At 41.2% G+C, this 60,948-nt stretch overlaps 1 protein-coding gene across 2 annotated transcripts; it reads left to right on the forward strand.

The window, feature by feature from the left end:
• The first annotated feature begins 26,538 nt into the window (after positions 1-26,538).
• LOC127413607 (protein FAM83B-like) lies at positions 26,539-59,312 on the forward strand. 2 transcript variants are annotated; one of them, XM_051650881.1, is made up of 5 exons: positions 26,539-26,623; positions 28,526-29,032; positions 46,727-46,891; positions 52,987-53,111; positions 55,167-59,312. In XM_051650881.1, exons 2-5 carry the CDS (start codon positions 28,574-28,576, stop codon positions 57,217-57,219), a joined length of 2,802 nt encoding a protein of 933 aa, XP_051506841.1. In that variant the 5' UTR covers positions 26,539-26,623; positions 28,526-28,573; the 3' UTR covers positions 57,220-59,312. The 2 variants fall into 2 exon arrangements, with proteins under 2 accessions (XP_051506841.1, XP_051506840.1); XM_051650880.1 differs by having other exon boundaries at positions 26,550-26,738.
• Positions 59,313-60,948: the final 1,636 nt, after the last annotated feature.

Here is a 60,948-nt window from a genome sequence, read left to right on the forward strand (position 1 = left end):
TCATAGAAATGCATATTTTTGCATAAAAACATCTGTCCACAGACAGCCTACGTGAAGCCTGTCAAATAAGTTGCAGGTGGACACTTCCTGTATGAACTGGTGAAAATAACCTTAAATTTGATGCTAAGACCTAGGTGAATCAAATACTTCATCTTTGGGCCCTCATAAACAAAGTATTAAAAATGTGTGTCTCTCACCGATTGGGAAGTACTTAAAAAAATCAGGAAAAATATTCAAGAAAAATAACTGTCACTTTAGGTGCACAAGTCAGCCAATTAAGCACTTAACAAACTCATTCAGACTTCAAACTTTGCACACTGTCTAAGGGGCCCCTGAGAAGCTATATATTTCAAATTGGAGTTATTTGGAGCTTTCTGAGGGGTGTCCACGAAATACCTATGGAAATGAATGGAATATATTGCTCATGGGGCGCCCTGGCAGAGAGCCCAGAGGTCCCATGGACCCCAAATGTCACATGCTGACACGTCGAGTGATAAGATAATTTATAGTTATTAGGATGAGTTTTGGGATTACACCACATGCAAGGCACTCAGGGGTTCCTGTTGAACATGTTTATATAACCCACAAGTCTTGAAAATGTTGATTTTGCATGAAAAATGACTGTCCACGGACCACCTATTTGGCGGCCTTGAAATAGATTGCACGTGGGCACTTCCTGTGTGACCTGGTGAAAATAACCTTAAATTTGATGCTAAGACCTAGGGGCTTCGAATGCTTCATCGTAGGGCCCTTACAAACAACATATTAAAAAGCCGTGTCCCTCAGAATTTGGGAAGTACTTTAAAAGAAATCTATAAAAATATTATAGAAAAAATAACTGTCACTTTAGGTGCACAAGTCAGCCAATTAAGAACTTAACAAACTCATTCAGACTTCAAATTTTGCACACTGTCTATGGGGCCCCTGAGAAGGTATAGATTTCAAATTGGAGTCATTTGGAGCTTTCTTAGGGGTGTCCATGAATTACCTATGGAAATGAATGGAATAAGTTGCTCGTAGGATACGCCCTGGCAGAGTGCCCAGAGGTCCCACAGACCCCAAATTTCACATGCTGACACATTGAGTGCCCCTTATCGACATACTAAGAGGACTAAGACCTAGGATTCAAAAAAGTATTTTTCATTATTTTCAATAGTTCTATCTGCCTGTCATAGAAGTCTATGAGACAGACTGCCTGAGAGGCCTAAATGCACCAGTAAATTCATCAGATAATTTATAGTTATTTGGATGAGTTTTGGGATTACACCACATGCAAGGCACTCAGGGCTTCCCATTGAACACGTTTATGCAATTTACAATTCATAAACATTTATATTTTGTATAAAATCATCTGTCCATGGACAGCCTACTTGGAGCTTGTCAATTAAGTTGCAGGTGGTCACTTACGGCAAAAACACAGGAAGTGTCCTCTTCTGAGCTAACTAGCTGAATTTTCTCAACTAAACCACTTGTTTTACACCCAGAACAGTCAAATAGTGGTATTTATCAAACTTGCAGTTCAATAAAGTGCATAATTTGCCAAAAAAAAAAAAAAAAACGCTTTGTCCACAGAAAGCCTATTTGAATTAAAAATAGATTGCACATGGTATGTACCATGGGATTGCGTCCAGGGGGTCATACAGACCCCAAATTTGACACAGTGACACCTCAAGAGCCCCTCAGCAACATACTAAGGTGGGTGGCCTTTTTGGTGCCATTTTGGTTGAAAGTCTGTGAAATGGGTTTAAAGGGCACTGGGCGGGCACAGCAGGTACCCACTGTGTGATCTGGGGAAAAATCGAGTGAAGACCAGCCAAAAAATATTAATTGCCATAAATGACCAAAAACACACTTATTACAGCTCTGGGGGATGCCCAGGCACCACTCATCATGAACTGTGGGCGCTGGCATGCAAAAGTGTTATTTAGAAGGTAAGGGGACAATTTGGCATTCTGTGGACATGAGGAAGACTATGGTGAAGTTTAGGTGGCAAGGGGGCACCGTAGTCACTTCATGGACGTGATGAAGACCATTGGGAAGACTAGTAGGTAAGGGGACAAAATGACACTCTGTGGACACTTATAATGGAGCTTATGGGGAGTGGACACTAGGAGACTGGTGGACACCCCGCACCCCCCCCCCCCACCGTATGCACGTTCTAACTCAAGAGCACCTCTAGTGGTGTCCATACAGTGCCTCTGACCTCTTGGCCTTGCCTTCCAAGAGTAAGGGGAGATGCCAACTCATAACTTATATAGCATGTATGGGGGATCCAAATCCAACCTACACTCCATCGCTGAAATGAATGGGAAAATTTCCACGAACCACCTAGGTTCCCTTACGGTCTGTCCTTGTCTTTTCGTGTCTTTACCAAAGTCACAGAGGCTGCCCTGGCCCCGCTGAGGGAGAAGGGCATTCGCATTCTCAATTATCTCAATGACTGGCTGATCCTAGCTCACTCACGAGATCTATTGTGTGCGCACAGGGACCTTGTGCTTCGGCACCTCGACCGACTGGGGCTTCAGGTCAACTGGGAAAAGTCAGTGCTGGCCTGCCTGAAAACCTTTACGCAGAAGGTGGCGGTCCCAGTGAAACAATTTCAGAGGCTCCTGGGGCATATGGCATCCTCGGTGGCAGTACTCCCCTCGGGTTGATGCATATGAGACCACTCCAGCACTGGCTACAGACTCAAGTGCCGAGGTGGGCATGGCACCACGGCACCCAGTGCATGACTGTCACGCCTCGGTGCTGTCAGACTTTCAGTCCTTGGTCAGACCTGGCATTTCTACAGGCAGGAGTTCCCTTAGAGCAGGTCTTGAGGCACGTCATGGTCACAACAGATGCCTCGAATTTGGGCTGGGGCACTGTGTGCAATGGGCAAGCAGTATCAGGGCTCTGGACAGGGCCCCGCCTGCAATGGCACATCAACTGCCTAGAGTTGCTGGCAGTATCGCTGGACCTGCGGAGGCTTCAGCCACTGATTCAGGCCAAGCACGTGTTGATCCGGACGGACAACACAGCGACTGTGGCATACATAAACCGCCAGGGCGGGGTACATTCATGTCACATGTCACAACTCGCCTGCTGCCACCTCCTTTGGAGTCAGCAGATGTTGAAGTCTCTGCGAGCCACTCACCTCCCTGGTGTACTCAGCCGTGCAGCAGACGCGCTCTCATGGCAGGTAACACTCTGCGGAGAGTGGAGACTCTACCCCCACACAGTCCAGCTGATTTGGGAGAGATTCGGAGAGGCGCAGGTGGACCTGTTCACCTCCCGAGAGTCCTCTCACTGCCCCCTTTGGTACTCCCCTCGGCACGGATGCCTTGGCACACAGCTGGCCTCGGGGGCTGTGCAAGTATGCGTTTCCCCCAGTGAGCCTCATTGTACAGATATTGTGCAAAGTCAGGGAGGATGGGCAACAAGTCCTGATGCTCCTGGCAGTAGCCCCTCCCTGGCACATTCCCCTGAGGCAGGACCTTCTCACTCGGGGGCAGGGCACGCTCTGGCACCCGCGGCCAGACATCTGTAATCTCCACATCTGGCTCCTGGATGGGATGCAGAGGACCTAGCAGGCTTTCCGCCAGTGGTGGTAAACACGATCACTCAGGCCAGAGCCCCCTCCATGAGGCGGCTGTATGGTCTGAAGTGGCGTCTCTTCGCAAATTGGTGTTCTTCCCACGGGGAAGATACACGGAGATGTGCAGTCGGGTCTGTGTTGTCCTTTCTACAAGAGGGACTGGAGAGACGGCTGTCTCTCTTTACCCTGAAGGTGTACATGGCTGCTATTGCAGCATATCATGATACACTGGATGGGAGACCCTCTCGACAGCATGACCTGATCACCAGGTTCCTCAAAGGCGCGAGGAGATTGAAGGCCCCACCGCCGGTACGTCCGACGCGATTGTCCCCTTGGTCCCCCTCGTCCGGAGCTTGGAGGCATGGCTTACACTCCCCAAAACATTGCGGTGGCTGACCAGGACCATCCGACTTGGCTATGCGATTCAGTTCGCCAGGCGCCCGCCCGGGTTCAGCGTCCACTTGACCTCAGTGAAGGGCGTGAATGCCACTGCCCTGCATGTAGAGATCGCGACCCTTCTGTGGAAGGACGCGATAGAGCCTGTCCCTCCAGCCAAGACGGAGAAGGGGTTCTACAGCCCCTACTTCATCCTGCCCAAGAAAGGCGGTGGGTTGCGGCCAATCTTGGACCAGCGAGTACTGAACAAGGCCTTGCACAGGCTCCTGTTCAAGATGCTAATGTAGAAATGCATTTTAGCGAGCGTCCGGCATCAAGATTGGTTCACGGTGGTAGACCTGAGGGACACGTACTTCCACATCTCGGTTTTACCTCAGCACAGGCCCTTTCTGCGGCTCTCCTTCGAGGGCCAGGCATACCAGTGCAAGGTCCTCCCCTTCTGTCTGTCCCTGTCGCCTCGCGTCTTCAAGAAAGTCGCAGAGGCAGCCCTTGCCCCACTAAGGGAAGTGGGCATCCGCATCCGGCAGATTCTAGCTCACTCTCGAGACTTGTTGTGTGCGCACAGGGACGTGGTGCTCAGGCATCTCAGCTGGTTGGGGCTTCGGGTCAATTGGGAAAAAAGCAAGCTCTCCCCGGTTCAGAGCATCTCTTTTCTCAGGATGGAGTTAGACTCAGTCTCTATGATGGTGCGCCTCATGAGCGAGCGCGCACAGTCAGTGCTGAACTGCCTGAAGTCATTCTGGTGGAGAACGGTGGTCCCACTTAAGCAATTTCAGATGCCGTCTCGCCTGAAATTCAGGCCGCTCGGGTTGATGCATATGAGACCGCTTCAGTACTGGCTTCAGACTCAAATCCTGAGATGGGCATGGTGCCGTGGCATACATCGCGTGGTCATCACACCAATCTGCTGCAGCTTGTTCAGCCCTTGGAGGGACCTTGCATTTCTGCGGCCAGGGGTCCCCTTAGTGCAAGTGTCCAGGCACGTCGTGGTTACAACAGATGCCTCTGAGCATGGCTGGGGCACCGTGTGCAATGGGCACACAGCCGCAGGCTCCTGGACAGGGCCGCGACTGCGTTGGCATATCAATTGCCTCGAGTTGCTGGCAGTGTTGCTCGCCCTGCGGAGCCTTCGGCCGTTGATCCAGGGCAAGCATGTGTTGGTCCGGACAGACAACACGGTGATGGTAGCATACATCAACCTACAAGGCGGCTTACACTTGCGTCGCATGTCGCAACTTGCCCGCCTTCTCCTCCTCTGGAGTCAGCAGCGACTCAAGTCGATGTGAGCCACTCACATCACCAGACATGCTGTCGTGGCAGGTCATGCTCAGGGAAGAGTGGAGACTCCACCCCTAGGTGGTCCAGCTGATTTGGAGTCGATTCAGTCAAGTGCAGGTAGACCTGTTTGCTTCCCGGGAATCCTCCCACTGCCCGCTCTGGTACGCCCTGACCAAGGCTCCCCTCAGCACAAATGTGCTGGCACACAGCTGGCCCTGGGGGCTGAGCAAGTATGCGTTCTCCCAGTGAGCCTACTTGCACAGACCCTGTGCAAGGTCAGGGAAGACAAGGAGCAGGTCATCCTAGTAGCACCCTACTGGCCCACCCAGACCTCACACTTATCACGACTGCCCCTCCCTGGCAAATTCCCCCGATAAGGGATCTCCTCTCTCAGGGACGGGACACCATCTGGCACCTGCGACCAGACCTCTGGAATCTCCATGTCTGGCCCTTGGACAGGACACAGAAGACCTAAGTGGCCTACCGCCCATGGTGGTAGACACGATCACTCAGGCTAGGGCTCCCTCTATGAGGCGTCTGTATGCCTTGAAGTGCCATCTGTTCGCAAAGTGGTGTTCATACCGATGCAAAGACCCCCAGAGATGTGCAATCAGGTCGGTGCTTCCTTCCTGCAGGAGAGGCTGGAGGGGCGGCTGTCTCCCTCCACCTTGAAGGTGTACGTGGCTGCTATTGTTGCGCACCACAATGCAGTCTCTCGGGAAGCATGACCTGATCATCAGGTTCCTTATAGGCGTGAGGAGGCTGAATCCTCCCAGACTGCGCCTCATTCCCTCATGTGATCTCTCCGTAGTCCTGCGGGGCCTGCGGGGAGCCCCATTTTAGCTCCTGGAGTCAGTTGAGCTGAAGGCGGTCTCTTTGAAGAGTGCCCTCCTGACTGCACTCACGTCCATCGATAGGGTAGGGGACCTGCAGGTGTTCTCTGTCAGTGACACGTGCCTGGAGTTTGGTCTGGAATATTCTCATGTGGTCCTGAGACCCTGACCGGGCTATGTGCCCAAGGTTCCCACAACCCCATTTCGGGATCAGGTGGTGAACCTGCAAGTGTTGCCCCAGGAGGAGGGAGACCCAGCCTCTTTGTTGCTGTGTCCGGTGTGTGCTTTGCACATCTATTTGGATCGCACACAGAGCTTTAGACGCTCTGAGCAGCTCTTTGTCTGCTTTGGAGGACAGCGGAAAGGGAGCACTGTCTCCAAACAGAGGATCGCCCACTGGGTTATTGATGCCATCGCTTTGGCATATCACGCCTAGGGCACGCCGCCCCCCTTGGGGCTATGAGCACACTCTACCAGGAGTGTAACGGCCTCCTGGGCCCTGACCAATGGTGCCTCTTTAGCAGACATCTGTAGAGCAGCGGGCTGGGCAACACCCAATACCTTTGCGAGGTTCTACAATCTCCAGGTTGAGCCGGTTTCGTCCCGTGTGTTGTCAGGTACGAACAGGTAAGTTTGCGGGACAACTGGCCAGGTGTACCGCTTGCGTATAGCGCCTTTCCCCTCCTGGAGGGGGAGACGTGCACTTTTTACCCCTGAGCCGTGTTCAAGAGGTCGTGGACCCTGGATGTCCTCCCTCCTTAGCCCTGTGGCAGTTGAGTTCACAGAGAAATTTGATGCCGGCCCAGTACGTGTGCTAATAGGCCCTGTACTGGGGTAGGTGCTCCACATGTGCTGGTTGCCTGTATGAAACCCAGTATGATGTATCTTCCATGAGACGGTTTCCCCGTTGGTAAACCCGTGTCTTCCTTGGGCAGAGTTCCCCTCTGTCACCAGTCACCATGTTTGTAGAGCTCCATCCCCTCTGGGTAGGACCTACCATGGGGACTTCTCCACATGTGACACTGCCCACAAGACTCAGAAAGACCATGTGACGTATTTCCACACAATTGCCTCCCCTTCGGGCAGGGTGTGGTCTCCACAGTGTCTTCCCCTTCGGAAAGGACACCCCCTGACGCGGACACTTATGGCCCCCAGCTGAACGATTTCCACTCTTTTTTGGGGAGAAAAAGAAGAGAAGAGGCCACGGCTGGGGTTGTCTGTCCCCATTTTGGGCAGTCGACTTGTCCCCGAGGTGCGGAGGACTGTACGATGCTTGTAGGAGCGTTGGGGGAGGTTACGTGACGGCCAGGTGCGCTGGCTACGAGGCACGCAATGGTTTGCCCATCTCGCACCGCCAGTCCACATAACACAGTTCAGCTATTTGTGGCATTTCATATAGGGACCCCTAGTGTCACTACATCAACACAACGTCGAGTGAGTGACAGATAGGGAACGTCCTGGTTACTTTCGTAACCACCGTTCCCATATGGAGGGAACGAGACATTGTGTCCCTACTGCCACAACACTGAACTACCCACTGAAATGGCCGGGACCCTGTCTCGGCTCCTCAGCACAAAACCTGAATGAGTGGTTGTGAGCCAGCTCCTTTTATACCCGTTTGTCCAGGGGAGTGGCATGCAAATTCCACTTGCCAATTCCCATTGGCCTTTTCTCAAAGATAATAGGTGTTTGGGGCTCCCAAGGGCGACCCCTAGTGTCACTATATTGACACAACGTCTCGTTCCCTCCATCAAGGAATGGAGATTACAAAAGTAACCAGGACATTACACCAGTAACTAAGATGTTTCTACCGTTTGACTTTCTGATATGACTAGCAATTGTTATGTCTAATGTCATCGTTGCCTAACTTTTGAAACGTTATTTATTTAGCAACAATTGATTTTAATAAGTCAAACAACAGCAAAACATATGCTACTTACCTGCTAATAAGACATATTTTTTGGGGGATATCTGTCTTTCTCTTACTTTCATTATTTATTTTATTTTTTGAGGGGAGGGGGTAAGTTTTGTTTTTGTTAGTGACATTCTCTCTGATAAGTTGATCATCTGTATCCATGGTAACACCGGTCCTCAACCATTAGATTCATCCACTACAGGTGTACGATTATCAAAAGAGAGTATAATTTACCATGTTTTGAACACCTTCTACTCTGCTAACGTTTGTAAAACATGCTTTTAACGCACGCACCTGCATCTCGTCGAAATCGGAATTTAAAATTTCCGCACGACTTTCCAAGTTGGAATTATGACTTCAAGTGGTGTTCCATTGCACTTTTCCCAGTAGGAAGTTGGAAAATCTGTCTTTCCGAGTTGAATGGAATGCAGCATATGCCCGACTGATGTAATTACCAAAATAGTGTTCATCCACAAGTAACTTGCAGTTCTACCCTAATCCGCTAGAGGGCCAAAAGTTACATAGTGTAGCTTTAACGGAAAAAAATAAAAATAAGTTTAACAGGATGTTGAAACAAAATAATGTTAAGTCAATGTAAGTTGCATGTTGCAAAGGTTGATTGTTAAACAATGTGCTTCTTAGCTAAAAGGGGGAGGTGTACAGATAGGTAGACACTACAATTCCTATAAAATGAGGCTGTTTGTGTGCTTTGGGGCTGTGGGGAGGAGTTCAGTAAAGTTTGTATGTTATGCATCAATGAACATCTCCATGTCCATTTTATACAGTCTGTACATTTGCAACACACACAAATGAACAGATGGTATTTTCAACATTTTCAGACCCACCTCATAAAACATCATCAATAACAATACTGGATACATGAGCATAACATTTCAGTGCATTAATAAAAAAACATTTCAGCACCACACCAGCCCCACAATACACGCACAGAGCGAACAGTCCCGTGCGTCAGAGAAACATTCTCACCATTCGCGAGACTTTTCAACAATCAGACATCTCAATAGCACATTTCTTTAGAGTTTCTCCCTCTGACAATGACTTTTTCATTTTTTGCAAGCAGGAGCGAAACAGCATTAGATGTCTTTGATGATTCTCGCGATGTCATGGATTTCGTAAACAGTTTTGATGCCAATGTATTTTACCCTTTACATCTGTGAGGAGAGCAGCTCTGGGGTACGTATCTCTCATACTGTACATCTCTTTGATCCGTTGATCAGTGGTGTAGGCCAATGGCAAATCAAATTTAAATCTTTTATGACAGATTTTGTATCCATGCAAACAAAAGACATGAGCAAAGTAATAACTGGTTTAGAGATTGACATTGTTACCATTGTTTTCTTTAATTACAGACATGACGTAAACACACACAGACGAATGCAAAAGTATGCAATTTTCTGCCAAATCCATCCCGACAGCTCTAAAATATAAATCTTTATTACTGGCTTACCATAGTGAATCGGGGTAAGTCAAAAACATGGTTTGTAAGACAGAGTGTTGGTTTACTTACTCATTTATGAAATTTTGTTAATTTCAAACAAAACAAAACTTACATAGAGTAGCTTTAAATATGAGGGGTTGAGGGATAGACTTACAGTCTCTTCAATGGCACAAATGGTATAAAGCTGTAAAGCTCCTTGATGTTTAAAAATGAGCAGAGCTCATTGTGTTGGCTGTAACATTATGAAATAATTCTACGAGACTGCATTAGATTACACCAGCATCATGTCAATACGATTTCATGACGATCACATTTGAAACACTTAACAATAGCTCACACTTTATATTCTGTGAGGAACGCAGCAGCTTCTGCAGCAGAAACGCTGCTGGTGTAACGCCTCTTTATAATAGCACGCTGAAGCAGTGCGTGAGCAGAACCAAAGATGTGTGTCACGAAAATGTTGCTGCAAACAATGCATGTGATTCACTAGCAGCGCTTCTGCTGCAGAAACTGCTGCGCTCGTCACAGAAAATAACGTTATAAAATGGTTATCAGGAGTGAGCTATTGTTAAGTGTTACAAATGTGACTATCATGAACTCGTATTGACATGATGCTGGTGTAATCTAATGCAGTCTTGTAGAATTATTTCATATAGTTACAGCCAACACAATGAGCTCTGCTCATTTTTAAACATCATTATGTTGTGGAAGGGGGAGGACGATGAGCCTTAACGTTGTTTTGCACATGTGAAGATGGTTTGAGCACTCGGTTTGGTGTAGACACACTTAATGATATAGCTTAATAATATAGCCAGAAATAAGTAATTATGCACAACCACTGAATAGCTATATCTCTTTGTTCAAATAACACCCAAAACATTTAAGTGTTGAGTACTTTCCTCACAAAAAGGACGTACTTCCAATATGTTAACTCACCATCTTCACCAGCAGCCAGGTACAGCATCCCACATTTTTTACTTTGTTAATTAATCCTTATTCTGTAAAAAGTTGAGCGTAATAGAGCATTTAAATACAAGTGTCTTTCAATATAAGACTGAAGTAAGTTTTGAATTTTCTGACCACACATGCTTGTATTTCTTTACCTCAGCTTTTAGCACTGGGTTGTGTATTGTTTTGCTTTTAACCCTTTAGACCTGCTTTTTCATGATATTAATTATTTATTTTTTTATTATTTAATTTTGTTTACCTACCAGTGGCGGTTCTAGAGAGGGGGCCCACGCCATGTGCCCCCCCCCACTCACAGCCAACTCTGCAAATTATCAAATACTGTAGAACTTTTGTTGCTATGTCACTAAGGAAATTTTCAAGTCAGTCCATCATAAAATAATAATAAAAAAAAATAAAATAAAATAAAAAAATTAATACACTGATCTTTTATGTAATTTTATTTTAGTCTATGGCCATGTTAAACATATTTTATTCATATCCATAGTTGCATGGTCTTGGATGTAAGTTTAATGATTTCTGTCAGGTGGTGCCATAACCATGGGCACAAATACCCATGTATGGTTTACTGTATATGTATTGTGTATATTCACAACATCAGGCTAAAATGTACTGTAAAAAGATTAGTGCTATACAAGTTGATATGGAGAGCACTGTAATTTTTTTTTTTTTTTTTTTTTGACATAAAGCCCTTAAAGAGAGTGAAACAGTAGAAGGTTGCTGTCTGTGTTTCCTTCATGAGCTGACTCATTTCGACTGCTCTAAAACAGCTCTTCGATTCATACAGACAGGATCGTTGCAGAGTTTGTGTAATATTGTGACCAAATCAGATCAAAAATAATAAAAACACAGAGAACTTTTGAAGAAAAAATGTTTACATTGATGTACCGGTAGGCTTCTGTACTCTTTAAAGTCATCCGACTCGCAGGTGTATGAAGACTGTTCATGTGTAAAATCCGCAAATTTCAGATTTGGCAGTATTTGTGCTGATTTAAACATTAATACATTTTACCTGGCATTTGTCATGCAATGACAAACAATGACAGACATTTTTCTTGATGTCGTTTCTCAGGTGTTTTTTAATTTGCCACCATTTCTTCCCTCCACAGATGATCATAAATAAGTCATGCGACTGAATCAGATAAATAGAAAGTCTACAGGTATATTATTTTAACAGAGAGACGTTTTACTGACCTGTAGGTTTTTAAACTATAGATGTGAGTTTGTACAAGAGAACACTTGTTTCTTTATTTTTTTTCCTGGGCCACTGAACATGTTGCCTTCTAATAGGTGTGAATGGTAAAAGCAAAAACATTATAAAAAAGACAACAAAAGGCCTTTCAGGAGCTGTTCCATCAGGTTTTACACTGCTTTTCTTTTTGTTTAAAGAAACCAAAAAAAAAAAAAAACACTGTCTACACATTTTTGTATTCAGCTTGTGCCTTCAATGGGCGATGATTATTTTGATGACAGATTTCACCACCCATTTAAATCGAGGGATATAAAATTTTATCTAAAACTGCTCAGGTATTTTGTTCAAAGAGCGGGAGGTAAGTTCAGCTGAGTAGAAAGCTTCAGTGTCCTTGTGTGCCTTATAAAACAGGCAGAAAAAGAAAATGGCTTGAGTGAGGTAAATTCATTAAAAAGATGTGATATGTAAAGATGAGAGTCTAATCCGAATTGTTTGTACTGTACAACATTTTTTGTTAAAGTAGAAAAATAAATAAATATGTGAAATGGTATCATCTGAATTACCTGTTTGTATTCAAGTCAAATAAATTATAATGATATTAATTTGTAAACCTGAATATATTGAGTTATACAAGTTAAAGTCATTTTTAGAGCTTATATCAAGGAGAAATAGCTGCTGAAAGGAATAGTGACCCAAAATGATTTCTGTCATCATTTATTCACTCTCATGTCATTCAAAATCTTTTTTTTCTTCTCTCGAACAAAACAGTAGATATGTTGCAGAATGCCCTAGCCAATTTACAAATGCAAAAAATTTAAATGCACTATAAAAACTTGCAATTGTTACTTTACGGAGCTATTTCTACTTGATTTAACCCTTAAAATTAGTTTTGTTTTTGTAACCAAACATCAGGTTGATTCAAGGATGTTAAACAATATTTTTGATTTAAATAAAACCAGTTTATTTAGATGTTACCACATGAAGCACTTATTTCAGTGTATGGTGCTGTGATATTTAAGGCGGCAGTTTCTCCTCCAGCTCACCAGAGAGAACCCTCATCCAAATATTAGCTTAGAGCAACCTTAAATCTTAACTTATTTCACCTGTCATATCCTTCCTGTTTGGTTATATAAAAGGGTGTTTCTCAGTTCTAAGAACGCAGAGAATGGACTTGTGTTCTTATGAAGACCAGTCTTGCCAAGCTACCTTGGAAGAACAAACTTGGAAGGACAGGAGGACATAGAACACATCTGTTGTATTGAGATGTGCTGAGATCTTCTTGTTGCGCTATTAACCATCACAGCATATTTGAATCCAGTGAGAGAACTACTGGCATCATCACACCAGTGAAATTTTGCAGGACTATTAAAAGAATAAAGTCTGTAAACACTTGTTTTCTCCATGTTTATTACTATATTAAAATGATGCCTAAAAAAACAACAAACGTTGACGTAGTATAACGACTTTCATGAGCTGTCAGACTTTCGAGAGTTTACAGCGGGAAACTCAATAAATGTCTTTCATCTGTCACCGTAGTACCGAGTTCTTGCCAACAAGTCACCATCCGACTTATCCTCTATTTCAGGACATATCCGGGTAATATCTTGCGTTCTCGGGCTGCGTTTCACTTCACTTTTAACATCCACTCGCTAACTCCCTTAAGCACTTCCCCTCGTGGGAATCCCCACCGCCATTTTGGAAGTCCGTTCCACTATATATTAAAATGTACTGTATATATAAAAAAGAAAATCAGAGAGATTTAATTTTCTTAAGCAATATATAATTTTATATTTGTCTTTTGATTTGGGGGGAAATATGAGCCGGACATGTTCTTTACAGGTTTCATTAGATTCACCCTAGAAGGATTCAAAAAAATAAATCATCCATGATCCAAAATTTCACCTTGTACATGCAGGTTTTTCTGCCTGGTTGATAAGAGTTTTTCATAAAAATGGAAACTCTGTCATCTACTCACACACCTGTCACTCCAAACATGTCTTTCTTCTGCGGAATATAATACAGTGAATTTAAAAATATCCTGGCCTTTTCAATGTATTGAAAGTGAATCAGGAGATTTCATGAATGTCAAGATCGAAAATGACAATAATAAACACCATTAAAATATCAGAAGACTAGAAATATCATGCACAATTCACATTGACCACTTTTATTATACTTAACGGTGATTTTATTCATAATTTTGGAGCTTGTTAGCCCTGCTCGCCATTCATGTTCATTGTATGGAGAAATTTGCCCAGGATATTCTTCAAAAATACTCCTTTTGTGTTCCACAGAGGAAAAAAGTAATAGATATAGAATGGAATCGATTGATACGTGGCTGAGTAAGTAATGGCACAATTAAAAAAAAAATTCTTGAAAATTCTATTGCTTTCATTATTGAAATTCTATGTTGTCCTTTAAGACCATGGGAACATAATGTAAACACCCCAGTGAACCAAACAACAGTGAAATGATCACATGTAGGCAGATGAGTAAGATTGTTTCACGTCATTGACACTACTGAAGGGATGTGTGCTGTAACAAGCCCACACGAAACACGATACACTACAGGTGATGTATATTATGGTGTAGGCTGCTTGGATTAAGACATTCTCTTGCAGATAGCATTACTCACCTATGAGGTTGCTACCTTAAGGGACAGAAACCTGTTGTGAATGTGCTAATGTGACCCTGAAAGACTCAACAATGCACCCAAATTCTTTACCCTTGCAAATGATATGCTTCTGTTCTTACCAGTTAAAACACCTCTGGCATGTTTCAGACACAGAACAGATTTACCTGTACAAAGAATGCAAGAATGCATTTCTTAAGAAGCAGCGGAAATAATAGGGGTTTTCCCCAGTTATTTGGATACCGGTCTTGCATGTCAAAGAAAGACAGCTGTTTGCTGCCAAATTCTTGCTTTTGCAGTACAGTACACAAGCTAAACAGTTGTGCCAATGTAGTGCACAGTATTTCAGCACAAATTCCTACGTCCTATTCACCAACCATCAGCAATCCAATTTAACCAGGTGCTAAAAGTGATTAAATAGTACTGTGTTGTTTTTAAATTACTATTACTATATTATAGACTTTTTATAGATTGTGAGGATTGCTCAGCCCATCATTGTGTCATTCTCACACCAGCTGTTTGTTTTTACATTTGAATTTTGTTTTCATCTTTTGCTGAGTGCTTCAGGCAGGGGGACTACTTCCATTCTGTACCTGGTGGTGGTTTTTCTTCACTATGTGCTGTGCTCATCATCATATCATTCTTAGGCACTTGAGTGTGCAGTGTGTTTTAAATCTTCCTCAGTGAGTTGCACCAGCAGCGTGAGAGACGCGGATTCAGATCCTGTATTGAAACCAGAAAGTAATCTCATATGCATAATCAGTGATGAGCGTGACTCAGAGGTTGCATTTCCCCCCACCCCCAACATTGCAATTTTACTCCACTGATGATTAGGTTTAGGTTTGGGGTTTGGGAGTTTATAAAATATGCATCCCTCTTCACTGCATTACATCCTGTACAGCTGTAAACAACTTGCTTTACAATTCTCTTTTGGCACCCCTCCGTGGACATTTCACCTAGAAAATGGAGCTCACACATGCCCAAACGACCAACAACACTTACTGTTTTGGCCACTGGGGGCAGTGTTTTGCATTTTGGCAACCACAGACCAATTTTAGCTAAAGATAAGTCAACCTACTGTTTTCAATTTCACTGTGAGATTTGTCTGAAAATTATACAGATAATCAAATCAAATCAAATCACTTTATTGTCACACAGCCATATACACAAGTGCAATGGTGTGTGAAATTCTTGGGTGCAGTTCCGATCAACATAGCAGTCGTGACAGTGATGAGACATATACCAATTTACAATAACATCAAATTAACACAACACAATTTAAACATCTGTTATACACATAATTACACACAACTTAAAACATCAAATTAACACAACACAATTTAAACATCTGTTATACACATAATTACACTCAACTTAAAACATCAAATTAGCACAACACAATTTAAACATCTGTTATACACATAATTACACAACAATATACAAATAATAACATACACTGTACAGTATACAATATGCTGTTTTTGTTTTTGTTTTTTTGTTTTTTTGTTTTTTTTTTTTGTTTTTTACTATATAAATACACATTATTCAATAAAAATTAAAAATTAATATATATATATATATATATAGAATGTACAGTATTGTACTGTATTGACATTCAGGCTGTCGGTTGATAGTCAGTTGTTAAGAGACACATAATATAATAATAATAATATAATTTATGACAGTCCGGTGTGAGATAAAAGAGTAATAAAGTGCAGGGCTGATGTATTTTGATCGTGGGAGATCAAAAGTTCAAAAGTCTGATTGCTTGGGGGAAGAAGCTGTCATGGAGTCGGCTGGTGCGGGTCCTGATGCTGCGATACCGCCTACCTGATGGGAGCAGTGAGAACAGCCCATGGCTCGGGTGGCTGGAGTCTCTGATGATCCTCCAAGCTTTTTTCACACACCGCCTTGTATATATTTCCTGGAGGGAGGGAAGCTCACCTCCGATGATGTGTTTGGCAGTTCGCACCACCCTTTGCAGTGCTTTGCGGTTGTGGGCGGTGCTATTGCCGTACCAGGCGGAGATACAGCCAGTCAGGATGCTCTCCACAGTGCAGGTGTAGAACCGTGTGAGGATGTGGCGGTTCATTCCAAACTTCCTCAGCCGTCTCAGGAAGAAGAGGCGCTGATGAGCCTTCTTCACAACGACTTCAGTGTGGACGGACCATGTGAGTTCCTCAGTGATGTGGACACCCAGGAACTTAAAGCTGCTGACTCTCTCCACTGGTGCTCCATTGATGGTGATGGGACTGTGTTCTCTGTCTTTTCTTCTGAAGTCCACCACAAGCTCCTTTGTCTTACTGACGTTGAGGGAGAGGTTGTGCTCCTGACACCAGTGTGTCAGAGTGTGCACCTCCTCTCTGTAGGCTGTTTCATCATTGTCAGTGATCAGACCTACCACCGTCGTGTCATCAGCAAACTTAATGATGGCATTGGAGCAATGTGTTGCCACACAGTCATGTGTGTACAAGGAATACAATAGTGGGCTGAGAACACAGCCCTGTGGGGCTCCAGTGTTGAGGGTTAGTGATGAGGAGATGTTGCTGCCTATTCTAACCACCTGGCGTCTGCTTGACAGGAAGTCCAGGATCCAGCTGCACAGTGAGCTGTTTAAGCCCAGAGCCCGGAGTTTCTCATCTAGCTTGGAGGGCACTATGGTGTTGAATGCTGAGCTGTAGTCTACAAACATAAGTGTTCTTTTTTTCCAGGTGGGAGAGAGCAGTGTGTATTGTAGATGCAATGGCATCATCAGTGGAGCGGTTGTTGCGGTAAGCAAACTGCATCGGGTCAAGATTGAGTGGCAAGACAGAGCAGATGTAATCTCTGATTAGTCTCTCAAAGCATTTGCTGATGATGGGGGTCAGAGCAACAGGACGCCAGTCATTTAAACAAGTTATTTTTGATTGTTTTGGAACAGGCACAATGGTGGACGTTTTAAAGCATGTGGGGACTACAGACAAAGAGAGGGAAAGGTTGAAAATGTCTGTAAAAACACCAGCCAGCTGGTTCGCGCACGCTCTGATGACGCGGCCCGGAATGCCGTCTGGACCCGCGGCTTTGCGGATATTCACCCATCGGAAGGATCGGGTTACATCCGCTACAGAGACGGAGAGTGAACTAACCTCTGTAGCTTCGGCCGTGAGAGCTCTCTCCGCGAGGGCGGTGTTATTTCCCTCGAAACGAGCATAAAAAGTATTTAGCTCATCCGGTAGAGAGGCAGCGGTGTTCATGGCGGAGTTTTTATTCCCTTTAAAGTCCGTGATGATGTTAATTCCCTGCCACATGCTTCTAGAGTTGGTGATGTTAAACTGTCCTTCAATCTTGCTCCTGTACTGGCGTTTTGCTGTTTTGATAGTTTTTCGGAGGGCATAACTGGCTTGTTTATGCTCCTCCGCGTTCCTGGAATTAAAAGCGGAGGTCCGCACATTAAGTGCCGCGCGAACATCGCTATTGATCCACGGCTTCTGATTCGGATAGATTCGTACAGTTCTGGTCGGAATCACTTCCTCTACGCACGTTCTGATGAAACACATTACGCTATCAGCGTAAAGCTCGATGTCGTCATCAGAAGCGGACCGGAACATCTCCCAGTCCGTGTGATCAAAACAGTCCTGTAGCGTAGAGTCTGATTGGCCCGACCAGCACTGGATCGTTCTGAGGGTGGGTGCTTCCTGTTTCAATTTCTGCCTGTAAGTGGGCAGAAGCAGAATGGAAGAGTGGTCCGATTTGCCAAATGGTGGGCGGGGGAGGGATTTGTAGCCATCCCGGAACGGAGAGTAGCAATGATCCAAAACACGGTCCCCTCGTGTGTTGAAACTAATGTGCTGGTGATATTTTGGTGCGACTGATTTTAAACTGGCTTTATTAAAGTCCCCGGTCACAATGAACGCGGCCTCAGGGTGCGCGGTTTCCTGCTCACTTATAATCCCATACAGTTCCTTGAGTGCCCGGTCTGTGTCGGCTTGTGGGGGAATGTACACAGCAGTGATAATGACCGCTGTGAATTCCCTCGGTAGCCAGAATGGTCGACACAGAAGCATAAGAAATTCCAGATCAGGAGAACAGAAAGACTTGATGGAATGTACGTTCCTCTGATCACACCAGGATTTGTTGATCATAAAACATACACCACCTCCTCTGCTTTTACCTGAGAGGTCTTTCGCTCTGTCCGCTCGGTGCATGGAGAACCCCGCGGGTTCAATGGCTGAGTCTGGAATCTCCGCAGACATCCAAGTTTCCGTAAGGCAGATAATGCAGCAGTCCCTCGTCTCTCGTTGGAAAGAGATCCGCGCTTTCAGCTCGCAGAGCTTGTTATCCAGAGACTGAACATTTGCCAGTAGAATAGTGGGTAGCGGGGGTCGATTTGCGCGGCGTCTTACTCTGATGAGAATGCCGGCTCTGTTTCCCCTTTTCCTCCTGCGTTTCCGCGGCCGTGCTGCCCAGACAAAGGGCTCCGCTTGCGTGTTTGTAAACAGCGGGTCGGCATTGAGGAATGTGAAGTCCGGTTTTTGGTGTGAGATCGCTGAACCAATGTCCAAAAGTGTTTGTCTGTCGTAGACAATAAGGCAGACAACATCCAAGACAAAAAACATAAGAATTGTAAACAAAACAAACAAAACATTGCTATGTTGTGTCGGAGCTCGCAACGCAGCAGCCATACTCGGTGCCATCTTGAGTCCAAAATCCGAATCCGAATTAGTAAGCGAATTAAAGACTATAATAATTTTAACCATTAACTAATGCCATCTGTTCGATTTTTCTTAACTAATTTACTGATGTATCAGTATTGTAAACTCAGACAATAGTACACAAAGGAAATGACAATTTGGTGGATGATTTAAATCACGATAGTCTAATAAATGCTATATTGATGGTGTTAGTACTGCTTTAGGGACAAATGAGAATGCTATGCATAGTGCAGGTGGCACTTTAGGGAATAAAGAATGAGTGAACAAGTGAGTGAAAATGGTATCAGACACTTAATTATTTTTTTCACTCACATCTAGTCACTCATTTATATTTTACACTCCACTTACACTCACTCAATCACTCGACCCCTTGCGCTCCACCCACACACTGCCCTGTTCACTCCTCATTTACTGCAGTAAATCTATTCAGGTCAGATGCTAATGAACTACATATCACCACAATCAATAGGAGCAGCACATTTTCAGTTTCAACATGCATGTATGGGGGTAAAATGACAAATAACCCACTATGAAATCCCAAAAAACTGCTCATATTCTTTGTACACAAAGAACGGTAAGTGGATGTATCACATATACAAACAATCTCTGTTTGATAGTCTGCTTGATCGTAAGAGGCCTTTGTAAAAATGTTGGTAATCCAAAAACAGATAGCACATGTACATCTCCAAAATGTATGTTTAAGAGCATTTAATCTGGAAAGCATTCCATTCCAATTAACATCTGCAAAACATCTTAATAAGATCATATTTTCATACATTCTAAATCATAATCACCTCAAAGACATCTGCTGAATTTATCATTGACATCCAAGAGGAAATGTCATATAGATATATTGCAGAAGAGCAAACAACGTCTTCCAGATTTTAACACACACATCAAATAGACGTCTGGGTAGTGTTGTCACACTTCCAAAATTTAATTAGTCTGAGCCAATACCAGTAAAAAAAACAGAAACTCTACCGGCAGCCAGTGGCGTCAATTCACCAAAAGCCAAAGTATGGCAAGTTCCGATGACTTCATCCAATCTTACTTCATCACGTGACAGCATCAAATCAAGTCCCAAATATTTAAATTAATTCCTGACAATATCAACATATGCTGCAGCAGCCATCCTCAAATATCACACTGAAGTGCCTATTTACACACTAAATACTCTATGAAACTACATAGTCTACTTGTACTGTACATACTGAAGCCATTTGATAAATTGAAATGAAAGGTAAAATGACAGTACATAATATTATGAAAAATAGAACTACTTAAAATACTGACATAATCTTTACTTCATGACAGAACCAATGCATTCACAGTTTGACCAATAACCAGACCTGTCACTGAAATGTATTAATGCTACTAAAGTTATCGAGCCATGGACAGTGAATGATATTCTCTTTTTCTTGTCAATAGCCTATTGATGCAGATATTTTAAGATTTTTAGATTTTTGCATTACGTAACACATAACGGATGTATTTACATTAATATCATGTCAAGACGGCGCAGATTTGTCCCATCTGTTTATACACTCGTAATACATTAACGGCTGTGTCTTTATCATTTTGCTTCAAGAGGGGCATTTCAAAGCACTTTTAAATGTTCACACGCACAGCTCACCATGAAATAGGAGCACTTTCTAAAGTACACGCAGACTTTCGCATGTAACTGCGGATGTAGTCAAACAAACAGCCCGCAGGTATGGAACTGAGTCAGTTAGAATTTATTTGTGATAAAAAAATAATTTAAAACTCTCTTAATCCTGTAATTAAAATATATTCCTTTGCATTGACCAGGCAGTCAAGGTATGGCAGCTGCCATACGCGGAACACAGACTATCGCCTCGCACTTTCTCACAGCACCTCGCAACTCATATATATTAATATTGGGCTATTAAGTCTTTTTAGGTGTAATGCATCCACATACACTATATTGCCAAAAGTATTTGCTCATCTGCCTTTAGACGCATATGAACTTAAGTGACATCCCATTCTTAATCCATAGGGTTTAATATGACGTCGGCCCACCCTTTGCAGCTATAACAGCTTCAACTCTTCTGGGAAGGCTTTCTACAAGGTTTAGGAGTGTGTTTATGGGAATCGTTGACCATTCTTCCAGAAGCACATTTGTGAGGTCAGACACTGTTGTTGGACGAGAAGGCCTGGCTCGCAGTCTTCGCTCTAATTCATCCCAAAGGTGCTCTATCGGGTTGAGGTCAGGACTCTGTGCAGGCCAGTCAAGTTCTTCCACACCAAACTCGCTCATCCATGTCTTTATGGACCTTGCTTTGTGCACTGGTGCGCAGTCATGTTGGAACAGGAAGGGGCCATCCCCAAACTGTTCCCACAAAGTTGGGAGCATGGAATTGTCCAAAATTTCTTGGTATGCTGAAGCATTCAGAGTTACTTTCACTGGAACTAAGGGGCCAAGCCCAGCTCCTGAAAAACAACCCCACACCATAATCCTCCCTCCACCAAACTTCACAGTTGGCACAATGCAGTCAGACAAGTACCGTTCTCCTGGCAACCGCCAAACCCAGACTCGTCCATCAGATTGCCAGATGGAGAAGCGTGATTCGTCACTCCAGAGAACGCGTCTCCACTGCTCTAGAGTCCAGTGGCGGTGTGCTTTACACTACTGCATCCGACGCTTTGCATTGCACTTGGTGATGTATGGCTTGGATGCAGATGCTCGGCCATGGAAACCCATTCCATGAAGCTCTCTACGCACTGTTCTTGAGCTAATCTGAAGGCCACATGAACTTTGGAGGTCTGTAGCGATTGACTCTGCAGAAAGTTGGCGACCTCTGCACACTATGCGCGTCAGCATCCGCTGACCCCGCTCTGTCATTTTACGTGGCCTACCACTTCGTGGCTGAGTTGCTGTCATTCCCAATCGCTTCCACTTTGTTATAATACCACTGACAGTTGACTGTGGAATATTTAGTAGCGAGGAAATTTCATGACTGGACTTGTTGCGCAGGTGGCATCCTATCACAGTACCATGCTAGAATTCACTGATCTCCTGAGAGCGGCCCATTCTTTCACAAATGTTTGTAGAAGCAGTCTGCATGCCTAGGTGCTTCATTTTATACACATGTGGCCATGGAAGTGATTGGAACACCTGAATTCAATTATTTGGATGGGTGAGCGAATACTTTTGGCAATATAGTGTATGTAGGTGTAACGGTGGTTGTCTTGGAGTGGAAGAGGAAGAGAGGAGACGCAGGAATAGATTCTTTAAATCCTTTAATAATGATCGCTGGAATGGAAACACACAATAAATCTTAACACTAGTAATCGCTGGAGTGGAACTAACAATAAATCATAACATAACACTTCACTAACTCAACGTAATACTTCAATGACTGACAAATGATGAAGAAAACTAGAGGGTATTTATACACAAGGAAACTAATGAGGGAATGGAAGGCAGGTGCGGATGATGATGAGCAGATAGAAGTGGTTGGGCAGTGAATTCTGGGAAATGTAGTGTAGGGGAAAACTTCAAAATAAGAGTCCTTGAAGATATGAGGGAGACAGACTGTGACACCCCCCCCCCCCCCCCCCTTTAAAGGGCAACTCCTGGCACCCAAAGACGGATGAGGAGGGTATGATGCAGAAGATGAAGGATCCAAGGAGGATTATCAGGAGGCCTAGGGGGCAGCTTCAGGGCTGGGAATGGATCCGGGGACCTGGGGGGCGGCTTCAGGGCTGGGAATGGATCAGGAGGCCTGGGAGGCTGCCACAGGGCAGGGACTAGGTCAGGAGACCAGGGAGGCAGCCACAGGGCAGGGACTAGGTCAGGAGACCAGGGAGGCAGCCACAGGGCTAGGAATGGGTCAGGAGGTGGAACCGCTGGAGGAGGAGAGTCTGGGGAAGCGGGTGGAGCCGCGGAAGGTAAGAGCTGTGGAAAGCGGAGCCGTGAGAGTCTTGAGGGGCGGAACTGGGGATCCTAGTGCCTGGACCAGGACGGAGCCGGAGGCTCAGAGGACCGAGGCAGTGCCAAAGGCTCGGAGGACTGAGGCGGAGCCAGTGGGGCTGAGGACCAAGGTGGAGCCAGAGGGAAGGAGGTCCCTGTTAGAGCTGAAGGCGGAGCCAGGTGACCAACTGACCAAGGTGGAGCTGGAGGGACTAAGGACCCTGGTGATGCCGACAGGCCGACGGCCCACGGTGGAGATGAGGGGACATAGGGCCAAGGTGGTGAAGAGGGAGTGGAGGGCCAAGGCGGAGTCCAGGGTTCGGAGGGCGAAGGCAGAGTCGGAGGGTAGGCCGATCCCCTTGTCTTTGGAGACCCCGGGGCTGATGCTTGAGCAGGTGACTTGAGGGGAACCGGCTGATCAGAGGAGGGAGGAGGAGGAGCCAAGGAAGGTGTTGAGAGAAGAGCCATGGAAGGCATCAAGGGGTTGAAGGGAACCTGTGGAGGTGGGACCGAGGAATATGATGGCCTTGGCAGAGGAAGAAGGAGTGGGAGGATGGGTGGGAACAGCAGAGACGAGGAGACTTGGAAACTGGATGGGATCAGTGGCTACTGGCGACTCATAGGACAGATTATTTCAAAAACATCAACTATATTAGTAGAGACTGGGCTCAGCTCACCCTCAGTGGTGGGAGTATGGGCGGGGCTCAAACTCAATGCCCTAAAACTCCACTAATATGCCCTCTAGGATGGATGTTGGTGCTGGCTCTCGCACCTGGTCAGACTCCTCGATGGACTTGGGCTGTTGGTCCTTTGCGGGCAAGGCTGATGGCCTTGGGACAGTCGAGGCTACAGGCTCTGGGACGGTTGAGGCTACAGGCTCTTTGACATGGCTCGTAGACCATGGCAGGCGTCGAGGAGGGGTAATGGAGGTTCAGCATGGCTCGGACGTATTCCAAGAAGGGAAGATTCTCTACTTGCAGAAGGGCTGTGGAATGATGGAAGTTTAAGCCCATACCATAGATGGCACAGAGGTAGGGGTCTGAGATAGTAGTGGAAGTGATGAGTTGGCAGAATTTGATGGTGTATTCAGGAAGAGGAATGTCTTGCTTGAATAAATCCATAAATGAACCACTCAGCTCCTTGACTCTTGTGGGTCTGAACATGTAGGAGAGGAGGATTAGAGGGATCACTGGAGTGGAGGAGGACGTTAGGAAAGATTATTTCTTTTATGTAGTACTGCCCTTCAAAAGCTACATTACACAAAATTTACTGTAATTTACACAAATCATCCTGTTCAAAAGTTTTCACCCCCTTGGCTCTTCTTGTGTTGCCTTCTTGAGCATCAATGAATGTTTACATCTTTTGTAATAGTTGTGTATGTGTCCATCAGTTGTCCTAAGTGTCAAAAGCTGGATGTTTATATCATATAGCCACTGTTGGGAAGAACTCAAATGTGCAGAAGATGCTGGGAAACAAAATAATGTACAGTAGTTGGGGGATTTTCCTTAAGAAAAGTGGGCAGCTTCACATTTCAGGACAAAGCAGGGACTCATGAACAATTACACAAACAGTTATTACACTAACAGTTAATCATCGAAAAAGCAACACCATATTGAAGGGTTTGTTCTCATGCCAGGAGCCCTCGTGCGCAGTCTGTCTCATGAACGCGCACAGGAGATCAACGGTCGGTCAAGAGTTTCACTTAGTAATATATCAGATTTTGGTTTGTTTCTCACCAAACCTTATCGTATTCTTTCAGAACAAGACATGAGTCACATAATGTACAATAATTTGTTAGATTTGTTATTTGTTGTTTTTTTTTTTTTTTTCACAATTTCTCCCTTTGTGTTAAGAAAAAGAAAGAAAATCAAATGGAGTTATAACAACACAGGGGTGAGTAAACAATGACTGAATTTTCATTTTTGGGTGAACTAATCCTTTAAGAACCAAGGGAATGTAAACTTTTGAACAGGATCATTTGTTTAAATTCAGTTACCATTTTGTCTTGTATCTGTTGTCAAATAGCTTCTTCAAGGTAGTACTAAATACATTTTTATGATTCCTCTTATTTTTTTAAAAAAATGATAACACATGGACACAACAGGGTTTTAGGTGCACAAGCAGTGTGCAGAGTGCCCCGCATTGTGCCGTTTTCTGCAAATTAACTAGAGAATCATGTTTGTGTTAAATGGCCCTAATATTATCAGTGGGCTTTTCGAGTGTTTTCGGATGTAGCATTGCAGTCAAACAGTGAGATGGAACTTCTCAGCGTGTGCTAATTACTACTGTGTTGACTCATTATTTTCCCAAACCAGTTGGCTGATTCTGAAACCACTTTGAAGTTTGTTCAGCAGGATACTAATCATAATATATAAATATATGAAATGCAACAGAGGTGTTTTTCTTACATTTATATTGACAATTGTTTTTTCGTAGTTGTGAAGGTTAAAATAAGCTTAAAATGTTGATGTTGAGTTTACGGTTACAATTTGAATTCAGATTCATGAACAGATTCATTCGGACTCAGACTCAATTTGGACTCGACCTGTTATGGACTCAGTCTTGAGCCCGACTCGGTTCCTTTTGGACTCAGACTTGAGTCGGACTCAATTTTTTAAAGACTCATACATGACTAAGGTGGAATAGAACCCAACACTACTTCTTTCGGCTGCTCCCGTTAGGGGTCGCCACAACGGACCATCCCTGATCCACATATTTGACTTGGCACAGGTTTTACGCCAGATGACCTTCCTGATGCAACCCCCAGTGGCTGGGGGACTACTTGAACCCATTTTACTAAATAGTAGTAATATATTTCTGTCATGATTTCTTCAATTTCACGTGTTGAGCTTTTATTTTGAATCAAACATTTATTTTGACATAAAGTCTTTTCCCTGTGTTTTTGATTGTAGCTTCACATCTCAGAAGCGGTTGGTTATAGCAGTTGGCCCAGTGTGATTTTTAAAATACAAAATGCTGCGATTTTAATTACAGTATATAAATGTATAGTCTGCAGGTGCTGAGTGCCACAGTGAATGTGCGCTACATTTCTGCATTTTTGATTGTAGCTTAACATGCAGACTGTATATTTATTTATTTAAATTTCATCTTTTTGCATTTTAATAAATCACACTAGGACATATCACAATTTTAATTGGATTAATTGTCCATTTCAGTGTAAAACAAGTAAGAGAGCACATGCTTAAATATGGGTGTGAGCATTTGAAAGCAGCCGCTGTGAGTCAGACAGCTCAAGGGGACTGAATTGAGTTGGTGCTCGGTACCAGTACGTCAGATACACTTTATGTCATTGCATCTTTTTTATTTTAGTATCGACTTTGTACTGAAGTACTGATACTTTTGACACCCCTACGTCTGTGTGATCTATGTGTGCTATCAGGGAAGAAATGGCATTGATTTGACGGACCAGACAAGGCTTTCATAAAACAGCAAATAATACAAATGAAACTGTCAACTTTAAAAGTGAACTATGAACTTTCTCAAAGACGGGGGGGAGGAAGGTGTGTCCTTACGATGTCAGACAGGTTTAGTGCCTCTGGCCAGTGAGACGCACTTATTATTTGCATGTGAGAACTTGAATCTCCGCCCTCCATCAGCTTCTGAGAACTTTGTGTTTTCAGAAACATTCAGGTTTGTTCAGTGGAGAACCCCTTGACTTATGACAAACTTCGGCTGTACTGATTAAACAAGGGATAACAATGCTAAGAGACACAGCATGTTGATTTCTAAGTAAGTCCTGAAACTTTTGACATACACAAATGGCCCAGACTTTATTTTCATACTCTAGATTTAAAAAGTACTGCATTTTTTGGAAGTAGCCAAAGAAAATTGGAGAGAGTGAAAGGTGAGTTGCTTTGTCATACTTCCACTTAATTTAATCTTTATTTAGTTCATATACTAAACGGTAAGTTTCAGTGTGTGCAATGTCAGAGCTTCAAGTATTTTAACAGACTATTTCTGAGTAGGTATACAAATGATGTAGAAGTACTGCAAGGTATATGATGAAATAATACTTAGCCTAACATTAAAAGGATACTGAATTTTTAGAAGTAATCAAAGGAAATGCACAGATAGTTTACCAAAGATGTTTTTTTTTTTTTTTTTTGCTATACACTTACTTGTCAGTATTGTTTAATATATTGAAAGACAAGTTTCAGTTCTTAAGTACCATTTCAGATTGTTTGGCACTACATTACATGCACAGATTGTTCTTAGACTGTGAGATATCCACTTTTAAATTGCATGCCTTCTATTTATCTTGGTCTATACATGGATTTTAGTTGCAGTTTTATCTTTAGAATGTGCTGATGTTGTACGGTGTCTTTAAAGAGCTTAAGAACTAAACAGGCCTTAGGTTTATGTACATGTGACTGATTAAAAACAGAGAAAAGGTTTTTGTGTTTTTTGCTAAACACTCTGGAATAATTACAGACAGGGTGGAAATATTCTCACTTTTTTTTCTAAACAATTTCCTATATATATATATATATATATATATATATATATATATATATATATATATATTTTTTTTTTTTTTTTTCTTTCACATTCGCCATCTGAATAATGTGTGCACAAAGTGTCTATTGAAACATTTAAACCAGAATTGCTGATATAAATTCACAGTATAATGTAAATAACTGTTCCAAAATAGATATTCGAAATAAATTCTACAAGACCTAAACAAACTAATATGTGTAAGATATTGAAAATAATGTCATGGTACACTGTAAGAAATTTTAGAAATTTTAACAACAACAACAACAACAACAAAAGTGCTAAAAAATGCTGCAGTAAAAATCAGTTAATTTGGTTAAAAATTATACAAATAAAAAATAGTATATTTAAAAAGACAATAAAGACACTTTAAGAGTTATGTTTTAAATAAGTAAAAAAAATAAAAAAAATAAAACATATATATATATATATATATATATATATATATATATATATATATATATATATATATATATATATATATATATAAAATATTAAATCACCAAATTGCTATTACGAAATGACAAACATTGTTATTATTAGGGATGTGCCCGAAGCTGAATACCTTATTCAAAAAGGCAGAAATAATGACTTCAAAAGAATAACAAATCCATCGGAATAATAGAAAAAAAAATTATTGGAAGACTGATCATCCAATGAACACAGGTATTAAGTGGCTTATAGCTTTCATCAAACTGAAAAAATAAAAGAAAAGAAAAAATAAATAAAATGCAGTATTCAACAAATATTTTCATTTATTAATAATAAAATAAAATAAACCTTGCCATCCATTGCATGTTTATGAACACCATGAGAGAAACTCGTTCACAGTGGCTTGCATGTTCATGTGAGAACTTGCGTTGGTTTAACACCTTTAGAAGACTTGGAATGTGCCACACGAGTCACATAGACTACTTTTATGATACTTTGGGGTCATTTTAAGCTTTAAAGTGAGTCACTATCAACTACCACTGTTTTGACAAGATGGACCGGGATATTCGTTAACATTTCTCCTTTTGTGCTCCGCATAAGAATAAAAGTCATAGGAGTTTGAAATGAAATGAGGGTGAGTAAATCATGACAGAATTAATTTTTTTGCATGAACTATCTCTTTGAACACTGTGTGTTGTTTCTTAGGTGGGTGAGACTGTACAGTGTTTTGCCAAATAGGAATCCAGATTCCAGATGGACGTCATGATGGAATCGGACTTGTCTCTGCTGTCTTCTTGCAAGGAGGAGTTCAAGGCCGAGGATTATATACAACCGCATTACAAAGAGGCGTATCGGTTAGCCATTGATTGTCTAGTCAGTGGGGGAGAAGATTCTTATCAAAATTTCATCAAAAAGGAAGGCTTATGGGGCTTCCTATCAGAGGAGGAAATCCACCACATCACAGAGAGCGCCGTACAGCCACCCACCAGCAACCACTCAGAGGAAGTGGACTGTCCTCGGGATGACACTTCCTCCACGGGTACATACTGGCCCACTAACTCTGACACAGACCCTCCAAACCTGGACTTAGGCTGGCCAGAACCCTCGCACAGTAGACTCCAGACCAGCGTAGACCTGCTCTTCCATCCACCCCGCCAAAACAGCCCCACCATCAAGGAAGTGATCTGCAAACACATACGGGATGCCAGGCAGGTAATGTTGATGAAACAACATGGTGAGAAGGGTGTAAATAAACGCCTCTTTGAAACCAGTCTTTCTGCAGATCATGTGCATGAAAGTTTAGAAACACGTAGCTGCACAACAAGCAAATGCAACCTTGTCTTTCTAAGGTAAAAGCAGAAAGCAAATACCTTGTCTATCAACTGCAAATTATGATACCCAAATTATGTAATAATTTCTCATCATCATGTTGGATTTTTAAAGAATCTTTGCAGCTCTTTTACTGGTCACAAAACTCTGAAATCTCATTCACACTCACATTCAGAATCAAACATAGTCTGTTGGTGTGTCGCACTTCTGTTAACATATTTTATGCAAATTTTGGGATATTGCATAAAAAAACATAAACATTCGCTTTAGGTGGATACACTTTTATATTCAGAAAGAAGACATTTAAATTACATATTTTTTTAAAAGCCACAGTGGCTTCGAATTCCATTTTCATCTCTATTTTGCACCAATTTTGTTCTCTTAAAGGGTCACAACACCCCTGTTCCAACACAGTTGAGTTCTCACTACATTTTCAAAAGAAACAGCCAAAGAGGGCGTGATCAGCAGTGGAGAGGAGGGGACAAGGGGAGGGAACACAACAACTGGCTGATCCCATCACTCAGCTTTATTTCAATAATGCCGTTAACATCATCAACAATTCACACAATTACTCATAACAGAATGCATACATTTAGTATATCAGATATTATTTGCACCCTGGTTCAAATAATGGTATATGCTATTTACACCCCAGTGCAAATAGTGGTAGATATTATTTGCACCCATAGTTAAATACTAACATACAGTATAGGGGCATCATTGCAGTGTGTTTATTGTGTTTATTTAGAGTCCCACAGACACACTACATTAACCTCTACCCCTAAACCTAACATTACCTCACCTTAGAAAAAATAACCTTGGTTTTACTACAGTAACCATGGTACCATGGTATTTTTTGTAAATTTACAGTAACCACAAAATTAACCATGGTTACTATATTACCACCTGTAACAGCTAAAGGACTGGCAAGGAGGAGGCAGGAACCAGCTGAACAGTCAACGTAACTTTTAATGTAAAACTCAACATAAAACGTCTCAGTTACTGTCGTAACCTCCGTTCCCTGATGGAGGGAACGAGACGTTGTGTCGATATAGTGACACTAGGGGTTGCTCTTGAGAGCCTCAAACACCTCAGATCTTTGAGAAAAGACCAATTTGCATGCCACTCCCCTGGACATACGGGTATAAAAGGAGCTGGTTCGCAACCACTCATTCAGGTTTTGTGCTGAGGAGCCGAGACAGGGTCCCGGCCATTTCAGCGGGTTGTACAGTGTTGTGGCAGGGGGGACACAATGTCTCGTTCCCTCCATCAGGGAACGGAGGTTACGACAGTAACCGAGACATTCCCCTTCTGTCACTCACTCGAAGTTGTGTCGATGTAGTGACACAAGGGGTCCCTATACGAAACACCACATGCTGCCTGGAGGGGAGGTAACATGTGGCAAGCACGTCATGTGGGCTCAGAGCCGCACATCGAAGAGGCATGGTGGTAGGTCCTGCCTGAAAGGGGAGGAGCTCTACAAACATGGTGACTGGGACAGAGAGGGCTCTGTCGAAGGGAGATGCAGGTCTGCCAACAGGGAGACCGTACTGCGGAAAATACATCACAGGGGGTTACCGGAGTAACCGGCAACTGTGGAGCACCTACCTCAGTAAGGGCATATTAGCACACGTACTGGATCCAGCTGTGAATTCCTCCGCTGAATTCGCGAGCCACAGGGCTAGGAAGGAAAGACATCCAGGGTTCACGGGTTCATGAACTCGCATGTGAAAAGAAGCGCATATCTTCGCCTCTTTGGAGGGGAAAGGCGCTATACGCAAGCGATACATCCAGCCAGCTGTCCGTATTCCCGAACTTACCTGTTCATACCTGACAGAACACGGGATGAAACTGGCTCAACCGAGTGAAGCGGATGCCACTGAACCGGGGCTGGCGCCTGGCGAACTGAATCGTGTAGCCGAGTCGGATGGTCCTGGCCAACCACCGCGACGGGTTGAAAAGTGCTAGCCACGCGTCCAAGCTCCGGGCGAGGGGCACTAAGGGGATGATCGCGTTTAACGTACCTGTGGGTGGGGCCTTATGGCGGGAGGGAGCAGGGGATGCCAGGTCAAGGAGCCTCACTTCGTCTCAAACTCATGGCTGTGCTGAGGGGACCCTCGAAGCACTTACCTTGCTCCATGTACCCAGCGTTGGGGGGGTCGGCGACGGGGGAAGAGGGACTTTTTGACCGTCCTCGTAGTCCGTCACAACCACCTGGCCATGGGTGTGAGTATGGTGCGACCAGACGCGGGCCCCCCCCGCCTTTGCGGCGTCTAAGTCACAGGTGCTCAGTTCCCGGTTGCCGTGATAATGGCGGTTGTAAACATTGGCTATGTGACCCAGGGAGTGAGGAAACTGCTCTTTTGAGAATGTGGGTACCGCAGCCTGTTCAGGGTGCGGCGAACATAAAAGAAAAGGAAACCAAGGATTTACCTCCCGGCCCTCCACCGGGGGATGGAGTGGTCTGGATACCAGCTCCGGGTTTGCAGCAGACATCTCACTCCCTGAGTCGTCCGTCTCTGGGGCGCTTAGGAGCCTTCCGGGTCCTTGTGCCGGCCCGTGAGGTGGGGGGGCGTCAGCTTCCTGCGGGGGGCTCTACACTGGGGCCGAGAATTGGGCTTGGGCTGAGGCGGAGCCGCCTGGGCTTTTGCCACCACAGGGGGATGCCCTCGGCGAGCAGACAGGATACGGGATCTTGAGCCGCACCGGGGCAAGATGTGTTGTATAGCCTCCGTCTGCTTCCTCACCACCGAGAACAGCTGGGCGAAGTCCTCGACGGTGTCCTTGAAAGCGAACCTTGTCCGCATCCCTCATCTCGACCAGATTCAGCCACAGGTGGCGTCCCTGGACCATGAGGGTGCACATCACCTGCTCGAGTGCTCGCGCCGTGACATTCGTCGCCCGGAGGGCAAGGTTGGTCGCCGAGCGCAGCTCCTGCATCACATCGGGATCAGGACTACCCATGTGCAGTTCCTTTAGTGCCTTGGCCTGGTGTACTTGCAGGAGGGCCATGACATGCTTTGGCCGTCAGAGACGACGTCGTCCTACAGGCCTTGGAAGGGAGTGCCGTGTGATCCCGCCAGGTGGGTTGCACCACAACCACCTTATCCACCTGAGGGACCTCCATATACCCGTGGGCCTCCCCGCCATCGAGGGTAGTGAGAGCGGATGAGCTGGGAGGTTGGTTTCGGGCAGAAAAATTTCCTTTTTTTCATCAGCTCATCGTGCACTTCCAGGATGAAAGGGACCGGGGGGGGGGGGGCGTGGCTGTGAGCGTCGCCCCGAACCCAGGAACCAATCATCTAGTCACGAGGGCTCAGGGGAGGGTGGAAGGTTCCACTCCAACCCGACACACTTGGCAGCCAGGGCAAGCATGGTGGTCATCTCGCCATCAGCCTCAGACTGGGTGGGCCAACCCTAAGGTGGTAGCCCAGTTGAGTCCTCGGCATCTGACATCGCCAGTATGCTCTCCGATGCAGCAATCGGGCACTCATCCCACTCCGGAGCTCCAAAAGGGACACTAAGCTGGCCCTGGGGTGAGCTGGTCTCCTCTTGGAACTCGCCGGGGGCAAACGAGCACGCTGGGGAATGGGTGGTCCGCGGGGATTTACCCGGCAGAGCCGCGCCCATTGAAGCCCCCAAATCGCCTCCAGCACCAGCCGGGCTGGCCTCGTACCTGGAGGTAAAAGGCGATGCGCAGGGGGCGGCTAGAGTGGCTTTCCCCCGGAAGAAGGAAAGCCGTGACTGCAACATTACCATGGTCATATTCTCGCAATGAGAACATGAACCATCCGCGAAGGCTGCCTCAGTGTGATCGCTGCCCAGACACGTGAGGGAGCGCCCGTGGCCGTCGGAAGCAGAGAGATTGCGACCGCATCCAGGAATCACACAAAGACAGAAAGGCATCTTTATAAAGACGTGTCTTTAAAAAGACGTTCAACGTCAATGTGTGTACTCTAATAGAGAAAATATACTCTTTAGCAGGAATATACACTCTTTTAGCGCAGTCGAAGCACCCAGGGGCGAAATCTGCACTCGTCATGCAGAAGGAGAGAAAGCCGCTGGAAATGCGCCATATATCTAAAAGCATACACTTCTTAAGACGTGAATGGCACAGCAGTAGTATTCAGCTCGCTGATAGTACAACCGCTTGGCTCCGAAGAAAACATCTGAATGAGTGATTGCAAGCCAGCTCCTTTTATACGCGTATGTCCGGGGAAGTGGCATGCAAATTCCACTCTGCAATTCTCATTGACCTTTTCTCAAAGATCTGAGGTGTTCTGGGCTCTCAAGAGTGACCCCTAGTGTCACTACATCGACACAACGTCAAGTGAGTGACAGAAGGGGAACAAACATAAACACACACCTGCAGCGCGGCCGCGTGCGTCTCTCTCTCTCTCCCAAACTGGCGTCTCCGGCCCCCCTTTATCTCGCTTTCCCGCTAATCATCCGATTCAGCGCCGATTCAGCTGTTTTGAAAGATCACAATACATTAAACAGAATCACACTGCTCATTTTATATCTGTAATTTAATGTGCAAATAAATGCCAAGCCATGTACAGTGTATTGAAAATATATGAATGTTTTTTTACATTTTAATACATTTTGAGACTTATTCCAAGACATTGATTCACAAATATAAGTGCTTAGATCTGTTAACACACTCGCATTATGGATGGATGGATGGATGGATGGATAGCGTTTGTGTCTGGGACAATCAATGTAAACCTCATCTCAAACAAGCCCCATTCAAAGAAAGAAAGAAAGAAAGAAAGAAAGAAAAATAAAGAAACATTTCCTAGTGTGAATTTTTCAATGGAAAAAACATCTTTGGAGAGTTTGGAACAACATGATGATTACAAGTTTTAAACTCTTAATTCTATGAAAGCTCAGACTTGACAGTCGTGACGTCATATATATATATATATATATATATATATATATATATAAATAAATGTAAAAAAAAAAAAAAAAAAAAAACTTTATATATATGGTAGCGGCCTCAACAGTTAAAGGTAGTTTAAATATATTTCTGTTTGATAAGTCACCGCTGCCGAGCATGTGATTAATAAAACCTTTAAAAGTGTTTGTAAGGTGAGTAGAGTGCAGTAGTAGGATTCTGGTAGTAAAAGTCACATTAATTTTTTCCATTGAGAGTGATGATAAATTTGTGATAATGTACAGTATGAAACTGTTAAACAGACCTATCAGCTCTGAAGTTGATAAATTATGATTCTGTAGAAGCCTCAAATCAATGCGATTTCAACTTCATGATTCAATTACATCATAAGCAATACTTCATGGGATGTGTGTTTCATTCACTTAAAATGTACCTTTGTTTTATGACCTTCAAACACTCATTTGCTTCTAATCAATGTGTGTATGTTGTGATTCATCTCAAAGCTGGTTGGTTTGGTTCATGGCTTCTCTTTACTGAAGAATTTAATTAATATGTAAAAAACCAAGGCCACTAAAAATGTTGCACTCTATTACTCAAGGTAAATTGAAACAATGCCTGTGAGTCAAGGTACTAGTTAATCGTAAACTGTGTAGGTGGCTATAACAACTGGGAATAACAGGACATACACTACCGGTCAAAAGATTTGAAACACTCATTCATTCTTTATTTATTAAATTTTTCTTCACATTTTAGAATAATAGTAAAGTCATCAAAACTATGGAATAACATAAATGGAACTATTGGAATTATGTTGTGACTAAACAAAATCCAAAATAAATCAAAACTGTGTTATATTTTAGCATCTTCAAAGTAGTCACCATTTGCCTAGAATTTGCAGACATGTACTCTTGACATTTTCTCAACCAACTTCTTGAGGTATCACCCTGGGATGCTTTTTAAACAGTATTGAAGGAGTTCCCATCTATATTGGGCACTGATTTGCTGCTTTTCTTTATTATTTGGTCCAAGTCATCCATTTCAAAAACCTTTTTTTTAAATACAATTTTAGTTTTATAATGAAATAAATTAATATGTTGGCACAATTATAGTATTGTCTACAAAACGTCCTGGTTACTTTCGTAACCTCCGTTCCCTGATGGAAGGAACGAGATGTTGTGTCGATGTAGTGACACTAGGGGTCACTCTTGTGAGCCCCAAACACCTCTGCTTTTTTGAAAAAAGGCCAATGAGAATTGGCGAGTGGAATTTGCATGCCACTCCCCCAGACATACGGGTATAAAAGGAGCTGGTATGCAACCACTCATTTAGGTTTTATGCTGAGGAGCCGAGACCAGGTCCCGGCCATTTCAGCGGGTAGTTCAGCGTTGTGGCAAGAGGGACACAACATCTCTTCCCTCCATCAGGGAACGGAGGTTACGAAAGTAACCAGGACGTTCCCTATCTGTCACTCACTCGACGTTGTGTCGATGTAATGACACTAGGGGTCCCTATACATAACTCCACAACTAGCTGAACTGTGTTGCGTGAACTGGCGGTGTGTTACAGGCAGACTGCTGTGTGCCTTGTAGCCAACGCACCAGGCCGTCACGTAACCTCCCCCAACGCTCTTATGAGCATCGAACAGTCCATCAGGAACAAGTCGACTGCCCAACTATAGGGACAGGCTAGCCCAGCCGAGGCGCTGGACACAGCAACACCAAGGCTGGGTCTGCCTCCTCATGCCTTCGTAGTGCACCATCTGCGGACACAAGTGCACCACGAGCGCCTTGTCCACCTGGGGGATCCCCGAATACACCCTGGCCGCTCCGCCATCGAGGGTAGCGAGAGTGGCGGAGCTGAAAGACCAGGACTGGGCAATAAAAGTTGCCTCCCACGATCTTGTCAGTTCCTCATGTACTTCCGGGAAGAAAGGAAGGGGGGCAGGGCATGGCCGTGGTCAGCGCCCCATGCCCAGGAACCGATTGTCGAGCTGCGAGGGTTCAGGGGAGAGTGGAGGGTTCCAATCTAGCCCGATGCTCGCAGCCGCCCGGGAAAGCACGTCCGTCATTTCTGTGTCATCGCGAGGCTGGGCAACCGTTCCCGAAGGAGGAATCTGAGCCGAAGCCTCTGCGTCAGACTGGACGAGCTCTGATGCTGCGCTCAATAACTCATCGTCTTCCGGAGCTCCGAACAAGATGTCGAACTCGCGCTGAGACGAGCCGTCTTTCTCGTGTGAGAGCCCGATCGGTGCAAGCGAGCGTGCTGGGGAATGGGAGGTCTGTGGGGGGATACCCAGTGGAGGTGGTCCCATTTATGTCCCCAAATCACCCCCAGTGCTAACCGACGCAGCCTCAAACCCGTAGGTAGAAGGACCTGTGCGGTGAGCGGCTGGGGTGGCTTGCTTTCGTGAGACCACAACGTTGCCATGGTCATGTTCTCGCAATGAGGACATGACTCATCTATGAACGATGTCTCCACATGGGCAGTGCCCAGACACGTAAGACAGCGATCGTGGCCGTCGGAAGCGGAGCGATAACTACCACAACCAGGAATAACACACAAACGGAAAGGCATCTTTAAAAAGACGTGTCTTTAAAAAGACGTTCCGTGTGTGCCACTCTTTCAGAAAGAAAATATAGTCTTTTAGAATATACTCTTTTAAATGTTCTGCTGAAGCCCCCAGGGGCATTCTCTGCAAACCACAGATGCAGAGGGGGAGAAGCCGCTGAAATGCACCATAAGATCCAGCAGAGAGAGGTGGATGAACTCGGCGGATGAATTCAGCTCAATGAATAGAACCGCTCGGCTCCGAAGAGAAAATCTGAATGAGTTGTTGCATACCAGCTCCTTTTATACCCGTATGTCCGGGGGAGTGGCATGCAAATTCCACTCGCCTATTCTCATTGGCCTTTTTTAAAAAAAGCAGAGGTGTTTGGGGCTCCCAAGAGTGACCCCTAGTGTCACTATATCGACACAATGTCGAGTGAGTGACAGATAGGGAACTAATTTCAAACATTTAAGCATACGCCTTCAGATCAAAAGATTTTTAAGATCATGAGAAACATTGTTTCAACAAGTGTTTCAAAACTTTTGACTGGTAGTGTATTTCATATAATATGTTCCAGCATGAATCGTTTCCCTCAAATAGAATTACAATCAGTATTTCCGCCTCCATTTTCGGAGAGTATTTCCAGGCTAGCTTTCAGAGTGAGTTGTATTGTAGCTTGCTGTTTTTCCTCAGGGTCAAAACAGTAATGGATCAAAGCTATGTGAGTAAAGATCTTTTAAGTGCTGAGATACAAGGCATGTCTTTGATCCACAGCAACACCTACCATATAAACTTGACGGGCCGCTCACCAGGTTTTAGCCTTGCAGACAACTTCTACATTAAAGAAAAAAGAAGAAGAAAAAAAGAGTGGGGTCTCCAAATTTTCTTCTAAAGAAATGTCTTTCTAAATAACGTTCACAAAGTGAATGTGGAATGTGAAAACATCGTCCAGAGTACTCAGAGGTCAAATCTGTTTTTTAGTTGCTGTTTTTTTGTTTGTTTGTTTGTTTTTTTATCTCCCCAAATGGGCTTCTCTAGCTGACATTTGATATGCTTGACACTGAAGAATGATATAAAATGTGGCCTAACATTTAACTGACTATACTATTACCTTTAAAGAGTATTCTCTTCAGGCCCAGCACTGCTGTGTAATTGTTTTAGGTGAATTCTGGGGGAAGAAAGTTCTGTAATACATACATACATACATATATATACAATTATGAAGTGAAGGGGGTGGGGGTTGGTTATGGAAATAATGTCACAATGCAAATGACAGGCTTGGTAAGATTCACGCTGGCTCTACAATATTGTTTAACAATGTAGTTAATGCCTAAAATGGTTTCAAACCGATGTGTCTGTATACCATTTTTAATGGGCTTCATAGTCCACTGATGAGACCAGCATCACACAGTGTTTCACCACTCAATCTGTGCAATGTCAGATGTGTGGAGGAAAACTGCCAACCATTTCCACTGCCCTGCCTGGCCAATATATGAATCCCACATAATCTCAGAGGAGGCTCCACACTGATTTCCTTTAAATCAAGCCTTGTGAAAGACGTCTTCTACCCTTGCTTAAGATGTGATAAGCACAGGTACATCAACCTCTCTTCAAGGCATCAGACTAAGTACTAAATTGAGTCTCACCCCGGCAACAGTGACAGCTAAAACGTACCGAACAAACAGAAGGCAAACAAAGAATGATGTTGTGCAATGTGCACTACTCAAACGATCACTCCCTTTCCAGTTGATCAGACAGGAGTGGCAGAATATTTGGGTGTGCCCATGAGAACTCAGTATAACTGCAAGAAAAAAAATGTCATGCAAAGAAAGACCTGCTGCCGGGGTGTGGAGTGAATCCTTTTTAGTAAGAAGTGAGAATGCACAGGCTTCATTCTTAGCAATGCAATTTGCATTTGATTTTGATGATGGGAGATGATTAAAGCATTGGCTGTAATAATGCTAATGAGGCAGCACTTCTATTGAACACTCTAAACTGACGGACGGACATGAATGTGATATTGCAAACAAAATAGCCACTATTCGTCGCATCAATGCAGCTCTGAGCTACCTTTTGATCTTGACCATAAACATCCAAATAAGAAGTGATAACATAATTGGAATGGTCCCACATTATGTTAGGCGTCTTTACCTACTATGTACTAACATTAAAATACATACAATGCAATGCATTTATTGTGTAAAATGTTGTTCTGCAAAATTCTCAGAAGATTCGTATGTGCTGCTACTGAGGTTAATGTATGGGAGTAGGGTTAGGTTTAGGGTAGAGGTTGGAGTTGGGGTTGGGGTAGGGTTAGGTTTAGGATTTAGGGTAAGGTTAACAGTGTTACTACAGATGTGATTATATGAAGGTACTTTAAATGTAAGTGCATTGTAACAACACATATGTACATAATAAGTAAATTTTATTAAATGCTTAAGTACATAGTAGTTAAAGACAAATATTATAAAATTGGCCTTAGACAATGTAATTCACAATAAAGAATTGAGACAATAGCTCTGTTCCAAAACCAGTGAACTGCCTCACTGCCCACTGCACATAGGAAGCTGCCTTCTATGGCAGCATCCTTACCATCAACCTCATAAGTGATTGATTTGAAATACTCAACATGGCAGCAATTACACACACCACACAAATTAGGCTCACACGGAAGGCTTGACTCACAATTCATTTCAATACAGTTTGACATTGCCATGTTATTAAGATAACACCGTGATAATGTAATAAACATAAAATGACATAGTGCACAGAAATATAGGGTATAATAATTTGTAATTAAACTATTCAGTTTTGAACAATTTGTAATTAAACTATTCAGTTTTGAATAGTTCAGTTTTATTCTAATATAAGAAAAAATATAAGAAAAAAAAACATTTTGAGATATTTATGAATTCGTTGGTTGATATCTGTACATATTTCACAAAATATATATATTTTTTATTATTATTTAAAACTTCTGAATAAATAATGAAAGCTCCTTTTTTAAATTTAAAACCATTTCCAAAGTCATGGTAGTCCTGTCATGTAAATTGCAATGAAAGAACTTTATCATTTAATAAAAAAAAAAAAAATAAAAAAAAAAAGTTTAGTTGAACATATAACCATTTGCTTTGATTCTGAAGCAAACCCCTCAAAATTAAATAATTTTGATTAGGGTTCCATTGGATACTGAAAACATTTTTAGTGACTAGATATATTTGCAAGGTTGACAAATTTGATTTAATAATTCCTGAAGTTAATGAGAAAGCTTCTCTCTGCGCTCTCATCCAGAAAGACAGTCAGAAAAAGGCCCCTTTTAATGCAACAGAATGCAAATGTAACTAATGAGAGATAATAAAAAATACAGTAATATACTGATTAAGATATAATGGTTATTTGTAGTGCAACCTCTGATTCCCTACCATACAGTATCAATCTGAATAACCACAATAGAAATGATACTCGAAAATTTCTCCTGTTATATCGATTTAACCAGTACATCGTCCACCCCTCAATGACATGTGTGTGTATTGCTCTTGTTTTGTCCTTCATATTGGACTTATTTTTTCATTGAGCTCAGCAAAATTAAGCATAATTAAGATGCCTAATGTTTAGAACATTCTTTGCACCCGGAGTGTTCCTTTATGCCTTAAAATTACATCATTGGTGTGATTGCATTGGCAGCTCACTAGGTTTTGGAACAGAGCAATTGTGTTTCATATAAGTCAAAATATGAATAGTAAAGGCTATTATGGACTCAATTCTTTAGAGTATCATAATGAAAACATAATAAGTCAATAATATTACTTTATCAGATAAGAGTACAGTCTCAGCAGTTAAAATACAGTATATTGATATTGCTATGTGTATTGGCCTCTGGCAAGCCATGTTTCAATTCAACTGAAGGCGATCTCATTCACATAGACAATAGAAAATGCCTTCATACAATGGAATATGTCAACAGCGCATCTGCAATTAATTGTGTGAGGTTCCCAAGAGTTCTTCTTTGCTAAATGAGTCAATAATGTCTTTGGTTAGTGAGTCAATATGTTTTTGCAAAATATAGTGGTAGCATGAGTGCAAAATATAAATGCCCAAGCAAGCTTTTGATATTATTGTAACTGCCATTATTTTGATGACTGTGCAGATGCCAGTGCAGTGCAGATGTGCAGTGTCACACCTTACTTGATAAGGCATGTTTTCAGAACAAATCCATTTTTAAACCGTTAAAAATATATAATTAGTTTGGATTGTGTCCCACAGTAATGATGCCCTTTCCGTCTCTTTCAATGACATATGAAGAAGTGCATTCAAAATTATGAAATAGCTCTTTAAAGTAAAGGAATAGAGGAGAGGAGACACATTGAATAGGAATGTATGAGGGCCTCTGTCGCTGTGTGGGTCATAAATGACAAATACAATACAAAGCACATTGATTGTACTGATGGTTTATGTTAAATTAAACCAGATGAAGAGTGTGAGAGTGAGTTAAACAAGCACATGAATCGAATTGGCCTTTTTTAAATTACTCTAAATTATGCTGGGCTATTTTTTATCCCAGAATACTTGGTTGAGTCTGCGGGGTCATTTTGTTAGGTTATTTTCACAATGTTGGATAGTTTTTAACCAAACTTTGCTGGGTTAGTGGTAGGGTAATTCCCAGCTAACAATGACCTGTCAGTCTACCAACGTTTTTTTGGGTGGTTTACCAGTGGCTTGCTGTGGTTGGCCGACCATCAGCAAGCCAATAGTCGGCAACCACTCATCTGTGCACTAGTGTTTCTTGAACGGAAGGCCACTATGTGTATGTACGCTGTGAGTACTGTAATCCATCATAACCAACCCAAGATGCTGTGTCAAAATAACCCACTGTTATCTGTGCCAAACTGTATAAAACCAGTTTATCAAGTGTAATTTGTTAAGAGTAGATTTAGCCTTAACAAAAATAAAGAGGAACAAAACTTCTGTATGGTTATATTAAAATGTACTGTAAATATATACAGTGAACTTGTCAAAATGACACTTAAGATTTGATAATAGAAAACAACTAAACCTAAAAGCAGCCTCAGTGCACTGACTTCTTTGGGAAAACACTGGTATGATTATGACTGTCTGTTCCAGTTTAATATATGACAACCTATGCTAATATTCAAGTTTGCAAAGTGATGTCAAAGGTAAGTAGCTTTACATTATGTTAACTCTCAGTTAGATATTGAAGTTTCACATCCTGTCAAATGAGTGACGTGACCACAGCTGTGTTGCGACACGAGTGTACTTGATTGCTCCCATCATGCTGCCATGAAATCCGGCTTTGCAGCTTGAGTGTGTAGCATATTCAGAAAAGAAATGTCTGATTTTCCTAATGGTGTAAATTGCAAACCTGCAAGACCGTGCAATTGATGAGATGTTGGCAGTGAAGTTAAGCTGGTCATTCACCACTACTCCCAGGTTCCGGTCTGTTCTGGTTGGCATCAGCATAGTTGAACCAAGATGAATAGAGAGGTTGTGTTCAACAGACGGGTTGTCTGGGATCACGAGGAGTTCTGTCATGGCAAGGCTGAGCTGAAGGTGACGTTCCTTCATCCAGGCAGAGATCTCCGAGAGGCAGCAGAATACGAGCTGAGATAGTGGGGTCATGCTGGAACAACAGGCAGAGCTGCGTATCACCTGTGTAGCAGTGGCAGGAAAAACCATGTGCCTTAATGATAGGTCCGAGTGATGTAGTGTAGATCGAGAAGAGGAGGGGTCCAAGCACTGATCCCTGGTGTGACTTGGACACCTCTTCTCTCCAGGTGACCTGGAAGGATCTTGAAGTTATGTGAGTAACCGAGGTGTTCCCTTGTAAGAAGGTAATTTCTATGCTGCATCAGTTGCTGTTGCTATGGAAGCTGTATACCATAACCAGGGCCACTCATAAGGGGGTAAAAAGGGGACAGATTTCAGGGGCCCAGCCACTGAGGGGGGCCCACAAGAGATAGATCAACACCCCTGATAGTGCTACAGTTGAAGTCAGAAGTTTACATACACTTAGACTGAAGTCATTAAAACATATTTTTTAACCACTCCACAGATTTAATATTAGAAAACTATAGTTTTGGAAAGTTTAGGACATCTACTTTGTGCTTAACATGAGTAATTTTTCCAACAATTGTTTACAGACAGATTGTTTCACTTTTAATTGACTATATCACAATTCCAGTGGGTCAGAAGTTTACAAACACTAAGTTAACTGTGCCTTTAAGCAGCTTGGAAAATTCCAGAAAATGATGTCAAGCTTTAGACAATTAGCTTCTGATAGGAGGTGTACTGAATTTTAAGGCCTACCTTCAAACTCAGTGCCTCTTTGCTTGACATCATGGGAAAATCAAAAGAAATCAGCCAAGACCTCAGAAAAAAATTGTGGACCTCCACAAGTCTGGTCATCCTCGGGAGCAATTTCCAAATGCCTGAAGGTACCACCTTCATCTTTACAAACAATAGTATGCAAGTATAAACACCATGGGACCATGCAGCCATCATACCATTCAGGAAGGAGATGCATTTTGTCTCCCAGAAATGAATGTAGTTTTCTGTGAAAAGTGCAAATCAATCCCAGAACAACAGCAAAGGACCTTGTGAAGATGCTGGAGGAAAAAGGTAGACAAGTATCTATATCCACAGTAAAACAAGTCCTATGTATATCAACATAACCTGAAAGGCTGCTCAGCAAGGAAGAAGCCGCTGCTCCAAAACTGCCATAAAAAAGTCAGACTACAGTTTGCAAGTGCAAATGGGGACAAAGATCTTACTTTTTGGTGAAATGTCATCTGGTCTAATGAATCAAAAATTTAACTGTTTGGCCATAATGACCATTGTTATGTTTGGAGGAAAAAGGGTGAGGCTCGCAAGCCAAAAAACAACATCCCAACCGTGAAGCATGGGGGTGGCAGCATCGTGTTGTGGGGGTGCTTTGCTATAGGAGGGACTGGTGCACTTCACAAAATAGATGGCATCATGAGGAAGGAAAATTATGTGGAGATATTGAAGCAAAATCTCAAGACATCAGCCAGGAAGTTAATCGGTTGCAAATGGGTCTTCCAAATGGACAATGACCCCAAGCATACCTCCAAAGTTGTGGCAAAATGGCTTAAGGACAACAAAGTCAAGGTATTGGAGTGGCCATCACAAAGCCCAGACCTCAATCTGATAGAAAATTTGTGGGCAGAACTGAAAAAGAGTGTGCGAACAAGGAGGCCTACAAACCTGACTCAGTTACACCAGTTCTGTCTGGAAGAATGGGCCAAAATTCCAGCAACTTATTGTGAGAAGCTTGTGGAAGGCTACTAACAGTAAATACTAACAGTGTATGTAAACTTCTGACCCACTGGGAATGTGATGGAAGAAATAAAAGCTGATATAAATAATTCATATAAATAAATAACTATTATTCTGACATTTGACATTCTTAAAATAAAGTAGTGATCCTACCTGACCTAAGACAGGGAATGTTTTCTATGATTAAATGTCATGAATTGTGAAAAATTGAGTTTAAATGTATTTGGCTAAGGTGTATGTAAACTTCTGACTTCAACTATAGGACGTCCAGAGATCTCCCGCACGCATTGCACTTTATGCCAATGGGTCATTGTATGCTTTGCGAATCATAGGCGAGTGCAATAGCATCCACTACCCAGTGGGAAATTCTTTGCTTGGAGACAGCGAAACTCCGTGAATGGCCTCTATAGCAAACAAAGAGTTCATCAGATACCCTGAACTGACTCATTTGGTCACTGTACATTTATAATGTCCTTACAGGGCAGAGTATGTGTAGTCTCTTGGTCTGTCACCAGCCAATTAAATTGGCATGATGGCATAGGGTTTCAAGGTCACCGCCCCCTGGGAGGTAACCAAAAACCATTAACCAAATAATAACCATTTAAGAGGTGAAATTGGCCCAACATATTGTAAATATAGAATAGCACGTAGAATAGCATGAAGCCTACACATGCGCCATGTCTCCACGGTAAGCGCTCAACAAGCAACACAATAAAATGCGTGGATTGACTGTCTCAGATGCGGAGGCAACTGAGATTCGTCCTCCGCCAACCAGATTGAGGCGAGTCACTACGCCACCACGGAGATCTAGAGTGCATTGGGAGTTGGGCATTCCAAATTGGGGAGAAAAGGGGAGAAAATTTGAAGAAACATATCATGGTACATTTTCTAATTACTAGTTTCTCTGTATCTATAACGTAGCCTGTAAACGAGCTATCACTAAGTTATTGGTCTGCTATGAGAGATTTTTTCAATGTTAGCAATATATATTATGGAACTGCAATATAATTAGCGTTACAATGTAATCACAAGCTCCCAGATTTTAAATGTGCTTCCCTGCCAAGCTGCCGACATGGAGAAAGGCAGACTCGTTATGTGGTTCACAGAAACAGCTGCTCAAGCATCCTTTTCAACCACATGATGTATTTATTTTATGTTACAGATATTACAGAAATATAATGATAATTGGCTATATGCTGATGTATATAAATGTAATTATTTTATAAATACAAATTATTGATGCTCTTACCAGCATCAAGCGTTTTACTCGTCTCAAACAAAAATAATATGCATGTATATCAGATATTCCACTCATGGACCAATGAGTACTTCCTGATTGCTATTCTATATGCTGTTTTTATTCTGACTGATCCAGAGTGGATTGGTTATGTTTTGAATTCTAAACTACTCACCTATACTCTATAGTGTGTGGGATGTGACATGCCTTGTAAAAGTCTTTTTCTGCTTTTTCTAGCAGTTTTTGCATTCTTTGCATTTGAGAATGATCTTTTCATCTCATCTCAAAAATCACATTCTCATTACTGCAATGCAAAACATCTCATTTGCATTACCGTAATGCAAAAAAAGTCATTCTCATTACCATAATGAAAAAACTCATACTCATTACTGTAATAAAAAAAGCCTCATGGGTTGCACTACTTCAGATTATTGCCTCACTCACACACCCCAACCCCCCCCCCCCCCCATTCATTGTAATGAATGAGCTTGTGTTAAGTCTCAGGCACAATGTCATTCAGCATCAACTGAACATCACAAGCATGTCATGACTTGAATCATGGAATGCTGGTTTTCCAGAAACACTAAATACTCTATACCTTTTAATACACACAGCATAATCTTCTCCCCTGACTCCTCACTATTTAATATTGTGTACACTGCCTGCGCAAATGCATATCATCACCTGCAATTTTCATAAAAGCTACCTTTCGAGTTATTGATCTCTTGTGATTTGTGCAGCAGATAAATGTAGAGTGCTGTTTTAATAAACTGAGCTTCTATGCTGACTCTTGGGTTTCCACCTCAGGTTTGTACAATTCAATGTATTTCACAAAGATGTTATTGATTTAAGATAGAAGTTTCCAGATCCAGAGACCCCCCATCTTTACAGACACCTTCCCCCGCCCACCACCCCCTGCCCTCCCATCAAGATTTTCAGGCAACCCGGGGACCCCTAATATAAAAAAAGCCAGATTTTTATGTTAACATTTTATAATAACTTTCATTTCCCTTTTAGTATGAGGAGTACCTGGTTCTAGTCCACCCTAATATAACTTTTTATTTTTATTTATTTTTTTAACAAACCATAATTGTATCTGTACGTCAGTGGATGAATATCATGAGCGGAGACACATTGGTTTACATTTTGCTTTGTGATTTCACTGAAACAGAGAGCAAGCTGCAGAAAAGCAGAGCGAGTAGAGCACGTCTGTACACGTTAATGCCAATTATAACAGTTTCAAAGAGCACTCAACATAACATTAACAAAATAAATTCAAATGCTGAATCACCACTAATTAGAACACACACAATCTTAAAGGAAACAATGTTTCCTCTATATTAGACAAAAACAGGTCTTTAAAAAATTTGTGAGGACAAATTTGGTCCTGGCAAAAATTGGTGGGAGCATGTCCCACCCATCCCTCCCTTAAAGACACATAGAATGGTCCAATATACAGTATGGGGACATTGTAGGACACTGAAAACTATGGCTTAGCACAGAGGTTGCTCATCAATTACCCAGATGATCATGAAAGACTGACGTTTCTATTATGTTTTAATTTTTATGTCAATACAGGTCATTGCAATTGTAATGGATGTTTTCACTGATGTGGACATCTTTAAAGAGGTGGTCGATGCCTCCATCAGGGGGGTTCCTGTCTACATTCTACTCGACCATGACTACTTCAAAAGATTTCTCACCATGATAGAAAAACAAGATGTCCAAATCCAAAAATTCAGGGTAAGTGTCTTTAAACCATATACAGTATGTCACAATATATTTGGGTTGATTCAAGTCAAAAGAAGGTATCATGGGTAAAGAAAATAAACTTAATGGTGTTTATGTTATAACATATCTGGGCAGTTGACATGACATGTAATTTTACTGTTCTCTATTATGTTCATAATTTGACTGGACGTCAAAGGACAGAGATGTTTCCAATAATAATAAAATTATCTTTTCAAATTGTGCTATAATTTTTTTAACAATTTCAATAAAAGTTAAATTATTGTGTGTTGTGACTGTCCTCATAATTAAATGTGAAACATGAACATGGATACACTGTAAAAAATGTCTGTAATTTTAACGGTAAAAGACTAAAAATGCTACAGAAAAAAAAACATTAATTGATTAACGAGTATTAACTGTAAAATATACAGTACAATATTTAATATATTAAAAAAAAAACAATACAGTAGTTTTTACAATAAAATGTTGTAAAAAAAAAAAAAGTATGATTTTCCTGTATAATTAATGGTACAAATGTACATTATGTTTAACAAGCGAGTACATGCACTTATTACAGTAAATTATTGTTAAAATTACAGTAAAAACAATAATAGGGTGTTCCCACAATTCCCTGCATGACTCATTATATTTCATTATATCTTATGGGAATAGTTATGTTTCTTCTTATTTTTAATATCAGTTAAGTACATTGGGGTGTTCTGTGTTATATTTGATATAGTTTAGTTAATGTTTATTGTATTATTTTAATTTCACATGTGTTACCCTGATGGTGTTTAGTGTTTGTGTGAGTGACACTGAGCACTGTCTCTACATGTTTATAGGTCATTGCTCCTGAAAGAGCCACTATTTGTGAACTTTATATCATCATGTGCTCTTCTGTAATTTTTACTGTGATTAATACCTTATAAAGTAAAAAGCTGTTTCAGAAGGTTAATTTTAGTGATTGGATCATTTTACTGACTTGGATCTTTGAGTCTCATTCAGCAAAATGAACAAATCTTTATTCAAGTCATTTAGTTCATTTCGTTCATTTGAGCAGAATTAAATTAAAATGTTACATTTTCAATAGCCATATTTCCCCCCACCCAACACATCTACTTATGCAAACTTTGATTATACTCCCAGTAAGGAAAAATTGATAATGCAGCCAAGGAAAAATTATGAGAAACAGAAAGATTAGTTTACCTCTGGAATCTTCTTGTCGGAGTCGTTTGTTCTTTTGTCACTGCATAGCTTATACGGCTGTCACGTGACAAAAGAACGAACGACTCAGACCAGAAGACTGGAGAGGTGAACTAATCATTTCTGTTTCCTGTGTGAGCAATGCATAGCATATACGGCTGTCATGTGACAAAAGAACGAACAACTCAGACCAAAAGACTCTAGAGGTGAACTAATAATTTCTGTTTCCTGTACAGCGCCTATGCAGTTTTCACGTAACAAATGAACAGAGGTTGCGCAATGCACATGCGCGGCCAACACAAAATGAACAAATCACTTTCTGAGACTACTTGTTCTTCTGAGTCACATAAAAGATTCATTCAAAATGAATGAATCGTTCATGAACGACCCATCACTATAATGCAGCCAAGGACAAATTATGAGAAACAGAAAGATTATTTCACCTCTGGAATCTTCTTGTCCAAGTCGTTCATTCTTTTGTCATGTGACAGCCATATACGCTATGCACACACACAGGAAACAGAAAGATTAGTTCACCACCTTTAAACTAAAATTTACAGGTTGTCTGTAAAGTTGTTTACATTTTTACTGTATTTTTTTTTACATAATTATTCTGGCAACCACAGCTACAGTGTTTTTTTCAGTGTAGAAGTACTATTTAAATATAACGTTATTTTCAAAATGACTGGTCATAAATTTATACTTTAATTTAAATTGGCAACCTGCAATTGTTGCCTTAAAGAACTATTTCTACCTGATCCCTTCCTTTTAGTTTTGTCAGTGTAACCTAATTAATTAAAGCTGAATTAGTCATGTTGAACACTGTTGAAAACAATGTGTCAGTATAGCTTAATGCAAAAATGACTGACAGAACAAATAACCAGAAAAACAAAATGTCAGTAATTAGCTGAAAGTCTGTAATGCTATTACTCATGGTATTTGCAGAGCAAACAATATCTTACTTCTTTGTCCCGAGGGATAAAAGGAACGGAAGTTGTGGTTTCCAACAAAATGATCACACAGAAAGTCGAAATGCTGCTACCGAATATTCCAGTACCCTGACATCGACCCCAATCTGCCGATTTACTAACAAGTGCCATCTCCCATCAGACATTTTTGCATCAGTTCGATCATGTTTACCTTCTCCTGTGGCATGACCATTTTGCAGGTTGCATCAGCAGTGTGATCAGAGAGTGAATTTGAGGTTGCAATTCCTCACTAAGTTTACATTTTTACTCCACTGACAGTTAGGTTTAGGGTTGGTGTTATTAAAATAAGCATTCCTCTTCATTCATCACATCATTTGCAATGAAAACAGCTCATTTTGCAACTCAGTTTTGGCACCCTCTGTGGATGTTTCACCCAGAAACTGGAACTCACACATGCCCTTACATTCAAAAACACTTCCCTCTTTGGCTGCTGGAGGCAGTGCTTGAATTTTGTTAAGCACAGACAGAGTTTAGCCATGGACTATGTCACCCAAAACAGAGCATTTGTATCAAAATGAACAGGAGAAATTGGAATGCACAATATGGCAGATGTAGAACAAAGAGTCCCGCCTTACAGGTAAAAGAGTCAATCACCTTTAAGATACAAACATTGCCTGTCAGTCAGCTCGAGAATGCGCAAGTGGAAAATAGCATGATCTGAACTAAAGAAGCACAATTTATTATGACATTGTCATCAGGTTGTACTGCTGATTTGAAATATGTTGTTTGACCATAATCTTGGCCAACCGTTTTGGAGATTTTGGTCTTTCCCCATTTATGTACTGTAGATAGGAACTGTACTTTGAAGCCACTTGTATCTATAGAAAATGGCTGCCGGGGAGCATTCCCAATATGGTCACCAAGTGGACTAACTTACCTTGAAAGGGACTTTGGTTTAGCTCATGAACTATCCACTTACTGACGCTTAATTCAAAGTGCGATCGTCTGTTTCTAATGAGTCATTCTTGGAGATATTTTAACGGGAAACTGCTTTAAACCTATACACAGATTTTAAACCGAAAGTAAGGTCGATTTTAACCAAAAGTTTGAACTATGTTCTCAGGACAAGGGTATATTTTAGGGCTTGGAAATTTAACGTGCTATTTTCTGCAATTAATATTTTTTGTTTAATTTATTTTAAAAAAATCAAAGCAATTAATGCAGTGTCCATTTTTTTTATTTACTTCCTGAAACTTCATGCAATAGGAGAAAGGTGTCCCAAGCTGTTCCTGGCAGGCTACTCAGCCTTACAGGCTTGGATTAGGGTGGGGGTGGGGTTAGAGCATCTGCTGCCTGCCAGGATCAAACACAGGCAATTTTGTACAATGGGCGAAACTTCAGTGATGTTTTTCCCAACTTTCTGTGGCTAACATTGGCATATACACTACCGGGCAAACGTTTTGAAACACTTGACTGAAATGTTTCTCATGATTTTAAAAATCTTTTGATCTGAAGGCATATGTTTAAATGTTTGAAATTAGTTTTGTAGACAAAAAAATAATAGTGCCAACATATTAATTTATTTCATTATAAAAATAAAATGTAATAAAAATTTTTTTTGAAATGGATGACTTGGACCAAATAATAAAGAAAAGCAGCCAATAAGTGCCCAACATAGATGGGAACTCCTTCAATACTGTTTAAAAAGCATCCCAGGGTGATACCTCAAGAAGTTGGTTGAGAAAATGTCAAGAGTACATTTCTGCAAAATCTAGGCAAAGGGTGACTACTATGAAGATGCTAAAATATAACACAGTTTTGATTTATTTTGGATTTTGTTTAGTCACAACATAATATATATATATATATATATATATATATATATATATATATATATATATATATATATATATATATATATATAAAGAATGAGTAAGTGTTTCAAAATTTTTGATTGGTAGTGTATACATTTAGATACACCCTCGACTCGACTCCACATCCTAACGCAGAAACTGAGTGGGTGAAGCAGTACACACTTATTCACTGTGCACAACGCGTACCCCGGCCATAATAGACACGGTAGCTGATTTACTGTATGGAGAATGGAGGCTTCACCCGCAAGTGGTGAACCAGGTGTGGCAGAGATATAGGGGAAAGCTTTGTATTGCCCGAAAACTCTCACATACTGTCACCTGAAGCAGTTTCAAAAGCTAAACCGCCCGAGTGAGACCCAGCATGTGCACGATACAGACTGAGAAGGACATGGCCGTTCAGCAAGCTGCAGACAGGTATACTTGTAGAGACTGAACGGCAGCCAGAGAAAATAATAGTTTTGTGATTTTACTAAATTTCAGCAAACTAAACTTCAGCATACAGTATGTTTTATAACTGTATGCATAGTGTCTAACAATGCATTGGCAATGTACACTTATGTTTCTCTTGCCAATAAAGTTTGATATTAATTAAATCTGCCCATTTATATATATATATATATATATATATATATATATATATATATATATATATATAGTTCACTGGAAAATGACAGAAGATTTTGCCCAAATTGTAATTACAACATGACCACAATGATTTTATTTTATGTACACATACACTTGTATCAAAAATGAATACCTGTAAAATGTGTCTAAATAACTCTATCCGCCAACATTTTAACATGTACATATTTAAATAATTAAAATAAATGATGACTAGCCAATTTCTTCCAAGTTGTTTGAGACAAAGTATAAATTAAATATATTTCTGATTATTCTTTTTATAATGTATCATGTACCATAATTTAATCATGATTAATCATGATTAATCAGAAAACTGTGTGATTAATTAGCTACATTTTTTTAATCGTTTCATAGCCCTAGTATATTTTATTAATATAGTATCTTGTCAGGGCAAGTTGTCAAATTTTTACTGGGGTAGGTTGTCACTTGTTTTAAGTGTTACAAATGTATACAATTTATTAATTACAATCTTTGGTGGCCAAAACTACATTTTACAGTTTGCTAGGGTTAGGGCAACCTAGGCAATAATGGTGGAAATGTTCAAAAGCTGTTTTTGTTGCCAAGACTATAAGATATCTATATAGACAAATTCACTGGAGGAAAAAGTATGACATCTAGCCCCATCTAGTCTTTCATTTATGCAAAGAGCTGCTAAAAATGTTTAACATGTTTGTAAAACTGCCTCTAGTGCCCCTTCAAGAGAAATGCAAAAATCAGGTACATGACGCCCCCGATACTCATCATTCTCGATGACTTTCTTGCAACAAAGAGATGAAACGTGTCTTGTCAAGTATAGTGATCTCCGGAAATATATATGCATTGATGACAAACCAACTGTGAGCTGTCCCTCCCACCTAGCCCAGAGGATATTAGCACCAAAAAGAAACTGCAATCATGATTTTTCTCACCACACCTCACTACATGCCGCATTCAGGGCATTTATGTGATTAATGCTTTTAATATGCCCATTACCTCCTCAATGTATTCCTAGTCCACTAGGCAGCATAGTAACAGCTACTGAAGCACATCCTGCAATTGATATCATGCATTTAATTCAGCTTTAAATTTACATTCTCTAGGCAGATGTCATGTTTCATAGCTGCTCAACAAGGTGGAACAGACCTCACTCTAAACCCAAGAACCTTTGATTTTACAGTTACATACTACATGCACATTTTCATTAGTATTGCCTGGGTGCACTCTACTGTAGTTGCACAGATGGTTCGTGTACAGTAAGGTGCTTTATCAGCTTTGTTGCTCCACAGCGCTGATTAGTCCTGACCCTTGACTTTAACACAGACAGAATTAATGTTATTATCTTTCCATGTTTGCAAAGCAGCAATGATATTTGTTAACCATTAACCAGGCAGGCTTTTCATCATGTTGTTCAACAGGATTAACATGTCTCATTGTTATTTCTCTTAAGGATAATCATATTTGCATGTTTTCTTGAGTGCAGAACATGAGGGTACGTACAGTGAAAGGCCAGGAATACTGTTGCAGATCTGGGGCAAAGTTCCATGGAGCTATGGGCCAGAAATTTCTCCTTGTTGACTGCCAAACAGCATTTTTTGGATCATACAGGTGAGGCGGTAGAAATGCTTTCCATTTGTTGGTGCACACATTACACAATTAATCGCAGACTGGGTGCATCAACTACTTGCAATAATTTTCCTTTAAGAATATAGAACAAGAAAAAATAATGTGAAGTTTAAGGCTGCACAGGGCACAAGTGAATCAGTGTATAATTTATGTGAACTAGTTCATTGACATGAACCGTCTGAAAGAACCGACTCACTAAGATGAATCCCAGTTGAGTTCCCAATGGTAAATGTGTAGTTTGTTACTGGTAAAGCTCTATTGTGAAACTAGTTTAACTACTGTCGCAATGTAATTAAGTGATTAGCGTCACTACTTTTAGTTAATTACTCCCCAACACTGAAACAAACAACATGGATTTGCACTTTTTCCACCCTCTCACACTAGAAGAGGCACACACTTTGGGGTGGTAATGATGGGGGCTTTTTGTCACAGACTAATTGCAGAATTAAAACATGAAAGGACAACGAGCTTGAGTCTTGTATTGTTCACATAATTTCATTGGTGGTAAAAAACAAAACAAAAACATTTACAAGCAGTGGCCATGTTCCCACAGGGCTCCACAAACATGTTTGTCAGGTGATATAATTTCTGCAATGTGCAGTAAAGCCATTATCTGTATCTGTACCTGTATCTGTTGATATGGCAAAATTATTTGTATCTGTATCTGTATCGGATATAACTGGATGTGGGCGGAGCTGAAACGGAAGTGCATCAAAATTAATTGAAACCCACATTTTTATATGTAACTATAACATTTATAGTTTCTATAAGTAAAAGATGCCTTGTATACACCTATTCATTTAATAATAATAATAATAATAAAAATAATAATAATAATAATAATAATAATAATAATAATAATAATAATAATAATTAGTATTTTCCAGATGAAGTTTTATATGTAGACTACATTAATTGTGGAATATATTGTTAACTGTAGTTTCTCCTTGTATTTCTGACATTAATATCTGCTGAAACAGAATTTTGTTTTATGTTCGTTTTTCATCTGTGCATGTATAACAACGTTATACTGGAGGCACGATGTGTCAAGCAATTGTGGAATGTCAAGCACACATTATGCAGCAAATATTAAATATAAATACAAATATTAAAAGAAATGAGAATAAATCAATATAGCTTACAAACAGGTCTGTCAGGAAGTTGTACTATACGCTGGAAGCTGATTTTGTGCACACATGTTTTAATGTAGAGGAAATAATTATTTAGTTAAATTACTAGTGCAGGATTAGAGAAATGCAGTGGAATACATGGCAAGAGCGAGCCTTTCTAGTTTTTTTTTAAAAGCGAATGCACAAAAAGAATGAGCATGCTTAAGTTTCTGCGTAATAATGTGTGTAGGAATATTCATTCTGAATTCATGAACACTCTATGGAGCATTTAAACTTTTGGAATAAAGGCTTAACTAGATGTTTACCTTAATCTGTGATGTGGATATAAATGTGGTCAACGTTAAGAGATGGACAGATGAGCTCCACTGTGAAATCATCACTTCAGGTCAGGAATTCAACAACGCATTCAGGTTGATTTTTGGATGCATGCATAAGAATCATTACATGTGACTAATGTGAAACAGTAACATATACATTTCAAGAAGTGGAAAATTGATGTAGTGTCTTTGTTGATATAACTCTTGAAAAGTTTAGATTTCTGAGAAGCAAAGAAAAAAACAGAAACCGCAGCCAACCGATTTCAAAACAAACAGTGCGCATTTTAATTCATAAGGTTTAAACTTTAGTAATATTGGCTCACAGACTTATATTTCATTGAAATTTTGTATGTTTATTAAAAATATCGCTTTATCCTTGTGCTTCTTGTATAATCAGTCTAATGGATATTTTTTTTTTCTATTAATTGGATGAATTCGTTATTCATTTTTTAAGTCATTATTCCTGCCTTTCCGAATAAGGTAATACTTCTGACACATCCCTAATTTTTATCTTACCTATTAGAGCATTTGCATATGTTGCTAAGAATGAATTTAATGGCTATGTTCATTTTTATTTTCTTGTTTTGCAGCTTCATGTGGTCCTACGAGAAGATCAACCTCAGCATCATGCAGGTTATTACAGGCCAACTAGTGGAGTCTTATGATGAGGAATTCCGAACGTTGTATGCTCGATCGACAGTCCCAACTCCATTTCAAACTTTAGACATGCAGTGTGATATAATACCCAATGGCAAAATGGATGGATACCACATTCATTCCAGCAACCCCTTTGAAAGAAAAGACCATTTAAGGCATACGCTCGATGCAGTTTACCGACAAACCTGTGAAAGGCGATCAGGGTTTTCACCATTGAGAGAGCTCGAAGAAAGGCCACTTGTTGCCCCACACACTCGATTACTTCAAGAAACATCAAATTTTTACAAAAGACACAGCTATGCAGGCGAGCGTCAGGAGTCTGCATATATTCCACAATTGTCCAAGTATGGCTCCAGTAATTGGAACATAGCAGCAGAGAGTGGCCGTTATGGAGGTTTCTCCAAAAACATGGACAACCAGTATGAAAGTTATGTTGTCAACCCGATGTACAGAGGTTCGCACATGCGGCAGTCTTACCATGGCCATGACAAACAAGTTCTCAACATGAGGCAAAAGCTGCCCAGCTTAGCAAGTACCTCCAAGTCTTTTCTTCGTACTTGGAGGATAGAGTCTTACCTCAACAACAACGACACCCCCTTTAAGGAGAACTATGATTATCTGGACCAATATGAGAAGGAGAATAAAATAGCGCCTCCTCAGCACTCTCGCCTCAGGTCATCGATGGTTTTCACATCCACCATACCGGAGCAACCAGAGACAAACAGCTGCTCCAATAATTCAGCATCCTTCAACCATGATCAAGCAGGAATTCAACCGAGTGCCCAGATCTATTCCTCAACGCAGTGGAATCAGCCTCATACTGGGACCACACAGCATGATGACTATATGCTAAAGAGACACAGTATACAGATTTTAGAAAACTCCGGGACTAACACAAGCTTCAGCTCCGGAAGAGATGCAATATACGCCAGTCTAAACAGAGCTAAAAACCGATTTGGAAACAAGGAAGATGACATCCAACAAGATAACTGTTACAAGAGGCACAGTGTGGCCGATCCCAGGAGCAATACATATAACAGTGACACGACTGAGCCCTCTAGTTACATGTATGCCTCTTTGCCTAGAAGACCAAGAGACAAGGTTTCCATAAACGAGCTTCCCAGAAATGGAGGTTACACTCCAAATCTCAAAGAGGACCAGAGGTCTGTCTCACAATATGATGTCCAAAAGGCAAATGAGAGTATGACTACTTCAGGAAACACATGGCAAGAACCTCCCTCGAGAACTGTGTCAGCAACACTCCTTGACACAGAGGACAGTCAGCCTTCAAAATCCACCGGGGTAACGTCGCCACGATTCTTTAAAAGGAGCACCAAGAAAATAAGATCTCTTCTAAACATCCCACAGAAGGGTGATGGCTCACCAAAAAGAAATAATGGCTCAAGTCTTAAAAGCAGCACTGATACGATTCTCGCAGATGATGATGCCATACCTGACAAGACATGCCATGGTAGCACTACCAATTCCATCAAATCCATTGATAGCAGTAGATTCAGGAAAGCAAACGGGAAGATCCCTGCCAGTGAGAACAACTCTGCTGGCCTGGTGGGTGAGATATCTGCACCTCGGTTTAGCACTGATGAGCTTAATCAAGGCCAAACCGCAAGTGCTGTAGAGACTTCCAAAACACAGAAACAATCCCCAGTCATTACTCAGAACGAGAGGCCGGACTCTACAATAACCAGATCAGATCCGTTGCCAAAGCAACAAGTATCAGCAAACAGGCTGTACAGCAGATTTGAGCCACTTTGCTCATTTGAAACAAAGTGTCCCTCAGCAGGTCAGTCTGCATATGCATCGACAAACAGCCATGCAACCCTGAAAGCAAGGAATTCTGTGTTTTTAAGAGGACAACCAATGAGTGACCATAACAGATATACAAACCAACAGACACATGGACATGACAACAGATTTGGTCGTTTCATTCAACGGGTTGGAAATATGATAAACAAGAATAAGTACTGATCAGCCACTGTGTAGTAAAACAGTACAATGCTAAAGCTGAAGTGTGTGATTTCTACACCACTAGCATCACCAAACGAATTTCCAAAAGTTATGTTTGTTTTTTAATCAGGTTTCTAGAATACGTCATTCATCTTCCTTGGCAGACAAACAGATACTCTTGCCCCAAACTCACAGCATTGTTCTAGTAAATGTTGTTGTGTTGGGCTGTGGTGTGTTTCTCAAAAGCATCGTTAGCCAACTATGGTTGAAAGTTCCATCTTTACCAACATAGTTAAATGATTTGGTGTTTCCATGAAACCATAGTTCAGCATCGCAAGGTTTGTAGTTGGAAATACAGCTGCACATGTGTTAGTAACAGTTTCTTGTAAGGTTATGTCATAGACTTCGCTGAGGCTTGGATATCTGTCATTTCACATACTGGATATCTTTCATTCTATATCTTTCATTCTGACAAGACTTGTGACCCTGTTTACATGCACTTAAGAAAATAGCTTTTTTTTTACAATGCATGTGCTTTTACACCAGCAGCGTTTCTGCAGCAGAAACTGCTGCACTCTCCACAAAATAAAGTGTGAGCTATTTGTTTATCACAGTTGTTAGCACTCGGCTCTGTATGTGTATTGCTGTTAACCCTTTAGACCTGCTCTCTGATTAATAGTATATTATAGGGTGGTTTTTATTTTGTTTGTTTAAGGCTACGACTTGTAGTATACTGTAGTTTTATTTGATAAAACCCTATGTCCGCTTAAGCTAATAAATTAAAATAACTACATTTTATTTTGTCATTAAAATGTTTTTATTATTTGATTTTGTTTTCTTACGAGCTGTAATTAATACCAAAACACATTAGACTACAAATACATGCTCCCTCTGTACAGTAACTGTTTTTCATGTCAACTCACCTTCATGATGTCCATCAACATTGCACTGTCACTTTAATTCAGCATGAGCAGCGCAGCAAAAATAGGCTCAACGCCAAAACTCCTGTTGCTCTGCTGCTTCTGCTTCCAATGTAAATACATTCATTTGTTAGCATGAAAGGCAAAAAAGTGCACTGCTTCTGTCCTGCTTTGGTGTGCTGTGTAAAACATGCGTAATGGTGCACTGTGCCATGGTGGTTAAGCAGTGTTATGTTGTTGTTCAGGAAACAAACCCTTTATAAGGATTCTCAAACAGCGTAACGTTTCGAAAAGAAAAGGAAATCAGCCTTATAGTTGTCTCTGCATATTAAACTGGGATAGGAGAAATCATTTTAATATCAAAAACATTACACACTTCAGCTTTTTAAATGTAGAACAATGTTTTTTACTTGAATGCATTGTAGCTAATGCCAGTGTTGTAGGTTTGCACTACTGGTGAAACTGGGAAAAATGCTGCAAGCACTGTTACACTTTGTAATTTTATTGTCAGACTCAAAGTGCTTGTTCTTATAATATTTGTTAACTAATTTTAAGAGTGAAGGATGTCTTGAGAGGGGCAATGGGCAGATATCATGACAATAATTTCATAATTTCTCATGAGTAATTGCAATTTTGAAAAGTTAACTGAGGGTGAAACCACTAATTAATATCTGATTACAAGCTCTGGTCCACAATTCATACAACCTTCAATTGCACTAGTCTGGACAACAGTTTGCCAAAAATAACCTAGAGTGTCAGGTTGACATTGAAACGCTGGAACGCAAGATAAATAAATGTTGGTTGGTGGGTAATGGTGCTTTGCTAATCTTTAAGAGTGATGAACCATGCTGGTGTACACTACACAGGCTTATGCACTATATTTAGGTCATAATGTTGTTTTTGTCTTCATATTATGTAACAAAAACCAGAAGAGGAACATATTACAAAATATTTTAATTGTTGGGAATGCAATTGCAAACTTTGCAGACTCTGTAATGCTGAAGAACTTTCCACAGAAGCACTTCAAGTCAAAACTATCACCTAAAAGCAAACATACGATAAATGGCAATGTTGAGGAATCGCTGTTCTTTCATTTAGTCAACCTCTTGAGTTGGTGCTATTTTAGTGCATTTTTATACTTTATCTTTATACTTTAGAATGCTTTGTTTGGAAAATGTTAATAAACTTTGTTACATATTGATTTCTTGCCTTCATCTGTAAAGCATCACAATCTGATTAACATCTGCTAAACATCTTAAAAGTTCCGATTTACAAACATTCTAAATCATAAACATCTCAAAGACATCTGCTGAATGTTTTATTGACATCCGAGACACTTATTGACCGATGTCTTATTGACGTATTACAGATGAGCAAACAATGTAAAAAAAATGTCTTCCAGATGTAAACACGCACATCTAATAGATATCTGGGTGATGTAAGTGTGCTACCAGGGAAACAAGTATTCCAGTGAGCTATGCAATAATTACCTTTAAGAGCAGATCTGCCATTTCAGCCCAGAAAAATGACATATAATAAACATATTTGAGTTGATAGGCTGCAGTCTTAATCTGAAAGGGGAAACAGTAAAAGTTTTATAGAAAGTTACACTGGAAAGGTATTTTTTTAATGCTTTAAAGGTGCACTATGAATTTTTTTTCTTTTCTTTCTTTTTGTTTTTACTGGCTGGTACAACAGAGTTCTCTCACAATAACAACTTTATTTTTTTCTTTATCTTGCAAATTTCACTTTTATCACAATTTTCAGTTTTATATCTCACAATTGTGACTTTCTCGTAATTTCGATTTTATAATTTGTCATTTTTACTTTATTTCTCTCAATTGTGACTATATCTTTTTTTTTTTCTTTTTTTGCAACTGCGACTTTCTCGCAATATTATATTTCTCAGAATTTCAAGTTTATATCAAGCAATTGTGACTTTATATATCACAATTCTAACTTTATTTAAAAAGTCTGCATTACCTTTATTTTTTATTTTTTTTGTGGCAGTATCAAGGTACCATAATTCACAGTAGTATTTGTGTAAAACTTTTTAATAAGGAAAAAAAAAATGTATCTCTTCCTGTTATTTTGTCTTCTTTTTGATTATAAAGACAAAATGGTAAAATAATAATAATAATAATAATAATAATGTGCTGATTTTTTTCATTTTTGTGACCCACATTTTAAGCAAATTCCACTAGGAATTTTAACAACTTTACCTAAAAAAAAAACATAGTTGGCTATGCCCAAATGAATAAGCTTCCATTCAAAATGTTTTACTTAAAATACTGTGCCATGCCAGCTACTACTTTTAAAGGTTTTTTTAACCCTAAGAGTTGATTTTACCCAACTATGCATTTTAAGCTCATTTAGCTCAATTCTAAGTGCTATTAGCAGCTTCAAATTCTAGGTTCTGTTCATTTACTTTCAGTTAACTTTAAAATAAAATGACCTGAAGAAATAACAGACAGCTGGTGAATGTCTAAGGTTTTTATTGTGATTTACAAATTTACAATTACACATAGATATTCTGCTCTCCCAGAACCAAAATGTTCTCAAACACAAAAATAGTAACAAAATCATGGCAATAAACAACAATACGTGGGCTGTGCAATGATTTAAAGAATTTCAGAAAATCTAAATAAACACAAAACAAAATGCATTTTAACAGACCACACACTGCAGTAATCTACGCAGATAGGAGAAAACTCTCTGAACTAATACTGTAACAAAAACACCAGAAACAGTTTGTATTTATAAATCAAACTATTCATTCAAAAGATCTTTTCAACTTGGCCATACCTTGCCATCATCAAGATTCAACACC

The sequence above is a fragment of the Myxocyprinus asiaticus genome, chromosome 23, assembly GCF_019703515.2.
Source record: "Myxocyprinus asiaticus isolate MX2 ecotype Aquarium Trade chromosome 23, UBuf_Myxa_2, whole genome shotgun sequence".
Taxonomy (NCBI): domain Eukaryota; kingdom Metazoa; phylum Chordata; class Actinopteri; order Cypriniformes; family Catostomidae; genus Myxocyprinus; species Myxocyprinus asiaticus.

Bases quoted from the DNA above. Each gene is read 5' to 3' on its own strand.
- LOC127413607 (XM_051650881.1), top strand. From the start codon at position 28,574: ATGGACGTCATGATGGAATCGGACTTGTCTCTGCTGTCTTCTTGCAAG. The intron at 46,892-52,986 runs GTAAGTGTCTTT...TCTTGAGTGCAG, and splicing joins TCCAAATCCAAAAATTCAGG to AACATGAGGGTACGTACAGT. The intron at 53,112-55,166 runs GTGAGGCGGTAG...CTTGTTTTGCAG, and splicing joins GCATTTTTTGGATCATACAG to CTTCATGTGGTCCTACGAGA.